At 36.9% G+C, this 72,089-nt stretch overlaps 1 long non-coding RNA gene across 1 annotated transcript; it reads left to right on the top strand.

Moving 5' to 3' along the window:
* The first annotated feature begins 44,268 nt into the window (after positions 1 to 44,268).
* On the top strand, positions 44,269 to 71,485 carry LOC121493436. Its single transcript, XR_005988473.1, has 3 exons — positions 44,269 to 47,558; positions 54,722 to 54,838; positions 69,926 to 71,485. It is a non-coding gene; the product is annotated as an uncharacterized LOC121493436 (long non-coding RNA).
* Positions 71,486 to 72,089: the final 604 nt, after the last annotated feature.

The following is a 72,089-nucleotide window of genomic DNA, read 5'->3' as shown; positions in this document are numbered from 1 at the left end:
ATCACATGATCCAGCACTCTTACTTCTAGATGTATATATAAAAGAATTAAAAAACAAGATCTTGAGATAATTTCATGCCCAAGTTCATTGCAGCATTGTTTACAATAGCCTAGAGGTAGAAGCAACTTAAATGGCTATCAACAGATGAATGGATAAAGAAAATGTGGTACATCCATATGCTGAAATATTATGCAGCCTTAAAAAAGAAGGAAATCCTGTCACACACTGCAATATGCATGGACCTTGAGGACATTTTGCTAAGTAAAATACACCAGTCACAAAAAGTCAAATGTTGTATGATCCTACTTTATGGTATCTAAAGTAGTCAAATTCATAAAAACAGAAAGAAAGTGGTTATCATTTTGCAATATATACATATATCAAATCATTATATTGTATGCCTTTAACTTATACAGTGTTATATGCTGATTATATATCAATAGAACTGGGGAGAAAAGAAAACTTACTCTTAAAAAAAAAAAGAATATGGTTGCCAGAGGCAAGAGGAGAAAAAGCTGAGTTGTTGTTCAATAGGTATAGATTTTTACTTTTGCAAGATGAAAAAGTTCTAGAAATCTGTTGCACAAAAATATGCATATAACTAATGCTACTCTGCTGTACACTTAAACATGGTTAGCATGGTAAATTCAATGTTGTGTGCTTTTTACCATAACTGAAAAAAATCCTGTGGGATGCAGCTAAAGCTTTGTTTTAAATAGAAATGTACATTAAAAAATAGAAATGTACAGCATAAAATGCATACATTAAAAAAGAATAAAGGCTGTAAAAACCTAGGCATCCATCTCAAGAAATTAGAAAAGGGACAGTAAAAACAAAACAAAAACAATAACAAACATAAAACCCCAAGTAAAAGAAAATAGTGGTAAGAGCATGAATTAATGAAATTATTTAGAAAACCATTAAGAAGTGTCACAAAGGCCAACATTTTGGAAAAAACTAATAAACTTGATAACCCCCTAGACAGACGGGTTAAAAAGATAGTATGGGGCACCTGGGTGGCTCAGTCAGTTAGGCAACTGCTTTCGGTTTGGGTCATGATCACAGGGTTCCTGGATTAAGCCCCACATCAGGCTTCCTGATCTGCAGAAGTCTGCTTCTCCCTCTCCCTTTGCCATTCCCCCCAGCTGGTGCTCTCTCTCAATCTCTTTCTCTCTCTCAAATAAGTGAATAAAATCTTTTAAAAAAAGATAACATAAAGGGACCCCTGGGTGGCTCAGTGGTTGAGCATCTGCCTTTGGTATGTGTATCCCTTTGAATTACTGTTTCTGTATTCTTTGGGTAAATACCCAGTAGTGCAATTGCTGGATCATAGGTTAGTTCTATTTTTATTTTTATTTTTTTTTTAATTAATTTTTATTGGTGTTCAATTTACCAACATACAGAAAAACACCCAGTGCTCATCCCGTCAAGTGTCCACCTCAGTGCCCGTCACCCATTCCCCTCCAACACCCGCCCTCCTCCCCTTCCACCACCCCTAGTTCGTTTCCCCGAGTTAGGAGTCTTTATGTTCTGTCTCCCTTCCTGATATTTCCCAACATTTCTTCTCCCTTCCTTTATATTCCCTTTCACTATTATTCAAATTCCCCAAATGAATGAGAACATACACTGTTTGTCCTTCTCCGACTGACTTATTTCACTCAGCATAATACCCTCCAGTTCCATCCACGTTGAAGCAAATGGTGAGTATTTGTCGTTTCTAATTGCTGAGTAATATTCCATTGTATACATAAACCACATCTTCTTTATCCATTCATCTTTCGATGGACACCGAGGCTCCTTCCACAGTTTGGCTATTGTGGCCATTGCTGATAGAAACATCGGGGTGCAGGTGTCCCGACGTTTCATTGCATCTGAATCTTTGGGGTAAATCCCCAACAGTGCAATTGCTGGGTCGTAGGGCAGGTCTATTTTTAACTCTTTGAGGAACCTCCACACAGTTTTCCAGAGTGGCTGCACCAGTTCACATTCCCACCAACAGTGTAAGAGGGTTCCCTTTTCTCCGCACCCTCTCCAACATTTGTTGTTTCCTGCCTTGTTAATTTTCCCCATTCTCACTGGTGTGAGGTGGTATCTCATTGTGGTTTTGATTTGTATTTCCCTGATGGCAAGTGATGCAGAGCATTTTCTCATGTGCTTGTTGGCCATGTCCATGTCTTCCTCTGTGAGATTTCTCTTCATGTCTTTTGCCCATTTCATGATTGGATTGTTTGTTTCTTTGGTGTTGAGTTTAATAAGTTCTTTATAGATTTTGGAAACTAGCCCTTTATCTGATATGTCATTTGCAAATATCTTCTCCCATTCTGTAGGTTGTCTTTTAGTTTTGTTGACTGTATCCTTTGCTGTGCAAAAGCTTCTTATCTTGATGAAGTCCCAATAGTTCATTTTTGCTTTTGTTTCTTTTGCCTTTGTGGATGTATCTTGCAAGAAATTACTGTGGCCAAGTTCAAAAAGGGTGTTGCCTGTGTTCTCCTCTAGGATTTTGATGGAATCTTGTCTCACATTTAGATCTCTCATCCATTTTGAGTTTATCTTTGTGTATGGTGAAAGAGAGTGGTCCAGTTTCATTCTTCTGCATGTGGATGTCCAATTTTCCCAGCACCATTTATTGAAGAGACTGTCTTTCTTCCAGTGGATAGTCTTTCCTCCTTTATCGAATATTAGATGACCGTACATTTCAGGGTCCACTTCTGGGTTCTCTATTCTGTTCCATTGATCTATGTGTCTGTTTTTGTGCCAGTACCACACTGTCTTGATGACCACAGCTTTGTAGTACAACCTGAAATCTGGCATTGTGATGCCCCCAGCTATGGTTTTCTTTTTTAAAATTCCCCTGGCTATTCGGGGTCTTTTCTGATTCCACACAAATCTTAAAATAATTTGTTCTAACTCTCTGAAGAAAGTCCATGGTATTTTGATAGGGATTGCATTAAACTTATAAATTGCCCTGGGTAACATTGACATTTTTACAATATTAATTCTGCCAATCCATGAGCATGGAATATTCTTCCATCTCTTTGTGTCTTCCTCAATTTCTTTCAGAAGTATTCTATAGTTTTTAGGGTATAGATCTTTTACCTCTTTGGTTAGGTTTATTCCTAGGTATCTTATGCTTTTGGGTGCAATTGTAAATGGGATTGACTCCTTAATTTCTCTTTCTTTAGTCTCATTGTTAGTGTATAGAAATGCCATTGATTTCTGGGCATTGATTTTGTATCCTGCCACGCTACCAAACTGCTGTATGAGTTCTAGCAATCTGGGGATGGAGGCTTTTGGGTTTTCTATGTAGAGTATCATGTCATCGGCGAAGAGGGAGAGTTTGACTTCTTCTTTGCCAATTTGAATGCCTTTAATGTCTTTTTGTTGTCTGATTGCTGAGGCGAGGACTTCCAGAACTATGTTGAACAGCAGTGGTGAGAGTGGACATCCCTGTCTTGTTCCTGATCTTAGGGGAAAGGCTCCCAATGCTTCCCCATTGAGAATGATATTTGCTGTGGGCTTTTCGTAGATGGCTTTTAAGATGTCGAGCAAAGTTCCCTCTATCCCAACACTCTGAAGGGTTTTGATCAGGAATGGATGCTGTATTTTGTCAAATGCTTTCTCTGCATCTAATGAGAGTATCATATGGTTCTTGGTTTTTCTCTTGCTGATATGATGAATCACATTGATGGTTTTACGAGTGTTGAACCAGCCTTGTGTCCCGGGGATAAATCCTACTTGGTCATGGTGAATAATTTTCTTAATGTGTTGTTGGATCCTATTGGCTAGTATCTTGTTGAGAATTTTTGCATCCATGTTCATCAGGGATATTGGTCTGTAATTCTTTTTGGTGGGGTCTTTGTCTGGTTTCGGAATTAAGGTGATGCTGGCCTCATAGAACGAATTTGGAAGTACTCCATCTCTTTCTATCTTTCCAAACAGCTTTAGTAGAATAGGTATGATTTCTTCTTTAAACGTTTGATAGAATTCCCCTGGGAAGCCATCTGGCCCTGGACTCTTGTGTCTTGGGAGGTTTTTGATGACTGCTTCAATTTCCTCCCTGGTTATTGGCCTGTTCAGGTTTTCTATTTCTTCCTGCTCCAGTTTTGGTAGTTTGTGGCTTTCCAGGAATGCATCCATTTCTTCTAGATTTCCTAATTTATTGGCGTAGAGCTGTTCATAATATGTTTTTAAAATCGTTTGTATTTCCTTGGTGTTGGTAGTGATCTCTCCTTTCTCATTCATGATTTTATTAATTTGAGTCTTCTCTCTCTTCTTTTTAATAAGGTTGGCTAATGGTTTATCTATCTTATTAATTCTTTCAAAGAACCAACTCCTGGTTCTGTTATCTGTTCCACAGTTCTTTTGGTCTCGATATCATTGAGTTCTGCTCGAATTTTAATTAACTGTCTTCTTCTGCTGGGGGTGGGGTCTATTTGTTGCTTTTTCTCTAGTTCCTTTATGTGTAAGGTGAGCTTTTGAATTTGAGATCTTTCCAGTTTTTGAATGGATGCTTGTATTGCGATGTGTTTCCCCCTCAGGACTGCTTTTGCTGCATCCCAAAGATTTTGAACGGTTGTATCTTCATTCTCATTAGTTTCCATGAATCTTTTTAATTCTTCCTTAATTTCCTGGTTGACCTTTTCATCTTTTAGCAGGATGGTCCTTAACCTCCACGTGTTTGTGGTCCTTCCATACTTCTTGTTGTGATTAAGTTCTAATTTCAAGGCATTATGGTCTGAGAATATACAGGGGACTATCCCGATCTTTTGGTATCGGTTCAGACCCGATTTGTGACCCAGTATGTGGTCTATTCTGGAGAAAGTTCCATGTGCACTTGAGAAGAATGTGTATTCAGTTGAGTTTGGATGTAAAGTTCTGTAGATATCTGTGAAATCCATCTGGTCCAGTGTATCATTTAAAGCTCTCGTTTCTTTGGAGATGTTGTGCTTAGAAGACCTATCCAGGGTAGAAAGAGCTAGATTGAAGTCACCAAGTATAAGTGTATTATTATCAAGGTATTTCTTGAGTTTGGTTATTAATTGGTTTAAATATTTGGCAGCTCCCACATTCGGGGCATATATATTGAGGATTGTTAAGTCCTCTTGTTGGATAGATCCTTTGAGTATGAGATAGTGTCCCTCTTCATCTCTCACTATAGTCTTTGGGGTAAATTTTAACTTATCTGATATAAGGATGGCAACCCCTGCTTTCTTTTGAGGACCATTTGAATGGTAAATGGTTCTCCAACCTTTTATTTTCAGGTTGTAGGTGTCCTTCTGTCTAAAATGAGTCTCTTGTAGACAGCAAATAGATGGGTCCTGCTTTTTTATCCAGTCTGAAACCCTGCGCCTTTTGATGGGGTCATTAAGCCCATTCACGTTCAGAGTTACTATTGATAGATATGAGTTTAGTGTCATCATATCTATTCAGTCCTTGTTTTTGTGGATTGTTCCACTGAACTTCTTCTTAAAGGGGAATTTTAAGAGTCCCCCTTAAAATTTCTTGCAGATCTGGTTTGGAGGTTACATATTCTTTCAGTTCCTGCCTGTCTTGGAAGCTCTTTATCTCTCCTTCCATTTTGAATGAAAGCCTTGCTGGGTAAAGTATTCTTGGTTGCATGTTCTTCTCATTTAGGACCTTGAATATATCCTGCCAGCCCTTTCTGGCCTGCCAGGTCTCTGTGGAGAGGTCTGCTGTTACCCTAATATTCCTCCCCATAAAAGTCAGGGACTTTTTTTCTCTTGCTGCTTTAAGGATCTTCTCCTTATCTTTGGAATTTGCAAGCTTCACTATTAAATGTCGAGGTGTTGAACGGTTTTTGTTGATTTTAGGGGGGGATCTCTCTATTTCCTGGATCTGAATGCCTGTTTCCCTTCCCAGGTTAGGAAAGTTTTCAGCTAGGATTTGTTCAAATACATATTCCGGCCCTCTGTCCCTTTCGGCGCCCTCAGGAACCCCAATTAAACGTAGGTTTTTCTTCCTCAGGCTGTCATTTATTTCCCTTAATCTATCCTCATGATCTTTTAATTGCTTGTCTCTTTTTTCCTCAGTTTCCCTCTTTGCCATCAACTTGTCTTCTATGTCACTCACTCGTTCTTCCACCTCGTTAAGCCTCGTCGTTAGGACTTCTAGCTTGGATTGCATCTCATTTAATTGATTTTTAATTTCTGCCTGATTGGATCTAAATTCTGCAGTCATGAAGTCTCTTGAGTCCTTTATGGTTTTTTCTAGAGCCACCAGTAGCTATAAAATAGTGCTTCTGAATTGGCTTTCTGACATTGAATTGTAATCCATATTTTGTAACTCTGTGGGAGAGTGGGCTGTTTCTGATTCTTTTTTTTGAGGTGAGGTTTTCCTTCTAGTCATTTTGCTCAGTGCAGAGTGGCCAAAAATAAGTTGTATTGGGAAAAGGAGAAAAAGAGAGAGAAGGAAAGAAAAGAGAAAAAGAAAAAAGAGAAAAGAAAAAAAAGGGGAAAAAGAGAAGAAAAAGAAAGAAAAAGAAAGAAAGAAAAAAGAAAAAAAGGGGGGGTGGGGGAAGCAGTCAGAAATCAAGAAGAAAGAGAGAGAAAAAAAAGCACAAAACAAAACAAAACAAAAACAAAAACAAAAACAAACAAAAAAAACACGGGGGAGTATCTTCCGATTCTGTGTACTTTAAGTCCCTTGACTTCCCTTGGAACTGGTCTGTGTTGCTGGTCTTCTGGGGGAGGGGCCTGCTGTGCTGATTCTCAGGTGTGAGCACTTGGGGGAGCTGCTCTACCCCTGCCTGGTGCAGGGCTCAGTGGGGGTTGTTCACCCCGTGAGGCCCCGGGAGGAAGCCACAGTGGCGGGGGCAGCTCTGGGACCCTGGAGTCAGCTCCCGCAGTAACTCGGGGGCTCTCCGTCTGCAGGGCCTGGGGGCTCCCGGGCGGGGCCGCTGATCTGCTCAGCTGGGGCAGGAGCGTCCTTGCTGTCCTGGGCCCTCCCGGCCTCTGCCTGTCCCGGGGGAGGCCGGATCCTGGGCTGTGTCCCGGCGCCCTGTGCTCCGGGGCCTGCGCTGTTGGATTCGCTCCCGCCCCGCAGCCCCCTCCGCGGAGCCGCCGCCCGAGCCCCTCCGAGCTGCTCCGGGTCCCGCCGAGCGCTGCAGCCCTTAGGGAGCTCGGCGCACTCTCCCGGGGCGCAGGTGCCTGTTAGTGTCCCCGGGAGCCCGAGGGCATCCCCGCCTTCCTGGGTCCTGCTCCACCTCCCTGCGAGCCCCTTTCCGCCCGGGAAGGTTGGTGCAGCTCCTGCTCCTCCGGGACGGGGCTCTCCTGTCCTGGGGACACTCGCCCCGGCCTCAGCCCGGCTCCTCGCGGGGCCCCTCCCCCTCGGAGGCCTTTTGTTCCTTTATTTCTTTTCCCCGTCTTCCTACCTTGATAGCAGCGCGAACTCTTCTCACTGTAGCGTTCCAGCTGATCTCTCTTTAAATCTCAGGCCGAATTCGTAGATTTTCAGGCTGATTGGATGGTTTTGTAGGTAATTTGTTGAGGACAGATGTTTTGGAGACCCTGCTCTGCCGCCATCTTGCCCCTCCTCCCGGTTAGTTCTATTTTTAACTTTCTGAAGGACCTCTATATCATTTTCCAGACTGGCTACACTAGTTTGCATTTTCACCAACAGTGCAAGAGAGTTCCTTTTTCTCCACATCCTCTCCAATACCTGTTGTTTCTTGTGTTGTTGATTTTAGCCATTCTGACAGGTATGACGTGATATCTCACTGAAATTTTGATTTGCATTTCCCTGATGGTAAGTGATGGTGAACATCACTTTATGTATCTGTTTGCCATCTATATGTCTTCTTTGGAAAAATTTCTGTTCATGTCTTTGGCCCATTTTTAAGTTGGATTATTTATTTTTTGGATATTGATTTGTATACCTTTATTATATATTTTGGATACTAACCCTTTATCAGATATGTCATTTTCAAATATCTTCTCCCATCCTTAAGGTTGGTTTTTATTTTGTTGATTATTTCCTTCACAGTGCAGCTTTTTATTTTAATGTAGTCCAATAGTTTATTTTTGCTTTTGTTTTCCTTGTCTCAGGAAACGTATCTGGAAAAAATCTGCTTTGGCTGATATAAAAAAAATACCGTTTGTGTCCTCTTCTAAGATTTTCATAGTTTCAAGTCTCACATTTAGGTCTTTCTTCCATTTTGAATTTATTTTTCTGTTTGGTGTAAGAAAGTAGTCCAGTTTCATTCTTTTCCATGTTGTTGTCCAGTTTTCCTAGCACTATTTGTTGAAGAGACTTTTTCCCATTGGATATTCTTTCCTGTTTTGTCAAAGATTAGTTGACCATAGAATTATGGGTTTAGTTTTGGGTTCTCTATTGTGCCATTGCACTATTTTTGTGCCAGTAGCATACTGTTTTGATTACTACAGCTTTGTAATATAATTTGAAGTCCAGAATTGTGATGCCTCCAGCTTTGCTTTTCTTTCTTAAGATTGTTTGGGCTATTCGGGATATTTTGTGGTCCCATACAAATTTTAGGATTGTTTGTTCTAGTTCTGTGAAAAATGCTACTGGTATTTTGATATTTTGATATGGACTGCATTAAATGTGTGGCTTGCTTTGGGTAGTATGCACATTTTAACAATATTTGTTTTTCCAGTCCATGAACATGAAATGTCTTTCCATTTCTTTAATTCTTTCATCAGTGTTTTATGGTTTTCAGAGTTCAGGTCTTTCACCTCTTTGGTTAGGTTTATTCCTAGGTATCTTATGGTTCTTGGTAAAATTGTAAATGGGATTGATTCCTTGATTTCTCTTTCTGCTGTTTCATTATTGGTGTATAGAAATGCAATAGATTTCTATACATTGATTTTGTATATCATGTGAGTTTACTGAATTCAGGTATCAGTTCTAATAGTTTTTTTGGTGGAGTCTTTTGGATTTTCTATATATAGTATCATGTCATCTGCAAATAGTGAAAGTTTCACTTTTTTCCTTACTAATTTGGATGCCTTTTGTGTGATTGCTATGGCTAGGACTTCCAGTACTATATTGAATAAAAGTGGTGAGAATGAACATCTTGTCTTGTTCCTGATGTTAGGGGGAAAGATCTCAGTTTTTCCTGATTAAGGGTGATGTTTGCTGAGGGTTATTCATATATGGCCTTTATTATATTGAGGTATGTTCCCTCTAACCCTCCTTTGTGAAGGTTTTTGCAGTGAACAGATGTCAAAATTTATTAAATGCTTTTTCTGTGTTGATTGGAATGATCATAGGATTTTTATCTTTCATTTTGTTATTTGATCAATTTGTGAATATTGAATTGTCCTTGCAGCTCGTTCACCACTTGATCATGGTGAATGATTTTTTTTAATGTATTGTTGAATGCAGTTTGCTAGTATTTTGTTGGATTTTTGCATCTCTGTTAATCAAGGATATTGGCTGTAGTTCTCTTTTTTAGTGGTGTCTTTACCTGGTTTTGGTATTAGGCTAATGCTGGCCTCATAGAATGAATTTAGACATTTTCCTTCTGTTTTATGGAATAATTTGAGAAGAATAGGTGTTAACTCTTCCTTATATGTTTTGTAGAATTCACCTGTGAAGCCATCTGGTCCTAGACTTCTGTTTGTTGGGAGTTTTTAGATTACTGATTTAATTTTGTAACTAGTAATTGGTCTGTTCAAATTTTCTATTTCTTCCTGATTCCGTTTTAGGAGATTGTAGTTTCTAGAAATTTATCCTTTCCCCCCAATTTATTACCATATAATTTTTCTTCATATTCTCTTATAATCCTTTGTATTTCTATGCTATTGATTGTACTTCTTTCATTTTTGATTTTATTTATTTAGGTCTTCTCTCTTTGCTTTGATGAGTCTGCCTAAAGGTTTTTTTTTTTTTTTTTTTTTTTTAATCAATTTTGTTTATCTTCTGAAAGAAACAGCACTCACTCTCATTGATCTTTTCTAAGTTTTTTGGTCTCCGTTTCATTTATTTTAAGCTAGCTCTTCTGCCCCTCCCCATGTACCCCCTGCACTCTCAGCCCTGCAACTTATTTGTTGAAAATAAGTACTGGTCTGGTATGTTGTTAACAACCTGGATTTTGCTAATTGAATCCTTATGGTGTCTTTTATCAGTCCTCCACATCTATATTTCCTGTAAATTGAGAGTTAAAGCATTGATCAGTTTCTGTTGTTTAAGGCATCCAGTGTGTGGTATTTTGTTATAGCAACCCTAGGAAACTAATACAGTGGGTATATGAGTGCTATTTAAGATATGGTAGGGGATTAGTGCTTTTAGCCTCAAGTTAAGTGTGTAAGACCAAAAGTGACTTAAAAGTTAGGACTGGATATAAATAGTTCCAGGGTTGTTTCAGTGTCTTGATGATGTCATCAAGGACCCAGCCTCTTTTCCTGCTTTTTTTTTTTTTTTTTTTAACTGTCTGCAGTGTGATAGCAATGATTCTCTTCATGGTTATAAAATGGCAGCAGCGGGATCCCTGGGTGGCGCAGTGGTTTGGCGCTTGCCTTTGGCCCAGGGCGCGATCCTGGAGACCCGGGATCGAATCCCACATCAGGCTCCTGGTGCATGGAGCCTGCTTCTCCCTCTGCCTATGTCTCTGCCTCTCTCTCTCTCTCTGTGTGTCTATCATAAATAAATAAAAATTTAAAAAAATTAAAAAAAAAATAAAATGGCAGCAGTTACTCCAAGTGTTCTATCTTTATGTGACAAAGTGTGAAAGTAGGAAAGGATGGCATGGCTTTCTACCTAGGGGTATCTAAGCAAAGTCTCCCTTGGGGTTTCATTGGTCAGAACCAGGTCACCTGGCCATTCTCAGCTGCAAGGAAGGCTGAGAGAGTGAGTACAGTTTGTTTTTGACAACACACATTTCTAGGAAATGAAATAGCGCACACACATTGGTAAGTAGGAGAATAATGTCAATACAATGGGGAAGTTGTGATGATATAACAAAGGAGTAGTATTAATAACCTTCAGCAAGAAAGGTAAAAGTCTTTAGTTGTATAGACAGGAGCTCTTTTAACTTTTTTAAAAATAAAAATTGAAAATAAGCACCTGCACTGAGAGATCTCTCCCTAGAGAGGCATCCCTTATCCTCCAGCTTAATATAGTTCTAAGCCTGTGGCAGCTTCCACTTCTACCCCATGTTATCAGCAGTCTCGCTGGCTCAGAACTCCACAGTGTTTTTCCATATTGTTTTTTTCTTTTTTAAAGTAACTTTTTATTGAAGTATAATATATAGAGAGAAAAATGCATGAACCGTAAGTGAACAGTCCATGCTGTTTTAATGCATTTTTATTGTATCTTGAGTAGCTCTAGCTAATGCTGAACACCCTGTTACTTCTAGGGTCTAATCTTACAAAAACCTAGGATTTCCAATAATGATGTTATAGCAGAAATAACTGAATCTGATATTTTTAGCCTCTGTCACAGAAAAGGGCTCTTCCAGCTGGAAGAAATGGAAGGCAATGATTTTTGGGTAGGAGACAGCAATATCTGTCCCATAGCACATATGAACATAATTAACTTTGCTGCTTCAGGTTTAATGTTTAACATGATGAGAACAATTTAGAAAAAAGTATAAATTACTACACTGAAATGCAGAGGCAATAAAAATTAATTGGTACTAGATTGTCTTTCAAGTGCAATTTGTATTGTGACTAATAGTTTTGTGTAAGAGGCTTGTGGAGGCTTTGTATTTCCTCCTTGACATCAGGTGGGTGTGTGAGAGAGGAATGAGTGGTTGGTCAACCAGGTTAGCAAAGCATTTTTGCCTGTAGGTGCAGATCTTTGAGCAGCCCCAGACTACAGAAGCTGCTTGGAAATGTGGACATGGGTAAACATTGGCCAATGGTAATGCATTCTAAGGCAATTTTTAGTTGGGACTGCTAATACCCAGACAGGCTACAAACTTACAGAAGTAGTTTTCCTTGCAAGAATCTACAACATATTGATGAACTGGTCAGCCTGGGAAACATGAATTACACAATTCCCTCCATTTGACCTGCCTCCTGGGAGGAGGAGAGAAAGATGGTAAATTATCTTTCAAATAGCAAAATACCTTTCATATCTTCCTAACTAGGAGTCACCTAGATTCTTCTTAAATATCACCAATGACAGATTCTATAGAATCTTTAGTATGTAGTTAAGAGAATGGATTCTGGAGTCAGACTGTCTGGATTCAAATCTCAGTTATTCCACTCAATCAAATATCTGAACTTGGGCAAATTATTTAATATCCTGTCCCTCTGTTCCTTCATTCATAAAATGGTTGTAATAGTAATACACAACACGAGGTTATTGAGAAGATATCTCTCTCTCTCTCTCTCTCTCACCACGCAAATGTTAGGTTTATATTGTTATTACTATTAATTGTGATTATTATTATCAGAATAACCAAAGATCACTCTAATCAGAACACATGGTCTGGCCAGACAGTTTTGGTCTTTTTTGTGTGGCTAGGAAATTAAGATGGATATCAACATATTTGTAGGAAACATCTGTTACTTTTCTCACCCTTGTCTTTTCATCCATTTACCCTTCTGGAAACTATCTTGCAACTTCTCTGTGGGGAGCCATATCTTCTCTACTCTCAGAGCAAGCCCTTCAAATGCTTTAACTGGAGTTAACTTCAGCTTCAGCTCCAGGGAAGGGCATGTAATTAGTGCTAGTCAATCAAAGCAGCACATTCCTGTGACCGGCTGGTTCAGGGTTGTGCATGCATGAAGCATTATCAGAGCCAGTGGGAGAAAAGTGTTTTTCCATGTCTGCTGGGAATAGCACAGTCATTTTCTTTGTAGGATATGAACTTGGGGAGATGTAATTCTGGAACTGCTGGTAGTCATTTGGAAGCATATAATACCAAGAATAAAAAACAAGTGGCATATATTTGTTATTCTTTCTGGCCACTCAGTATCTTTGAACAATTTTCCTATGTTGAAGAATTCCCTAATTCACAAGACCAGCTTCCTCTGTAACAGCTGGATTCTTACCTTCCTAGTCTTTCTTGTCCCAGGATACATGTGCTCTTTAGCTCTGCAATTGGACCCACTGTTGCCAGACTTTTATTCAGAAGCCAGTGAGGCAAGAAAAAGGACTCCATTCTGAGAAGGCACTGGCAGCTTTATCCCATCTGTAGAAGCACCAATAGCAGTGATTCTAGCAAGAGTTCCCAGTGCTTGGGATTAGAACTGTTGGGTCCAGTTGTATTGGCATTGGTGTCTGCAGTGGGCTGAGTTTTAATATGATTTGGTGTTGTGTTTCAGACTACAAGTCTCCAAATCTGGTTCTCAAGTCTTTCTGATAATGCTATGAGCTAGCTAAAATCCCTTAATTAAATTAATTTTTCTGCTTAAACTAACCACAGTTGGTTTTTTGTTTGCAATTGAGGACTTTCAGTGACAGAATTAAAAATGAAGAAGAGCAAATTTAGGAGATGGAGAGAGACCAAGTCTTTATGACATCATATGGATTCTTGGATCAAGCTACAATTGGAAGCCAAAACTCTCCTTGATTTTTCAGTTGTATGAACCAATGAATTCTTCTTTACCTTAAGCCAATTTGAGATGTTTTTGAAATCCCAGCTGTTACAATATTGTACTTTTGTTTTTATGTCCCTTATCTTTGTATGTAATTGTCATAAAATTTAAAATAAATAATACTTCTTAAAAACCAGACCCATATAATTCTCATAGAGGCTGTTCATTACTGCGATCTAAAATTCTATTTACAGGGCCAACCATCTGTTTGCTCTTTAATACCAGTTTTTTTTTTAAATTTTTATTTATTTATTTATTTATTTTTTTAATACCAGTTGAAGCCAGATCAGAATTTGACACTGTTAACTTCCATTTTCCTTTACCTATTCATTCTTCAGTTGTTTTAGCTTTTAATTTTCTTTGTAAAATTAACTTATGGGAAGTGAAATAAAATGCATGATTTTTCTATCTGATATCTAAGTTCTATTAGCTTAAAAACAAACTTGACACTTATTATTCATGTTTAAACATTAAAAACTCACACAGCTGCACACACTTTCAAAATAATCTGCCGACATTGCATTGTAAAATCAAAAAGTACACATCCACTCAAATTGATGGTCTCCTCCCAGTGAAAGTGTTTCTAGAGTACAGAGTATAATTTGTTGAAATGTTTGACATCAAAGTTCTTTTTTTGTCGTTATAATTTCTGGCACATGCATTTTACACAAATGTTGGTCAAGGGATGCTGCTCCCCTCTTCCCAAAGTTATTACTTCTCAAATGTTTGTAAAACACAAATATACACTTTTAAAAAGCTTTTAGGGAACAGGCTTATGTGGGTCAATGAGTTTATTCCCTGGCATGTGATTTGGATTTTCATCAAACCAGTCAATCAAGATGAAACCAAAATGAAAATGTCAACTTATTTGAGTGGATACAACTGTGTTATTTAGGAAAACTTAAGAGCATGTGGACATAACATACTGACACAAACATAATATTAGATTTCTTTTTATTCTTTAGGTTTAAAAATATAGTTGATTCTTATGATGATAATAAGTAAAATATATGAACATTGTTAAACTTCAGGCTAACAACTTCAGGAAAATTCAAAAGGAAAAAATTATCCATAATGTCACCATCAGTTATAACTAATATTTTGGAACAGTGCCTTTAAATCTTTTAACTGGGCATAGATTATTTTTAATATATTTTTTTATTTTTTCAGATAATTACCTCCACAAAATTTGGTATAATGCTTTTTTATTAACTTGATTACAAAATAATTTTAAAACACTGATTTTGCATCATTGATGATTTTGATACAATTACTGCGTTGCCTGACACTGTTACTTTGCTTTCCAATATGAGAATGTACAAAATTATAGAGTTCTAATCTTAATTTATAATCATTACAGACATAAAATAAGCCTTAGTTTTTATAGTCTTATTATGTATTTGGTATTGTCGGGTTTAAAATATAGAAATAATCTTATTTAATCCTCTAAATTTAATCCTGTAATTACCTTGAATGGTATATAAAAGGAGTATTATTAACTTAATTGAGGTGGAGCTGGGACCAAGGGAATAGGATTGAATGTGTACTATAGGAAGTCAGAAGACCTGACCAACCAAGTGAATCAATTCTGTGACTGATAATTATTTGTTGTGCTAATTTTGCTAGACTGATGCCTAGTTATTTAAATGCCAGTCTAGATATAGCTGTAAAGGTTTTTTTTTTTTTTTTTTTTAGATATGACCATTTACCATTAGTAAATGTTGAAGTCAACATCAGTTGACTGTAAATAAATCAAATTATCCTCTGCTTATATATGAGTGGACCTTATCCAATTTGTTGAAGACCTTTGGAGCAAAGGCTGAGGCTTCCTGAAAGAGAAATTCTGCCTCAAGACTGCAACGTGGAAATTTTGTCTGAGTTTTAAACATTTTGACTCAAACCTACTGGCCTATCCTATAGATTTTGGATTCACCATTCCCTACAATCATATGAGCCAGTTTCTTAAATCTGTCTCTCTCTCTACACACACACACACACACACACACACACAGACACACACACGTTGTTTGTTCTGCCTTGTTTTTTAGTATATCAGACAAAATATAAAGTTGGCAACTTTAAACCAGTTACTCAACTTGGGAAATTTTTACTAGTTAACATAATTTAAAAATCAGGAGGCCACCACCTTAGATAATGCCTTCCAAGTCTAAAATTCTAAAGCTTTAAGATATTAGAGATTCACTAAGTTAGAGAGTCAGAAATCAAAACAATAAAAAGAACAAAAACATTATAAATACAAGAAGAGAAATTATTGGTTGATTTTTAACCATTTCAGATTCTTAATGTCTGTACATGGTAGAGGCCAATAAATGTGAACTCATAAAATGCAGCTTACCTGTTCTGCTGGTGAACATTGCAGCCTCAATTCTGGTAGAAGTTAACATTTAATGTAACCTTAGTTGAGCTTTCCAATTTCTTTCATCATAGGATAAAAGAAGAGATTATCTGAATTAGCTTCACTAATATCAATGTTTTACTTTAATCCAATGGAGCAAGGTCACCAGAAAGCCAAGCCCTATAAAAAGGAAAGAGGAGACATGTCCTTTTCCTTTTGAGTAAGCTTGATGTCCTCATATATGGACAGCACAAAAAGCTAAGAAAAGCTGGTTTTTCCCTAAATAACTAATCTTAAAAATCAGCCTTTGAAGCTCACTAAGTAGTAAAAACCAATCAGTAGTCTTTTGACAGATGACTCCTCAGTGGGTATTAAGGTCAAATTGTAACTATAGTGACTTACTTGGAAACAGATGATAGGTGTGCTTAAAGAATTGTGCAACAAGGATTCAAATTGGGGCTATTGTAGCTGCATTTGGGTAGATCACTTACTTGTCCACCATAACTCTTATGGATTATCCCTGTTCAGGAAGAATTCAAATTAACTCATTTAGATATAATATTCTTTAAGTAAATCATTAGGGATCCCTGGGTGGCGCAGCGGTTTGGCGCCTGCCTTTGGCCCAGGGCGCGATCCTGGACACCCGGGATCGAATCCCACGTCGGGCTCCCGGTGCATGGGGCCTGCTTCTCCCTCTGCCTATGTCTCTGCCTTGTCTCTGCCTTTCTATCTCCCTCTCTGTATGACTATCATAAATAAATAATTAAAAAAAATTAAAATTAAGTAAATCATTAAAAGCTCCTCCCCTCATAATACATTAAGGAAAAGATTTATAAACTTTAAATAGAGTTTAAAATATTTTTCCAAACTTAAATATATCTGATTTTAACTACAGTGTTATATTTTGAGGATCTTCCAAGTATTTCCCTCTAATTGCATTTGTGATGAATTCTTTGGTTTTGTTGATTTGATTCAATTCTATATAAAAGGCACTGATTATCAATATGATATGTATTGAAAAAATATAGTGATTTTTATTTAAAAGTGCCAAGTTTCATTTTCTCATCCATCAGGAAAACCCCATCTTCCTACACAGCTTCTGTTTTTGCATGTGCAACATAAATAGGTTTTGATTTTCTACTTTCTTTCTTTCTTTTTTAAAAATATGGACAATTGAAGATGGGTTTTTAATTCTTTCTTGTCCCCATTTCTTTACTCTGTCCAGGGTTTCCACTTATATTGTTGTTCACAAACATTTAGACATATTTAGGTATGTCAGGTATTCACTACTGAGCAACAGAAATGGCTTTTCTTTCAACTGGGACTGTAGAGTCTGTGGCTTTGGCTAAATGACGTCTTTGTCTGAATCTTCCTTTTTAATGTTTAGGTTAATTACATATTCATTAGCTCTGGCTAAGTTGCAGGGCATCTTTGACCAAGAACACTTTAGTAGAAGTTAACAAAGTTAGTGAGGGGTAACTAAGAGAAATGATAAAAAAAAAAAAAAATAAGAGAAATGATATCACAGTGAGTCACATGTTTAGTGCTTCAACTGCTGTGACATTCATGATGTAAATTCCCAGAATGGCTCAATTTTATCAGCATTTGAAAAAATAAAGGGATGTTTTAAGATGCACAGAAAATCTATCTTCAATCTGCTTTGTTTATGGCAAGAGGCTTTTGGGAAACAGACAAGACAAGCAAGTGCTGAAGCAATCAGCTATAAATAGTAGAGCCGATGTTTGTTTGAAGACAGTACGTTCTGTAAAGAACTGTGGATATTTGGATTCTTGCAGGGTTAACATACAATTTGCAAGTGCAGATGAGAAAAAAAAGAAAAGAAAAGAAAACCCAAGAGAACATAGCACATCATACTGTTTTGTTTTTGTTCTAGTCACAAACAGAAAATTTGTATTTTGCCTCAACTGTCTGCTTTTACAGGACAGCTTCGCAAACTCCATTAATATCCATTCATTTGTGGAGCAGTGGAAAGTGTAAAGCCCTCTACCTCCAAGCTTATTGAGTATAACAAATTCCATTTATTTCTCCTATGAGCAGAAAAGGTGGTTTGGGTTAAGCATGATGAAATGATTAGAAAGCAGGCATAGGTGCACATGCATTTTTCCCCCCTCAAGGCTGAGTGAGCTCACTAAAGAAGAGAAGGAGGTGACTGAGTACCATTGATGTTTTAATCTCTAGTCCTAGGTCCTGCCCTGGGACTTCCATAGATGTCACAGCATCTGAGACATCTGCCTACTCAGCATTCTGATCAGCGGTCAGCTTTCATAGACAGGACATAGTGTCCATTTCCATACCAGATCAGCAGCCACAGCCCTTGCATCCCTGCCCGGTGGAAGGGCACAGGTGAATACCTCCGAGCCCACAGGCCTAGTGTGATGCAGTGCTTGTGTCTGCTTCTGTAACCTTATTGAAGCCCTCGCATGTGGTCCAGTCTTAGGGTGGTATTCTGTTCAGGAAGCAGAGTTCTCACCCAAACACATTTAAAAGGTATCTGATTTTAATTGCATATCTTGAAAAGCATTAAAGTGCACACAACATATGGACTGTTTGGTATATTTTTTGGATCCTCATTCTTTCACATCTCATACTCTTTGACACTCCAGATTTTCACTTACCCACTTCAGTTTTCTCTCTTGCTAGGTCTTTCCCTTCCTCTTGCCTCTCAGGTTCTGCAGTAGTCTCCATTTTCCAATTCTGCATTCCCCAAAACTAGAAAGGAGTTTGGTGGAGATAGACTGACTTCAGAGGAAGTGGATAGAAATTGGCCTGATAAATTAGGAGTCAGTTGAGAATCTGAATATTCCCTTATGAATATTTGTTATCACATTTGGTTTATAATGCTAATTACTTTCCACTACAAGTTCTAGTGCTTGTGCTGCTTTCCCTGTGTTGTTTGATATTGATATGTTCTATCCATTTCCCACACTACCCTAGCTGCCCATCCATTGCTAAAGTATTTTTGGGTTGTGATGGTTGTAAAGATTATGCCTTTTTTTAGTTTTCTCATGTCTCTGAGTTCTTTCTATTTCACTTCATTCTCTTCTTGCTAATTTAGAATACCTCCTCAGAGTCAGGCCATGTATCCTCTGCATTTCCTGACCCAGGAAAGGAACTAATAGATAAGAAGGAACAGAGCAGAAACTAGAGACAAAATAAGGGAAGATGTATTAGTTTGGGTGCAAGGTGAGCCAGATGTAGATGCAGAGAGCAGGAGGTAAGGGTAGAGGGTTTGCCTCTGGGAAAGAAGATCCTTTTAAAATTTCATTACAGGCTCCTGGAATAGTTCAAAGAGAAGGGCTCTAAAAATGACTTGAAGAATGGAAGCATCATTGGAATACTCACACAGCCTTTCAAGGGGATAACTTTGAAGGTGACAAAACCAACTAAAGTTTTACATTATGCTGTGCTTAGGAAAGAATCACTCCCACGACTTCATAGCCATGCCTCCTACATCCTGTGGTATTATCCTTAGCATCTCTGAAATATCTCTGAAATAAAGGTTGGCCATCATCATTAATCATGCAAATGTAGCCACCTTTCTTTTCTTTCTTTTTTTCTTTCTTAAACAGAGTGCACCTGAAAGACTAGACAAGGGAGGAAGGCACTAATATACTTCCAAAATGTACATTGTTTAGTAACTATCTGGGAAGCCCAAATGCTCTGTCATTTTGCTTTCTCATGTAGGCATTGAGAGCTATTTGTTGCCCTAATGAAAAAAATATGGAGATCCTCCAGCAAGAGTAAAGAGGTTAAAACAGGCAATAAAAGAGCTTTCAGAGAAGTTTCTCAGGAACCTGAATAAGCCCTCATCTCTTCAACTTTGCCTTTCACTGTGTTTCTGATACAGTAAATCTATTTCTTGTTCTCTACTTTCACATCTGGAGCAAATATCTTTCAGCTTCCCTTTAGCCACCCTACTCCTCCATTGTTTAAAGACCAGATCAAATCCAAACTCTCCCAAGACTCTTTTTGTCCCCAGATCACATGAATATTTTTGTTTTCCAGTTTCCTATTGAAAAATTTTTGTTTTTGCATCGTTTAGAAATCACTAGTCCTGTAATGTTTCCATAGATGTTAGTTTTGTCTCTGTACCATACAAGGCTTTCTGAAGACTAGAATTGTTATGCATCATTTTAATTTTCTACCCATCTAAGCGTATACAGTGCGTCTTATGAATCTTTGGTAGGTATTACTAAGTATAGTCAATGAATAAAACCCCAAAAAGTTAGTGGGGGGGGGCAAGGTGGTGGAGGAGTAGGGTCCTCAACTTACCTGGCCCCACAAACTTTCCTAGATGACTTTCAAAACATCCTGAACACCTACAAATACGACCTGAGATTTAAAGAGAGAACAGCCAGAACACTACAGAGAGAAGGGGTTTCGTTTCTAACAAGGTAGGAAGGCAAAAAATAAGTGAAAACAAATAAAGTGGGGAAGGGGCTCCATGAGGAGCCGGGCTAAGACCGGGTGGCAAGACCCTCCAGGACAGGAAAGCCCAGCCCCAGAGGAATGGGAACTTTAAAAATCTGCGCTGGAGTTTTCCCAGACAGAAAAGCACTTAGGGAAATTGGGCAGAATCGCAGGAGGGGCAGTGAAGCCTCCAGATTCCCAGAGTCACTATAGGAGGAGAGGTGACCAGGGGAAAGCACACCACAAACTACAGGCGGATCTTGGTGAAGGGCTGGAGTGCCGCAGCCCTCAGGACATTTGGGAGAAGCCAGTCAGTTAGGTGGACCAGCTCCAGAGTGGCCTGTACACTAGAGCCTGGCAACGGATGGAGGTGACTCTGCCCATTTCCCTTCAGGAAGGTCCCTGGGAGTGTAGGTCCAGTAGCACAGGGCCCTGGATTCCAGGGCACCCAGGTGGACAAGCTGGCGATCCTGCTTTCCCCCTAGGACAGGCAGAAGCAGGGAGGGCACAGAACAACAAGAACTCTCCTGCCACTGGGCACCCTCAAATTGTGTAGATCAGTGAATCCATGCTGGCCCCCAGGGGCATCTAGGCCAGTGCGGACTAAGAGACTGCGGTTAGTTACTTGTGGGGACCTCGACTCCAGGGCTGGAAATCTGGCCACTGCCATTTTTATTTTTTCTCTTCCTTTCACCTTGTACCTGCGAGAGGTGGGACTTCTAGGGAACAGAGGCTTCACAGGATAAACAGCTCCCATTGAGCCCAGCAGTTGGCAGGAGTGGGGTATCTCCACCCAGGCACAGACACCTGAGAATCAGCACAGCAGACCCCTCCTCCAGAAGACCAGCTGGAAATACAAGGGAAAAGCAAGTCTACTGAACAAGCAGCACTGGAAAGCTCCTGGACTGAGGGAAAATAGTACATTGAACTATAGGGTCCTTTTTTCTTTTCTTTTTCCATTATGATTCATTTTTATATCAGACTAAAAATTTCTAATATTTTTCTCTTTTCAACCTAAACTATAATATTTTACCAGCTCTTCATTTTTAAGTTTTTTCCTTAATGACTTTCATATTTCTTCAATTACATGTCTTAGATTTTTTTTTTTCACTTCTAAATTTCCTTCGATGTATTCAATTTAATTTTGGTAGATATACGAGACATGGTTTTTGTTTTTTGTTTTTTTTTCTGCCTCATTTTGTTTTACAATGGTGGAAGTTAGTACCTTCTAACACACGACCAACATACATCCCAGAACCAAGTGGAATACCGTGTTGGTTCATTCCGTGAGATTATATTCTCTCTTCATTCCCATTCTGTCCCCCTCTTTTATCTTGTTTGTGTTTTGGTGGTCAATGTTGGGGTTTCTACAAGTATTGCTGGTTTATATAAATTTGGGACTGAGCATCTTCTTACGTACAGAACTTAATACACTCAGAACCAATAGGATCACTCTCCAGGACCCCTCAGGTAGACTACATTCTCTCTCCACTACCACTTCCTCATCACTATCATCACCCTCCCATTTTTTTTCTCTTTTTCCTCTTTTCTTTACTTTTTTTTTCTTTTCCTTTTTTCTTCTTCTTTGTTTTTGGTTTTTGGCTTTTTATTTTTACTACTTTGTTTTAAAATTTGTTTTTCACTTTAGTGGTCCTTTTGTTTTGTTTTGTTCTGTTCTTTTTGTTTTACTTTCTGATCTCTGACCTCTTCAGAAACATCTAGGGTGTATTTTACTTAGGTTGTGGTTGATATTTTTGACCCAGTTAGCTCATACAGCCACTCTGCACTGGACAAAATGACTAGAAGGAAGAATTCACCACAAAAGAAAGAACCAGAAACAGTACTCTCTGCCACAGAGTTATGGAATTTGGATTTTAATACGATGTCAGTAATTCAATTCAGAAGTACAATTATAAAGCTACTGGTGGCTCTGGAAAAAAGCATAAAGGACTCGAGACTTTGTTACTGCAGAATTGAGATCTAATCAGGTCAAAATTAAAAACAGATTAAATGAGATGCAATACAAACTGGATGCTCTAATGGCTAGGGTTACTGAGGTGGAAGAGAGAGTGAGTGACATAGAATTCAAGTTGATGGTAAGGAAGGAAGCTGAGGAAAAAGAGAAAAATAATTAAGAGTCCACGAGGAAAGGCTTAGAGAAATAAATGATAGCTTGAGAAGGAAGAATATATGTCTAATTGGGATTACAGAAGAGGCTGAGAGAGAGAGAGAGAGAGAGAAAGAAAGAGAAGACTACAATGTATTTTGAACAAATTATAGCTGAGAACTTCCGAAATCTTGGGAAGGAAACAGGCATTCAGATCCAGGAGATAGAGAGGACCCCCCCCACCCCAATTCATTGAAAACCATCAACACTTCAACATTTAATAGTGAAGCTTGCGAATTTCAAAGATAAAGAGAAAATTATTAAAGCAGCAAGAGACAAGAGATTCTTAATTTATATGGGGAGAAATATCAGATTAACAGCAAACCTCTCTCCACAGAGGTCTGGCAGGCCAGAAAGGGCTGGCAGGATATATTCAGGGTACTAAATGAGAAGTGTAGCCAAGAATACGTTATCCAGCAAGGCTCTCATTTGGAATAGAAGGAGAGATAAAGAGCTTCCAGGATAGGCAGAAACTGAAAGAATATGTGACCACCAAACAAACTCTGTAAGAAATATTAAGGAGGACCCTGTAAAAAAAAAAAAGAGGGAGCCCAAAGACACAATCCACAAAACAAGGACTAAATAGGTAATATGATGACAGTAAATGAAGATCTTTCAATAGTTACTCAAAAGTGAATGGGTTAAATGATCCCATCAAGAGACACAGCATATTGGACTGGATAAAAATGCATCTATTTGCTGTCTACAAGAGACTCATTTAAGACCTAAGGACACCTACATTTTCCATTCAAATGATCCTCAAAAAAAAGCTGGGATAGCAATCCTCATATCAGGTAAATTAAAGTTTATCCCAAAGACTGTAGTAAGAGATGAAGAGGGACACTATATCATAACTTAAAGGGTCTATCCAACAAGAAGACCTAACAATCATGAATATTTATGCCCCTAATGTGGGAGCTGCCAAGTATATCAATCAATTAATAAGCAAAGTAAAGAGATACTTAGATAATAATACACTAATAGTAGGAGACTTCACCACGGCACTTTCTGCAAATGACAGATGTTCTAAGCAGAACATCACCAAAGAAACTAGGGCCTTAAAAGATACACTGGACCAAATATATGTGACAGATATATACAGAACATTCCATCTGAATGCAACAGAATACACATTCTTCTCAAGTGCACATGAAACTTTCTCCAGAATAGAACACATACTGGGTCACAGATCAGGTCTCACCCGGTACCAAAAGATTGGGATTGTCCTCTGCATATTTTTAGACCACAATGCTTTGAAACTAGAAATCACAGAAGAAATCAATCACAAAAAGAAATTTGGAAGAAACTCAAACATGTGGAGGTTAAAGAGCATCCTATTAAAAGATGAAAGGGTCAACCAGGAAATTAAAAAGATTCATGGAAACTAATGACAATGAAGATACAACCGTTCAAAATCTTTGGGATACAGCAAAAGCAGTCCTAAAAAGGAAATACATCACAATACAAGCCTCCCTCAAAAAATTGGGAAAAAAAATCAAATACACAAGCTAACCTCACAGTTAATGGAATTGGAGAAAGAACAGCAAGTGAAACCTACACCAAGCAGAAGAAGAGAAATAATAAAGATTTGAGCAGAACTCAATGAAATAGAGACCAGAAGAACTGTGGAACAGATTAACAAAACCAGGAGTCGGTTCTTTGAAAGAATTAATAAGGTAAATAAACCATTATCCAGCCTTATTAAAAATGAAAAAGACTCAAATAATAAAATCATGAATGAAAGAGGAGAGATCATAACCAATACCAAGGAAATACAAATGATTTTGAAAACGTATTATAAGTAGCTATATGCCAACAAATTAGGCAATCTAGAAGAAATGGACACATTTCTGGAAAACCACAAACTACCAAAACTGGAACAGGAAGAAATAGAAAACCTGAACAGCCAATAACCAGGAGGAAATTGAAGCAGTCATCAAAAACCTCCCAAGACACAAAAGTCCAGGGCCAGATGGCTTCCCAGGGGAATTTTATCAAATGTTTAAAGAAGAAACAATATCTATTCTACTAAAGCTGTTTTGAAGGATAAAAGAGATGGAAACTCATTTTATGAGTCCAGCATTACCTTGATTCCAAAACCAGACAAAGATCTCACCAAAAAAGGAGAATTATAGACCAATATCCCTGATGAACACGGATGCAAAAATTCTTACCAAGATACTAGCCAATAGGATCCAACGGTACATTAAGAGGATTATTCACCATGACCAAGTGGGATTTATCCCCAGGATGCAGGATACACTCGTAAAGCAATCAATGTGATAGTTCACATCAACAAGAGAAAAAACAAGAACGATATGATCCTCTCATTAGATGCAGAGAAAACATTTGACAAAATACAGCATCCATTCCTGATGAAAACTCGTCAAAGTGTAGGGATAGAGGGAACATTCCTCAATATCATAAAAGACATTTATGAAAGCCCACAGCGAATATCATTCTCAATGAGGAAAAACTGAGAGCTTTCCCCTATGATCAGGAACATGACAGGGGTGTCCACTCTCACCACTGTTATTCAACATAGTACTAGAAGTCCTAACCTCAGCAATCAGACAACAAAAAGAAAGAAAAGGAATTCAAATTAGCAAAGAAGAAGTCAAACTCCCCCTCTTTGCAGATGACATGATACTGTATATAGAAAACCCAAGAGACTCCACCCCAAGATGGCTAGAACTCATATAGCAATTCAGCAATGTGGCAGGATACAAAATCATTGCCCAGAAATCAGTGGCATTTCTATACACTGAGACTAAAGAAAGAGAAATTAAGGAGTCAATCCCATTTACAATTGCACCCAAAAGCATAAGATACCTAGGAATAGGTACACACCTGGGTGGCTCAGTGGTTGAGCATCTGCCTTTCACTCAGAGTATGATCTCAGTTCGGGTTCAAGTCCCACATCAGGCTCCCTGTGAGGAGTCTGCTTCTCCCTCTGCCTATGTCTCTGCCTCTCTTTCTGTCTCTCATGAATAAATAAATATAATCTTTTTTTAAAGATACCTAGGAATAAACCTAACCAAAGAGGTAAAGGATCTATACTCTAAAAACTACAGAACACTTCTGAAAGAAATTGAGGAAGACACAAAGATATGGAAAAACGTTCTATGCTCATGGATTGGAAGAACAAATATTGTGAAAATATCTATGCTACCCAGGACAATTTACACATACAATGCAATCCCAACCAAATACCATGGACTTTCTTTACAGAGTGGAACAAATAATTTTAATATTTGTATGGAATCAGAAAAGACCCCAAATAGCCAGGGGAATATTGAAATAGAAAATCAGAGCCGGGGGCATCACAATGCCAGATTTCAAGCTGTATTACAAAGCTGTGATCATCAAGACAGTGTGGTCCTGGCACAAAAACAGATATATAGATCAATGGAACAGAATAGAGAACCCAGAAATGGCCCCTCAACTCTATGGTCAACTAATATTCAACAAAGCGGGAAAGAATAGCCACTGGAAAAAGGAGTTTATTCAATAAATGGTGCTGAGAAAATTGGACATCCACAGGCAGAAGAATGAAACTAGACCACTCTCTTTCACCATACACAAAGATAAATCAAAACGGTTGAAAGATCTAAGTGTGAGACAAGAATCCATCAAAATCTTGAGGAGAACACAGGCAAAACCCTTTTTGAACTTGGCCACAGCAACTTCTTGCAAGATACATCTATGAAAGCAAGGGAAACAGAAGCAAAAATGAACTATTGGGACTTAATCAGGATAAAAAGCTTCTGTACAGCAAAAGAAACAGTCAACAAAACTAAAAGACAACCTACAGAATGGGAGAAGATATTTGCATATGACATATCAGATAAAGAGCTAGTATCCAAGATCTATAAAGAACTTATTAAACTCAACACCTAAGAAACAAACAATCCAATCATGAAATGGGCAAAAGACATGAACAGACACTTCTCCAAAGAAGACATACACATGGCCAACAAGCACATGAGAAAACGCTTCTCATCACTTGCCTTCAGGGAAATACAAAATCAAAACCACAATGAGATCGCACCTCACACCCGTGAGAATCGTGAAAATTAAAACGACAGGAAACAACAAATGTTGGAGAGGATGTGGAGAAAGGGGAACCCTCTTGCACTTTTGATAGGAATGTGAACTGTAACAGCCACTCTGGAAACTGTGTGGAGGTTCCTCAAGAAGTTAAAAATAGAGCTACCCTACGACCCAGCAATTGCACTACTGGGGATTTACCCCAAAGATAGAGATGCAGTGAAATGGCAGGACACCTGCAGCCCCAATGTTTATAGCAGCAATGTCCACAATATCCAAACTGTGGAAGGAGCCTCGGTGTCCATCGAAAGATGAATGGATAAAGAAGATGTGGTCTATGTATACAATGGAATATTACTCAGCCATCAGAAACGACGAATACCCACCCTTTTCTTCCATGTGGATGGAACTGGAGGTTATTATGGTGAATGAAGTAAGACAATCCGAGAAGGACAATCATTATATGATTTCACTCATACGGGGAATATAATAAATAGTGAATGGGATTATAGGGGAAAGGAGGGGAACTGAGTGGGAAAAATTAGAGAGGGAGACAAACCATGAGTGACTCCACTAACTCTGGGAAACAAAGGGTTGCAGAAGGGGAGGCAGGTGGGGGTAACTGGCTGACAGGCGCTGAGGAGAGCACTTGATGGGATGAGCACTTGGTGTTATACTCTATGTTGGCAAATCGAACTTTAATAAAGGCAAATTAAAAAAATAAATATAAAATAAAAACCCAAAAAGTTCAGTATAAAAGACTGTTCTCTGATAATAAAGAGTTAATAAAGGTCAAAATCTTCAGAGAACTGTTGAAAAGAGTTCTCTGGACTAGAGAAAGTGACATATTTTGTGGAAATCATACAAAATATACATAGGTCAGGACATGTTAATTACAGTTATTTTTTAGAAAGATATTTTTCACACAAGCTACATGTTGAGAAATTGTTATACAAAATTATTGGTTAACCTGCTGTGCAAGAAGAAAACAATTTGATACCTGCAGAGAATTTGTGTGGTCGACCTCTCATAATGTAAGTGAAATTTTCTCATTTAAGTGGCAACTTCTACCTATATTTAGATCCAAACATAACTACCCCCATTTCTTAGGCTATTAAAACATCGCATTTAATCATAAAAATGATCAAATGGAACATTAATCAGCTAAGGTAGTTAAATACAAATCTGGCAAAGATCTAGAATGCAACAATAACCACAGCAGGACAAGGAGACAACAAAACAAAAATTAAGTCAACTCCAGACTTAAATAAATATATAAAAACTACAGAGTTTACATATATAAAGTGTTGAAAATGTTTTTTGAGATCATTTGTTGAAAACATATCTGTGTAAGAGAGCAGGCAAAAAGGTTTGCTACCCTTTTTCTTTCTTTAAATGTTAAAGCTGAAGGGGAGCCTCTGAAACACTGTGTTCATTTTTGTTTTGGTAGGTGGAGTTCACTAACCAAAATGACAACAAACACTCGGAAATGGGGACTTACTCTATGGCATCTGTTCAAACCTCTTAAAACCAGAGATGTTTTCCTGTCTGATGTATAAGCCACCCAAGCACAAATTAAAAGCAGATGCTCCATAGTTCTCTGAGAATATTTATGGCTTGGAGTCTATACTTCCTGGTCACCTCTCTATAGCAGGATATCCTGAAGAGGTAGTGAATTTTGCAATAATGAATGCTCCCTTCCAGCAGATTTCAACTTCTCTGTTTTGAAATTAGATTACACATTTTCTTTTCTCAGTGGAAAAAATATCTTTGTAAAAGGAACTTGAAGCATTTTCCATACTACATATGTCCTAATTATGCACACAGACTTTTATGTGTTAACCAAAAATAAGAAGGACAATTTTACTTCTACGTACTGAACTCCCTCCTTTGGTAAATTTCATTTCAGTGTAGCCTGTTTTTCTGAACAATAGATTGAAATATGGAGAACAGCAATATTCATAAAAATAGAATGCAAAATATTAGGGTTTCCATTGAAAGATACAAATATGGCAATTGGATTTGTACATCTATGCTACCAACATTTATTATATGCAACATTCATAGAGCAGATATTATGGGGATTCAGCCAAGAAGCACAATTATTGCTCTTTGGCTTCACTGAACTTAACATAGTTGGGAAGAGAGTGTTTGAATGCATAAAAATGGAAGTTAACAATAGAAAATTATAAAACAGATGTTGCCTGTATGTATACGGAAAATGGTCATTCAAGAGAGAGATTTTAACTTAGCCTGAAATTGTCATTCTTTAATATGAAATACAGTAAGAGTAGTCTCACCCAGGAACAGAGTATGGCATAATGGAAAATGGAAATGGATTAATTTACTCAGAAAATGCCAATATCCTAAAAGAGATAAAGCCCTGGAGTAGAAGCAGTGAATACAAGAGGAATTAGAGCCCTCAGAGAGGTGATGTCCCCACATAAAATGTACCCAACCCCTTTGCTTCCTGAAGCAATCTTAGAGTTCCCATTCTACAAAATAATTATTGTCTTCTGTCTTCTTGAAACTTTATTGTAAGTGACACTTTATTCCTTGGATGAGTTTTTTCTGACTCTTCCTTCCCTCCTTGAAGTGTTTCCTGCCAAATCAAGGAGAGGGGGTAATGATGCCTTCTCTACCCAGAAGCAACTGACTGAAATGAAATGTCCTCAACTTGCTTCACTCACCACCACACAAAATGCTCTTACCACTTGTCTTCAATACAGTATAAATCAGAGGGTATTTAGTTTGTGTGGTGTCTCTGTTTAGGTGTCTTTCTCCCTTTTCAGTCAGTGTTAGTGTTTTTATCCAAGACAACCATGAGCTCTACACAACATTTAACACAGATCTACTAAGCAGATTAATGTTTCAAGTGATGATTCAAGTTAAGAATAAATATAGTGCCTTAGATATCTAAAAAGGAAGTTTTATTTTAATATTTTTTATTTATTTTTATTGTTTTGTTTTGATAAAATGTTTTTATTTTTATTATTACTTTTAATAATAAATTTATTTTTTATTGGTGTTCAATTTGCCAACATACAGAATAATATCTAGTGCTCATTCCGTCAAGTGCCCACCTCAGTGCCTGCCACCCAGTCACCCCCATCCTCGCCCTCCTCCCCTTCCACCACCCCTTGTTCGTTTCCCAGAGTTAGGAGTCTTCCATGTTCTGTCTCCCTTTCTGATATTTCCCACTTATTTTTTCTCCTTTCCCCTTTATTCCCTTTCACTATTATTTATATTCCCCAAATAAATGAGACCATATAATGTTTGTCCTTCTCCGATTGACTTATTTCACTCAGCATAATACCCTCCAGTTCCATCCACGTTGAAGCAAATGGTGGGTATTTGTCATTTCTAATGGCTGAATAATATTCCATTGTATACATAAACCACATGAATGGATAAAGAAGATGTGGTTTATGTATTTTAACATTTTTTAAAGCAAATGTTATAGCAGGGCTTATGGAGAAAATTTCCAACCCTTAAGTAGAAAACACAGGTGTCATGATTTTTTAAAAATGAGATTTCAAATCTTTTCTCTTTATCAACTCAACTCATAACTTATTTTAAAGGGTTTTTCTTTCTTTTTTTATGATTTTAAAATTTATTTATCCATGAGAGACACAGAGAGAGAGAGAGAGGCAGAGACATAGGCAGAGGGAGAAGCAGTTGGGCTGCCCAACTCGTAACTTTTGAGTGTTAAAAATGATTCTGCAGAAGGGGAAAATTGGTGAAGTAGAGACACAGAGGGAGTAATGGAGCCTAGAAGGATTCTAAGGGCAAAATTGTGACAATAGGAACATAAAGCTACCTAGAGGCTTCAGTAACCACCACCACCTCCATTCCTCAACACTGAGATGCCTGTTCTGTTCCTTCTCATCAGATAATTAGGTTTCCATGAAAGACAAGGCAAAGGTTACTCTTGTACCTCCTCCTCCTCCACATTCCATTTCTTATTGGCCACCGAAAGAATAGTCCCTGAGATCTCTGCTCCTTTTTTTGTTTTACTGAATCTAAAACTGAAGAATTTCTTATCTGAACTTATTGTTCCACTGCATTTACTCTGTTGAAAGTTACTAGTAACAAATCCCTGCTGACCAAAATATTAAAAAATTTTCTCTTTGCGTTGGAATTACACAGGTCTTGGATTCAAGTTTGTAGATTTATATCAAATTTTTGCTTCTTCTGAGCTATTTGGTCATAGGCAACTAATTTAACTTGTTTTTGCCTCAGTTTACTTATCTGTGAGATGGCAATAAACTAATACAAAAAGAATCATTATACTTATACTTAACACTAACCTGTAGCCTCTTTCTTAGTAACTTGTAACTTGTCTTCAGAAGATATAAATTACTTTGGGATACTTTGGATGTTGCTCACAGGGACCCCTATTCTCCTGAGATGATTAAGCTCTAAAGTTGATAATGGGTCTCAAGATACACAGATGGCATCAGTGTGAATTGCTAGGTACCACCTTTGCACAATGCCCTTTGCACAATGGGCAGCTCCACTAGTCAGAAAGAAACAAGTACTCTCAGAGATGCCTATTCTGAATCATGAATTCACCTTGAACACTGGTAACTCTTGTTCTACGGGCCCCCTGATACTGTTGGCATATTTCACTGGTTATACTCTGTTCAAACCACTGGTACTTCTGAGTCCACTATTCTGTCTCTACAGAATTTTTTCTCCACCTGGAAGGATCCTTCTCAAAAAATATTGCTAAGTTGATTTCCTTCAATATTTTCCTTGTCTATCAAGACTTCAAATCCCCAAGAATAATAGCATTCTGTTAACAAGGTTAGTAATATAGTAGTTGTTGATATGTAATAATCTCATTAAGTTAGCTGAGTTATACATATTACTTAAGAGGTGTCAGATGCAATGCTTTACATATGTTAATTCTTTGAAACCTTCAACAGCTCTCTGAAGAAGGTACTATTCTAATCACCATTTTACTGATAAGGAAGCTGTGGCACAGTTTGATTGGCAATGTGCCCAAGTCTTACAGCTAGAAAGTGACAGAGCTGGGATTTGAACCCAGACAATCTGGTTCCCTAGTTCTTACTCTTAGCTTCTATGATGTACAGCTTCTTTATTACTTAATTATAAATTAGAAAGTGACAGAATCACTATTCCTCAAAATCTTTAACCTTAAAATCCATACAAAATTGTCCCAGGTATATACTCCTACCTTCTTCCAAACTGGATGGAAAATTCTATTTAAGTTTTGTTACTTTTTATAACCTCTCCATAACATCATATCAGGAAGATGTCTTTAAAATAATGTGAGGCAAACAATTTTTGAAGATTCAAATATTTATTCTTAATTTATAATTGGTGAGAAAATACTTTCTGGATTGGGAGGGATTGGTAAATTCTTAAACAAAAGTTCAGGGTGTGTGTGGAAAATTAATGAGCTGTGTGTTTTGACTGGAGACTATGGGAGGGTAATAAATCTTGAAATTTGACAGGAAATAAGCCTGGAGAGGTAGGATGTGTCCAAATCATGGAGATCCTTGAAAGCTTGGTTTGGAATTGTAACAAACTCTATAGACAGCAGGGGATCCTCTGAGAGTTCTGTGGGGAGCCAGGGTTTGAGTTGACTTAGGGAGATTCTTGGAATGGTAACAACTGAAGTAGAGAAGCAGAAGTAGGAAGGTCAGGTAAAAGGATACTTCAATTATAGCTACCAAAAGACATGCAGGAATATTTATAGCACTGCATTCATAATAGCAACTTTATTCATAAAATCCATAGAGTGGAATAATAAATAGTAATTAAAAGAGCCTGCTACTGTAAACAATATGAATGAATCTCATAGACATGATGCTGAGTGAAAGAAGTCAGACAGAAAAGTATATATGCTAGATGGCATGACATGACATGTCCAATGACAAAAAGTTCAAGAACAGGGAAAACAAATGGTGAGAAAAGTCAGAATAGTTACCTCTGTGGAAGCAGATGGTGTTTATTGACTGAGAAGGGGCATGGAAAGGTGTTAGAAGTATTTTATCTTCTGATCTGGATGGGATTATGTGGTTTACATACATACATACCCCTGCATATATATGTGAAAATTCATTGCATTGCACACTATGATTTGTGCACTTTATAGTATATATACCTTGGTAAAAAGATTTTAAAAATTATCACAATCAACTCTCCTAATAATTATAGAAACCTCCCAATGAAGAGTTCTCTTTATTTTCCTCTAATTAAACAACAACAACAAAAAAACCCCCAAATCTACTTTAGATTTTCTTCCTGGTTGGTTTGGTGATCTCTCTGTGATTCACTGAATCAGTGGCGAGGGTGGAGGGGTTCAGGAAGAGGTGGAGAAAGGAGAAAAGGCTTTCGAGGTGATGGAGGAGAAGGGAGGAAATGAATCAACCTCTTCGGGCGTGATGCAGTGCAGGCTGCACCACTCAGAGAGACAACTTCTCTTCCTCTCACAATGATTTCAACATAGCTTCCCTGTTTTTATTTCCCTCCACTAATGCCACTGTCTTAGTGAATGAAACAAGGCAGGTCACTGTGATTAATCTATTTTCACATAAAATAATGAAGGACTTTTTTTTAAAACTAGAAGCTAGTTTGTATAATTTGTAATCTGTAGAGCATACAAAGGATTGTAGTAATTGGACCATATATACCTACAAATGTGTAAAATCAAAGTAAGCTGATTTTCTTGCCAAAAATTTGTAGTTCTGAGATGATCACGTGGTTTTGTAAATAAGCTCATACTAATCAGACTCAGATGTATTTATATTTTTTACAACCAGTGAATTTAAAAACTCTTTCAACAAATATTTGCTGAGCAGATTCTATGTATAAGACAAGGCAGTACTGTTGTGGGGAAACCAAAATAAATGGGGTGTAGTTCCTGTCCCCCAGGAGATTACAGTCTATCAGGAAGATTAGATTGGTACCAAATAGCTGGTTGGCAGGAAGGTACATGACAACTACCAAGAGAAAAGTTGAGTTCTTGGGAGTTCAGAGACAAATAGGTGGGATTTCAACAGAAAAAGATGAAAAAAACTCTTTGGGGAAAGAAGGGAACAATGGCACCATAGCTACTATTTTTATGCTACAGTGTGTACAAAATGCTATCACATACTTTCTTATTGAGTCCTTAGAAGAATTCTTATTGAGACTTAGAAGAGTCCTTATTGTTCATTTCATGTTCCTGAGGAGTAAATTGAAGCATGAGGAGCTAGCGGCCTTCCCAAATTAGAAAACCCAGGGCCTACCTACACCCAAGTCTCTCTGATTCCCTGGATCTTTTTTATAAAAGCAACCAATACGTCCTAAAGTTAAGAATGTGGACTCTTGAGCTTGACTGACTTTGAATCCCAATCTCCTTACTTCCTGGTTTGGGGTTTCTTGCAAGTTATTTCATTTTTGTGTATGTCTGGGTCTTCATTTGTGAACCAGGATTAAAAATAAAAATTTACTTCAGTAAATTTAAATGAGTTTACTCACAAGAAGCATTTAGAATAGTTCCTGTATGTATTAATAGTATGTTACTATTAATAGTTTGCTATTATTATTTTTTGAAAAAATGTATCTTAAAAATAATATATACTCTGTAGGAAATTGCAGAAAGACCTAATAAGAGTTTGGAACACTTGTTAGAGGTAAGACTGACATGAAAATCAATAATGTTTTTTAATCCAAGAATAATCTATTTGAAAATATATTAGAAAAAAAAAGATACAGTTCAAGGTGGCAACAAAAGTTATCAAATACTAAGGAATAAAGCTAATAAAAATGTGCAAAATGTTTATGGAGAAGATATGGAAAATATAGAAAAAGGGGATGGGGAAAGAAGACATTGTAGATAAAGAAAATACCATGAGTAAATACAGTGAATGGATGTTTGAGGAAATAGTTTGATACAAGGTGGGATACACATAACAGGGAGTGAGATTAAGGCAGAAATATTCATTTTGAGTATACAAGATCATAGATGGCTCTGAATGTTGGACTAAAGATTTTGCAATTAATTTAGTAGGTGGCAGGGAACCATTGTAGACTTATGAATAGGGATTGACCTCAGACAAGGAAGATTCTCCAAGAGAAGAGAATTTAAATAGGCTAGGATTTACCTGGGATCTGGGGGAAGATGAAAATTGGATTTTAGGACAGTTAAAAAGGAAAATGAGCCAGTCACCTGGGTGGCTCAGTGGTTAAGCATCTGCCTTTTGCTCAGGTTGTGATCCTAGGATCCTGGGATAGAGTCCCACATCAGACTCCACACAAGGAGCCTGCTTCTCTCTCTGCCTGTGTCCCTGCCTCCTCTGTGTGTCTCTCATGAATAAATAAATAAAATCTTTAAAAAAAGGAAAGTGAGCCTTTAAAAAATAATCCTAAATAATAAATCAATCTTCTTGATAATATATTTTTTTAAAATCTGTGAATTACTTAGTGATCATTAGAAATGTATTGAATCTGAGTAAATTGCTACTTGGTTTACTATCTGAATATCTATTCTGACAATAAGGAAATGGTAAACTTCAGGGTTTGCATTTATCTTGGTGTGCTATCTACTGACAATGCTGTAGATACATACTGACATGCTCTATATGAGAATATGAATAGTCCAACTCAAAAAAACTTTTTGCCAAAAGTTTTTTTTAGATTTTATTTATTTATTCATGAGACACACACACACACACACATACACACACACACACACAGAGGCCAAGACACAGGCAGAGGGAGAAGCAGGTTCTATGCAGGGAGCCTGACGCAGAACCTGATCCCAGGTCTCCAGGATCACGCCCTGGGCTGAAGGCAGATGTTTAACCACTGAGACGCCCAGTCATCCCTTGGTAAAAGTTGATAATGTTTTCAAAGGTAGCAATACTAGAGAATACGTGAATAATTTCTTACTTAATGGAATAGAATGTGAAATACAGGGATTATGAAAAGGCAGAAAGGGAAAGAAAATGAAAATGTATTGAACGACTACTCTATTTTCCATTTTATAGGACTTGCTAATTTAATCTTGACAACAATACCACAAGGTATGAATTATTATCCCTATTTCATTTGGCATCAAATTTCCTCTTCATTATTTATTAATAATCAATCCCAGATAAGTTAATCTTTATTTATTTGTTTGTTTGTTTGTTTGTTTTACTTAATCTTTTAAACCTTAGCTTCCTCATTAATTAAAATGGGGTAGTAGTAATGCCAAATTCCCAGGGTTTCTGTCTGGATTAAATACAATAATACACATTAAATGCTTAGCCCAGTACCTGGCTCATAAAAGCTAACACATACTGACTTACCTGCACCAGACACTGGGCTAAGAAATTTAAATTCATCATCCCTTTAATCTTCACAAAAATCTTCACACACTTTATTGTAACACCATTGTTATTGTTATTCTTCTAAATAATAATAAGTTTTATTATTATTTTTTGTAACTCTGAGACCTGTGAATCCAAGATCAAAAAATAACAAGTGACAAAAGCCATATTCAAATTTAGCTTTGTCTGAGAGCAAAACCCAGAAACTTTTAAGAATACCCCACATCAGAAAATGATAATATTACTAATAAATTACCTAAATTCTGTTTTTCTCTATAGAGCTTCTAATTTGGACTCTGATGAGACAATAAGACATTCGTTAAGTACTGGATCATATTTTCATCTTTAAAATGGACTTAAATGAAAATGTGATACAGACTGGAAGAATGTATATGTGAAAATAATCAATGTTGCAGTTAGAGGATAGACCGTACTAGAAATGGCTCTTGAGTATCTACAACTGTGCTCACCTATTCAATGTGGTTTTAGTACAGGGTAGTGGGTGTATATGGCCCAGCAGGAAGGATCTGTGTGGCATTAGTCAGGAAATAGGCAGGTGATAAAATATAATCACTTAGCTACAACTGTAAATCTATACAGTATCTAATCTTTATTTATGTATTTATGTATTTATGTATTTATTTATTTATTTATTTATTTATTTATTTATTCTAATCTACTTTTAATAAAAGTGGATAAATCCATGACTTTGGGGTGAACATTTTCACAACCTATTTGGAGTGGAGGGATGGGGAAGAAATCTCTGAGACCATGATGAAAGAGCAACCGATTCTTGCTCAATTACCACTAGGCTCATTTTAGGATTTAGGATTTCATTTTTCTGATTAGGTTTGCAAGTTTAAGGACAGAGTTGAAACTCTAGAGGAAGTTTTAAAGACTGTCTAGTGGAAAGACTGAGGTTGGGAAAACACCTGAACTTGGCATCTGACAAGGAATTGATAGGAAAATAGAAATGTTTAGTGGGGATTTCCATTATGCTTTTTTGATGTGTGGTATATAATATCAACTTCTGAATATTATGTATTAAATCTTTGGTAAAATTTGCATTTTGGGGGCTGTTGCTTAAAAGAATGTTTTTGTTTGTTTGTTTGCTTTTGCTTTTGTTTGATGGGAGGATAATGATCTGGGTCCTACTTGAAGGCGAGGAGAATATACTTGCCAACACTATGATTTTTTTCTAGCCTACAGAAATGATGGCCTTGATCTTTAATTTACCTATAGCACTCTCAGTTCATGTTTCCTTTCCTTAAATACTTTTTTATTTATGCAATATCTTGCTATCTTTGAGAAGGTGATACAAGTTCTCAGGGCTAGTTGGGGCAACTTGGGCAAAATGCTGGGTCAGACTATTAAGTGACTGACATAACAAAATGTGGCACTACAGTGAACTTAACAGACCCTGATTGGGTCTGGATACATAGCCACTTGAGTGGATTCTGTCTTTGTTTGGTAATAGACCAGCGGTTAGGGGTGCCTCTGAACCTCACATGTGTCATTAACTGAGAATCTCTGACTTGAGAACTAGGAACAAGTTTCTTTTTAGGAGATCCATTTATTTGTCAGAAAGTCAGACATCTGAAAGTCTATACTGACACACTCTCACACAGATCACACTAACATATGTGAATTCCCTCGATCAGCAAGAGTAGGTCTTTTCTCACATAACATCATTTATAGTTGGCTACAGGACTAGTTAAAGCAAAGGAGGTATCCCTACTCTCTATATTTCTTGCACTGTCCACTCAGGCATTGGGGTGGATGCTAAACATCCTGTTGTCCTCTGCTGAAAAAATATGTAGCCGGTGAATCTGTGACCTATTCTCTCAGCTGGATCAGGACCCAGTGGTCTTCATTGGCTGATGTGGCCTTACCTTGGCTCTTGCTGACATTATAAGTCCCTTGAATCTCTGCCATGTCATCTGTGTAGTCCACATCTTGGATAAGTCCTAGAGTCCTATGTCTCTTGGATGTATGTAGGAGATACAGGATATAGGTATCCTCATTAACTATGGCTGTCCTTTGGCAAGACTTCCAGTCCTCTGAATAACTATCTCCTCTGACCCTACTCTGGGCCCAGCAGAGGACAAAATCAAGGGGAGTTTCTTGATTTCTCTGATACACTTGAGAGCCAGGGAAGGACTGCAAGTGCTAATTGGTCAGTCTGTCTGCCCAATAACAGCACACTATCACATTTCTGTCACTTCTGAGAGAGCATCTTTGTGGACGTCATATTTCCCAGATGAGTCTTTATGTCTTCTTGGTTTGTTCCCTGAAAAGCCAGGCAATTGTTTCTTCTGCTTTAGGAGGTCTCCATCTCTTCATGAAACTTATCTGGGTCTTCTAGCTCTTTTCCTTCTGGACTGAAGTTCAGGGAAATCTGGACCATACATCTCTGACCTCCTATATCTTTGTTCCTCACACCAGGGTCTTCCTCCTTACTTACTTCCTCTGCCTGTCACTTGCAACTGCAATTTCCTTCTCATCTAATCTTTCCTATCCCAGCCTTATTCTTGGTTTTAAAAGTATGTGATGTAAGGGGAAGAAGGGAGGAAACCTAGTTTACTAATAAAAGAACACACATTAGATGTAACCACTTTACTAAATGAGCAGTATGTGTAAACCTCCTGGAGGTATTTACATTTGGAAGGAAGAGGTATTGACTGTGGGAAGGTTATTGGTGTAGGTGTTTGTGTGTGTGTACATGCATACAGGGGTGGGAGGACTGGGGACAGAAATCTGTTTTTGACCTTTCTGGGTGTTTCCTCAGGAGAAATAGCACCACTCCCTGCTAAGTAAACCCTTGACTCTGGGTAGACTGATGTACTCTGACTCCCCATTCCTTATCTTCTTTGCATGTTCCCTCATATGCTGTCCCATTCTTCATCTCCCTATCCAAATCCTGTCTACTAAAAAAGTAAAAAAGAGAAATAATGAAAAACAGATAAAACTGCCTTTTATGTGATTATTTAAGAACTTCCTGGGTTGTTAGCAATAACTCCTTTATTAACAATGGGATGCTTGCTTTTGCTTTTGTACAAATAAAGGTTTGTGTGGTATGTATAAATCTGTCTGGAAGCCCATTTGGCGCTTCCCTTATACTATTAATTAGCCTTTTCTGCATATATGTGCTTTAAACAAGGTTGAAAACATTATGGAAGCAGGAATCCTCTCTCTTTCTCTGTCTTCTCCTCCCCCAAAAAAGAACAAACATTAGAAAAAACTTAAAATACACAATACTATTCATGTTCAAAGCATATGAGGGAATTGATGGATGAGAAAAGACAGATTTCATTGTTCTCAGACTTTTCTACAGTCTAATAGGGAAAATGCCCCGCAGCTAACATTCAGAAGGAAGACTGAGGGTAAGTGATATAATAGAAATATAAAATACTTTGGAAGAACTGGAGAAAGATGTCCTTTGTGGCTGAAAGAGGGTGAGAGTGGGGAATTTCTCAGGGAAGGAATGAGAAGGCATAGAGAGCAGATGGGATGAGGGAGGAGGGCAAGGCAGAAGGAAAGACATAGTAAAAGCAAAGTTGAGCAGAATGAGAGTGTGGTGTTCTGTGGTGTGCAACAATGTGGGGTAGGAGACAAGTCTGGGAATCCGATTTGATCCCAGGCTCTCTGGGCTCTGTACTGCATTTTCACTGGAAGAGGAAAAGTTGGCAAATCATTCCCAACCAACTATACTTTCTCTGCTGATCTTTTATCTCTTTCAAATAAGCTCTGTTTACTTGTTTAGTTAATAATTCCTACCCTGAACTTGCATAGTTGGATAGTTAGAAACTTTCCCTTCCGACTCAGGAGGGAGTGAAAATCATAATTTAGTTGACTTTTACAGAGCTATTTGTGTGACTGTCTGGTCTGACTGGAATAATGGATCTTTTCTTTCTTTGTTTCTCACCAGCCAGTGTGGTTTGTGATTTAATAACCAGGCAGAGCACCGAAATTAAAACTGGTAATATTTTAAGCTTGAATGAGGAAAAGAGAGGTAAGAATTTTAAATTGTTAGATTTTTCTTTTTCCTTTTTCTTTTTTTTTTAAATTTTTTTATGTGGGTGGCTCTCTGTCTTCTTTGGAAAGAGTTTAGGCCAAGCAAGATCTCACCATCAGTTAAAAAAACTGAGCATGAGAAAGGAAATGCCCCTGCTCCTAGTTTATTTTTCCTATAATACAATTCAAGTCCTAGAGGAGAAGGTAGTTTTTGCCATTCTGTATCCTTTAAGATGTGACCAAAACAAAGTGATGACTTGTGCAAGAGATTAGTTTACTTAAAAACAAAAACAACCCAACAATGATTCTGAGTTCTTTTGGTAAGTGACCTAGGGTTTCTTATTTTTTTTCTGAAATTATATCAATGGAAGATAGATACATTCCTTTTTGTGTGTGTAGGTTGTGTTGGGGAGCTCAGATACAGCTAAGTGTGAAAGAAAAGATTTAGATAAGCTATCTAAGCAGGTGTGCATGATCAAAATAAGATTCACAGCCACTTTATTTCCCTTTTTCCCTAGTACTTTTGAAAAGAAGCTATTTTTTTCCCTGAAAGAGAAAAATTCATTTTTCATTGATAGAATCAAGATGAAAGGAACACTTGACTGTTCTTTATTTTTGGCAGGACTGTTCTTTACTTCCTAGTGTTTACCAGGAGATAGTCATAGCATACAAAATACACATTTTGGGAAAATAAGGGAGTGTGCTGAACAGTCAGTGTTAAAGAAGATGAAGGTTGTCCCACTATTGTTTTTGGTGATATATGACATATATTATGTTAATGGACTTGTCAGAGAATTGAATGAATGATTATAAGGATTCCCTCAGTTAATTCTTCCTTTCTTCCTTTTTAAAATCCTTTTTTTTTTTTTTTTTGGTTAGTTGCCCAGATTTTTTTTGCTCATTTTTAACTTAAATCAAAGTTTTGTCACTTAATGTACATTACTTGATTTTATCCAAATAACCTCATAAAGTTTGGTATGAATATCTTCATTATACTGATAATGAAAATTGAGGTTCAGATAGGCTAAGTAAAGGACAGAACTGGGATTTGAACCCAGGGATTTCTAATTCTGAACCACATGTTCTTACTAGTATCTTGTACCTTATTTTTTCAAGTTAACCATAGGTATATAGTAGAACCTTTAGCAACTATTTGTTCATGATAAAAATAATTTGGAATCTTTTAAGATAGAAAAAAATAAGTAAACTTATCCAAGATGCCTTTGGAAACATCCTGTTTAATACTCAAATGGCCTGTGCTCCTAGCGAGCATGACTTTAGAAATCCAATCATTTCATCAGATTCTTTTTTTCTTAGTATCTCTGTTCTTACCATTATTCTCCTCCTCGGTCATTTCCCAACCAAAGATGGTCACTTCTAACCATTTGAGAATTAACTTTCCAGTCTTCTCTTCTCTCCTTAAAGATGATTATTAGTATTAGTAATGCTAGGAGTAGTTGTACCTAATAAGGGCCACTAGTTGTTCACTCTCTCAAGAAGAATTTACTTTTTGGATGACCAAAAGGTGTTACACCCAGCAGAGCGAGTACTTTGAGTGTCTGGAGCCAGAACATCTAGCTTCAAATCTGCATTCTGCCACTTACAGGCTTTGTGACTTTAGGCAAATTGCTCAGCCTCTCTAAGACTCAGTTTCCCTGTCTGCAAGATGATGATAATTGCACCTACCTCATGGGTGTTGTGAGAATTAAATATCCATGTAAGGAGCTTGGCATAATTCCTGCCAGAGAGTAAGTCCTCAAGTGCTAGATCCTTCTCAGTCATTTTCTTCACTTTATCTTTGTTATGTCATTATTATTAACCTGACCTTTATTCCTGTAAATAGTGTCAATATCCTGAAAGGATTACCTTCTCCAGGATGCACAGAGGCATCTCAAAATGTGAGGACTAAGAAACACTTGCAGGTCAAGAAGTCAAGGAAAGGGTATCTAGTTAAAATTCTCAGAAAGGTATTTGGCTTCAACCAAAAATGACAAGTTTAGGCCAAGGAAAAATTCCTGAGGAAGGTAGTAGGGGAACTCTTCTAAATAGTCAAGGATGTGGCTTATTGCCTCACCTGAGGGGTGGGTTTCCCTGCCCTCCAGGCTCCAGTCATTTCTGAGTCATGGCTGTGTCACCCCTTCTTCCCTGCCCAATGCCACTTCCTGAGGCTGGTGAGGATTTTCCTCCAACTCCTTAGGATGTAATGACCTTGTTGTTTTATAGGGACACCAGAGGGAGTCTGATATTGTGAAACACAGCTCTAGCCTGCAAAATTATGGATTTGGCTTCTGACCCTGATCTTAGCCTCAATTTGTCAGTTGACTTTAGGCAAGTCATTAATTTTTTGCCATTTTAGTTGAATTAAGTGTAAAGTAGAAAGACTAATCAAGTCTACCCTTCTGATTCCATAATCCAACATATGCAGAAACCATTTAAAAATTTCAAATAAATTTACCTGTTTAAAATATTATTATTTGCCTGTACACTATTCTAATCTTTTGTTAAAGATTTCTGCATCTCTATTCATGAGGGATTATGACTCTCTTTTTTTGTACTGTCTTTGTCTGTAATGAATTAGGAAATGTTTTCTCCTCTTCTGGTTTCTGGAAGAGATTGTATAGAATTGGTGTTAATTTTTTTTTTAATGTTAGGTAGAAATCTTCAGTGGAAGCATAATTTCTGCTTCAATCATCAAACATGACTTAGAAATTGTGAGGGGAGCATAAGTCAATTATATTTACCCCATATTTTTACTTACTGTACCCATTCTTCTTTTTTTTTTTAAAGATTTATTTACTTGAGAGAGAAAAAGAGAGCATACACACAGACCAGAGAAAAAGCAGATGAAGATGGAGAATCAGACCTCATGACTGAGCCAAAGGCAGACACTTAACCAACTGAGCCACCCAGGCGCCCCTCATTCTTCCTTCTTGATATCTCAAGATTTCTTCTTTTATTGTTCTTTTTTCTGTTTAGAGAGCTTTAGTCATTATTTTAGAGTATGTCTTCTGGCAACAAATCCTCTTAGTTTTTCTCTTTTCTTTTTTGTAAGAGGATCTTGATTTCCTCTTTGCTCCTCAAGGATCTTTCTTTTTCTTTTCTTTTCTTTTTTTTTTTTTACTTTTTTTTTTCTCAAAGATTTATTTATTTATTTATTCACACAGAGAGAGAGCAAGAGGCAGAGACACAGGCAGAGGGAGAAGCAGGCTCCATGCAGGGAGCCCAACGTGGGACTCGACCCCAGGGCTCCAGGATCACATACCCTGGGCTGAAAGCGGCGCTAAACCACTGAGCCACCCGGGCTGCCTAACAGTTACTTTCTTTCAAGCCTTGAAAAATATAGTGCCCACTAATTCTGATGAGAAATCATCTACCATTAGAGTTGTTTTTCCCATACATGGAAATGATATTTTTTCTCTCTGAATGCCTTTAATATTTTCTCTTTGTCTTTTCTTTAGTTTCCAGAAGTTTTTTTTAAAGTTTTTATTTTAATTCCAGATGGCTAATATATAGTGTAATATTAGAATTTGGTGTACAATGTAGTGATTCAGGACTTCCATACAAAACGTGGTGCTGATCTCGAGTGCACTCTTTCTCCTCCATCACTTGTTTCACTCATCCCCCACCCACCTCCCCTCTGGGAGTGTGTTCTCTATAGTTCTCTATTTTTTTTTTTCCTTTTTTTCAAGTAAGTGATGAATCACTAAATTCTACACCTAAAACTAACATTATACTGTAAGATAATTAACTAGAATTAAAAACTTGAAAATAGTTTTCAGAAGTTTAATTATTATATGGCTTGGTGTGGATTCCTTTGAGTTTATCGTGTGTGGAACTCCTTTAGCTTCTTGAATCTAGGTTTATGTCTTTGGCCAAATTTGGGGGTTGGTCATTATTTGTTCAAGTACTTTTTAAGACTGATTCATTTCTCCTCCCCTTCTGAGACTCTGTGGACACAAATGTTAGAACTTTTGGCATAGCTCCACTGTTCCCTGAGACCATATGTATGCATGTATGTATTTATCTATTTTCTTTTTGTTGTTAAAAATGAATAATTTATATTAGTCTATCTTCCAGTACACTGATTCTTTTCTCTGCCTTCTTCACTCTATTTTTGAGCCCATTCACTGAGGCTTTTAATCTGGGTGATTGTATTTTTCAATTTTAAAATTTCATTTGGTTCTTTTCTTTCTTTTTCCTTTAAGATTTTATTTATTTATTTCATTGTGTACACAAGAGACACAGAGCGAGAGGCAGAAACATAGGCAGAGGGAGAGTAGGCTCCCTGCAAGAAGCCCAATGCAGGGCTTGACCCAGGATCCTGGGATCAGGACCTGAGCCAAAGGCAGATGCTCAACCACTGAGCCACCCAGGTGCCTCCATTTGGTTCTTTTTTTGACTTCTTTGCTGAGGCTTTATTTTTTTTCCCATTTATTTCAATAGTGTTGCAATTGCTCATTGAAGCATCTGTGTTATGGCTGCTTTAAAATCTTTGTCAGATAATTCTAATGTCTCCATTATCCTGGCGTTAGTATCTGTTGATTATATTTTTACATTCAGTTTGAGATCTTCCTGTTTCTTAGCATAATGAGTGATTTTTAATTGAAAACTCTATATTGAGGGACAGCACTGGTGGCGCAGCGGTTTAGCACCGCCTGCAGCCTGGGGTGTGATCCTGGAGACCCGGGATCGAGCCCCACATCATCAGGCTCCCTGCATGGAGCCTGCTTCTCCCTCTGCCTGTGTCTCTGCTTCACTCTCTCTCTCTCTCTCATGAATAAGTAAATAAAATCTTAAAAAAAAAAAAAGAAACTGTATATTGAGACTGAGTCTTTTTCAAATCTTCTGTTTTAATTGGCTTTTTAATGTTTTTGATGGCTACCTGGCTTTTTTTCTAGCAGAAGAAAACTTTGCCTGTTACTGCCAGGTAGAAATAGAAACTCAGGTTCCCCACATGGCTTTCATTGGATGCTATAACATATAATAATATATATAATAAAAAGAAGGCTCTGAAAAGTGTTGGGGGCTCCCCTTTACTGCTGGGAAGTTCTGATTCTTCATGCAGTTTTTAGAGAACATCATTGATGGCTTCATTGCCACTGGATAGAAGTGGACATCTTGACTCTCCACAAGGCTTCCTCTGGTGCGACTCTATCAGGGCAAAAGAAGAGTGTTTCATTACTGCTGGGTAGAGGTGAAAGTCTAGATTCCCCACAGAGTCCCACTGACACCACAGGAAGGAGTATGTAGGAGTTCTTTATAGGCCAATGGGGATGAAAGCTCTGGCTCCCTAATTGGCTTTTTCTGACATCACTCTCATGGAAGCATTCCTGTGCCTTGTTACAGTGTTTCAAGGGTAGAAGTTTAGCCTTCTTGCTCAGCCTTTGCTGGTGTGGGTAGGAGTGGGGTGTCACTTCGTCTGTAGGATTTGGTTGTAGTAGAGCAGTTATTGTCTGAAAGCTTTCTGTTCTGATAGACTGCTATTTTTCTCTAGCCTTTGGTTAGAGAGAAAGAGGTTTAGTTGGGGCTTATTAGTCTGTCCACTGGCATTTTGGGGTTGCCGGTTTCTTCAGCTCCAATTCTGGTATATTGAGACCAAAAAAATGCAGGAAACTTATCACCATGTTGTTTCTCAGACCCCAAGGTCCCTCGCAGGTATGCCTATTTCTTTCTTCCTTCCAGTATTCTTATGCTTAATATACAATGCTCCCAATTTTTATTTGTCTTTATTGGAAAGAGTAGGGGAAAGTATGACTATTCCATCTTCCCAGGAGGGAACGTCACACACAGGTAAGTTTAGGAAAAGCTGTATGAAGCAGTTGCCTTTACTGCTGATTTTCTTAGCACTTGTAATGTCTTAGCATATATTCCAAATTCCTCAGATAATATAGATTCTTGAGCAGGGGAAAAAATTGATAGATTGTTATGTAAGGGGAATAAGCAGGTGGTGGTATACAAAATTACATAGATAATTGAGTAAATTTAGAATTTTTAAAAATTTTGTACTGTTTGAAATAATTTTTTCACTTCATTCACCAATAGGCAGAAATATGTATTAAAATGCCTAAAAGAAAGTAGAGACTTTAAATTCTTTGTGGGAAGATTCTTTCATTAGACTAGCATGTACTACTCCTGGTTACCTTCCCTGGCCCTATCCCTATCTTTGGAATATGTTGATAATTTTCACAGATTTATAACATACTTTTTGGGCTCTAAGACTTCTTAGTGAACTCTACATACACTTAATGAAATAGAGAAGTTGAGGAAGTAATATGATGACCAAATGGAAATTAAGGGTACATTTGAAGGTCACTCAGTGTTAAGATTAAATTGAAAAATAAACCAAGAAACTGTGGAAGCAGGGTTACTACTAGTAACCTTATAGAGAAGTACTATTTTCAGCCTTCCAATAAACTAGTCAGTCTGGGCTTTGACTGCTAAAAGAATTCATTAATAAGACTGGTCAGAAGCAATCCAATGTATTATATATTTAAAGAGTGATTTCTTGTGATATGTTTAAATTGTTCGGCAAGGAAAATAATGTTTTCTTTCCTTTGGTATAGGTTGGAGGGGGGGTGGAAAGTACATTAAGTAAAAGAGGAAAAAGAGGACCCCCTAAGGAAGGATGTGGTGAGATGGTGTAACTGAAGCAATTCCATGTGAAAGAGATGACAAATTCTACATTGTCATTGTCTACAAGAGCATCCATTTGTCTGGGCCAAAGATTACACGTTTGTGTTGGAGTGCTATACATGCCCCTTTCTGAGTTCAAAAACATTTTTAAAGCTAAAGAAGACTGTTGGTTCTTTCCCTTAAATTATAGCTTTCATTTGGTTCATGAACCCACATGTAAGTATGTTTTCCATACCATCTGGCTCCTGTTCTTGCTCTCGTCTAAAATCACAGGCAAAAGGCTTGGAAGCAAGTCTCTGGGTATTGAGTGAGCTTGTGGCTATTATGTGGGAGCCTTCAAATTTCCTAAAGCTATTCTATTTTAAAGGGATATTAATAGTTACAAAGGAACATTCCAAAAACATCTTAATGCAAACCTTTTTGATTTTTGAATGTTTGTGGAGAATTTCAGATATAGAAAATAGAAGATAATACAATGAACGTCCATGTACATCTAAACCAGATTAAACAATTAACAACTTTTAGCCAATTTTACTTTTTCTATACCTCAGTCCACTTTTTCTCCTACCCAGGGTATTTTGAAGTACATACCAGCATCATATAATTTTGTTTTTAAATATTTCACTGTGTATTTCTAAAAAACAAAGACTTCAAAAAATAACCACAATACCGTTATAATACCTGAAGATAACAATACTTTATTAATTTCCTGAATTGTCTAGTTAATATTAGGAATACCTGGGTGACTTAGTTGGTTAAGCATCCAACTCTTGATTTCAGCTCCGGTCATGATCTCAGAGTGGTGACATCAAGTCCTGCATCAAGCTCTACACTAGGCATGGAACCTGCTTGGGATTCTTTCCCTCTTCCTTTCCCACCCCACTTCCCTGCTTGAGTGCTCCCTGTTTTTCTCTCTCTCTAAAATAAATAAATAAAAGATTTTAAAAAATTATCTGGTCAATATTAGATTTTTCCCAGGTGTCTTATATTTTATTTTATTTTATTTTTACAGTTTGTTTGAGTCAGGATCCAAATGCTGCCCATACACCTCTGTAAGTCTCTTTTTATGTATATGTTCTTTTTCTCTCTCTTCTCTCCCTCTATGTGGTTTGTTTTTAAAAATAGGTCATTTTTCTGATTTTTGCTGATTACATCTTTGTGGTATTGTCTAATATGTTCCTGTGTTTTCTGTGAATTAGTGATGAGACTAGACTTTAAATCTTGATCAGATGCAGATTTGACTTTTTGTTCAAGAGTATTTCATAGGTGGTTTTGTGTATTTTTATCAAGAGGTACATACTATCTGAGTGTCTTGTGAGGTTAACAGGGATTGATGAACATTGTCTAGATCTACTAATTCATTAGGGTTGCAGGATGGTAATATTCTATTTATTTCATTGACTTTTAATCTCCCTTTGACAATAAAAAGACTTATATTCTCTTCTTCCTTCTCCTAACAAGAACCAAGCCCTATTCATATTTTAATCATTAAGGAAACTCAGTTTTTTCACAAGTCTTCAAAAACAACTTCAAATTAATGTTCTTAGACTTTTACCAACAAGCTCCTTGACACTTCTACATGGGTTTAGAATTAACGTCATGTGTTCCTAGACTATAAGAACCAAATCTTTCTTCTTAATATCTTTCTTCTTAATTATGTGGTGCATTGGCTAGCAGGCCCTGGGGTACTGGCCTGGGTTGGGGGAGCGTCTGCCTGAGCCCTGTGAGTTCTGGCCCCCAACCCATGCTCGATTAGGTCACTCTGTGGTGACATCAGAAGAGCTGTCTTTCAGTCTGTGCAGCGAGAAATGGCTGTGGCGTAAATACCCTAAGATGGAGTGAATGTCATTCCTTTTCTAGAACATCTTGGGTTACCTGACAGCGTAGTAAACATTCTGAAAAATTCCCAGAGTAGTAATGCACTAACAGCATATTCCTTGTTTAAGATTGCAACACCTGCCCGATATACTGTGACTTTGGAAAGAACCTCCTGCACTGTGAATTATTTGTGTAGTTGGGGATACATGTCAACACTGTCTCCTGTTAAGGAGTATCTACAAGACTCCTGGAAGGAGTCCTTACAGAGAAAGAGAAGAAGAGACGAAGGAGCTCCTTACAGAGAAAATGGAAGAAACAAAGGATAGACTCACTGAAAAATTACAAGAAACCAAAGAAAGTTTCTTTTAAGAAAAAAGTGGAATAGGGTGCCTTATACAACAGGTATTAGACAATTTCTGCACTTTAACCCTTTGGAGACTGTGGACAAAATTACATGCTCCTGATTACTTTTTTGGTTAGTTGCCTAAATATACCAGTTCTCTGAGGGTTAAAGACCTAAGATAGCTTTTTAAAATATTACTAGAAAAATCAGTGTTTTTTGAAAAGAATCAATGAATTCAGTATGAAAATTTAACATCAATAGTAGCATTAAGCAGTGGTTAATGTCTCATAAGTTATAGAGCTTGTTTTCAGGGTCTTCAGAATCATACTTGTTTTGTGTTTTGATGCAACAATAATTTGTGCAGATGAAGCGGTTGACTCCTTGAATAACTGTTGTGGCCCTAGACAAGGTGTTAACACGAGTTTTCATTTTTATGTTATGCATTGAGCTTTTAACTATATTCATTTCTCAATGTGGAGACCAACTATTGTCATCAAAACTGCCAGTGAGGGAATCCTTGGGTGGCTCAGTGGTTTAGCGCCTGCCTTTGGCCCAGGGTGTGATCCTGGAGACCTGGGATCGAGTCCCATGTCGGGCTCCCTGCATAGAGCCTGCTTCTCCCTCTGCCTGTGTCTCTGCCTGTGTCTCTGCCTCTCTCTCTCTCTCTCTCTCTCTGTCTTTTATGAATAAATAAATAAAATCTTAAAAAAAAAAACTGCCAGTGAATGAGAGGATATTTAGTGTTTCTGAAAAAAAAAAAAGCATGTAGCAGTTAAAATACACACTTTATATAAAGGAAGTTTAATAAAAATTGAGTTATGTATATGAAAATATGTATTGGTTACATGCAAATGAAAAATTGACCCTTTAAAAATGATTTTCCTGAAAAAATTATGTGGCAAGTTAAAAAAATATGGTACATTAATATTTTTAAGTCATAAGAAAAGTTTATGACTTAGTCATTTCAACCAATTAAGTACCAAAAGAACTTATGAGTTATTGGTTGCAGTGTCTGTTAGTATTGTTTTTAAAGTATAATTTGGCAAGATCTCTCTAAATTAAAAATGCAGAAAACCGGGATCCCTGGGTGGCGCAGCGGTTTAGCGCCTGCCTTTGGCCCAGGGCGCGATCCTGGAGACCCGGGATCGAATCCCACGTCGGGCTCCCGGTGCATGGAGCCTGCTTCTCCCTCTGCCTATGTCTCTGCCTCTCTCTCTCTCTGTGACTATCAAAAATAAATTAAAAAAAAATTAAAAAAAAAATGCAGAAAACCCTATGAGCCAGTAATTTCACTTCTAGGTAATTTATCCCAGAGATAATTTCCATAATTTCCAAGAATATGTGAACAAATTGCTCATAAAGCACTACTTATAATAAAAAAACTGGGAGAAAACCCCTATATTTCCTTTAGGAGAAGATTGATCAATTAGTTTTATATTCATATGATGAACTACTATGGGATTTTTACAAAGTATTAAGTAAATCTCTATGTATTGATATAAAGAGTTCATAATCTGTGAACTCAGCTTTTGTGGCCAGGCAGAGAATGGGATCCTATTATAATGAGCTATATACAATTCTATAATTAAAAAACGATAATGTATTATTTTTTAATAGAAATAAAATCTAATAAAGTAGTCTACCACTTTAGATAAGATGGGGAAAAGGAATTGGATGCAAATTCAATATTTCTGTGAGGACATTTAATTTACATGCAGGATCTTATGGTTGGTAATTGTTAAATCTTGAGGGATAGTTTCACTTTTAACCCTGAACATAACAAATGATAGTGGGCAGCAGTTAGAAATTTCAGCTCTTTAGATCAATGATCCATGTCAGTTAAAAGGAGTCAGGACACTGGGTTAGAGCGTGATATATAAGTAATAATAGAGGGACCAGTGAATTCTAGTTGGAGGATAATCAGAGATGAGATTGAGAGATATGAGCCAAACTTTGGTACATTGGGATAGATGGGATAAATGAGATTAGCATTGGAGACAAAGATGAGTAAGATGTAAAGATATGTTTGGGAAAAAGTGTACAGAATACTTTGTTTGGAGTAAAGGGTTGATGTCGGAGAGAAATGCAGGTATGGTTAGAAAGATATATCTGGACCTTGAAGTCTGATTTGGGGGTGTAGGCTTTATTCTGTAGGCAACAAGAAGTCCCTGAAAATTTGCAGAGTTGTTCTGTTGAGGCGAGACTCACTGAACTTCATTCATACAGTCAGGGAAGAGTGATAGCTAGTCATATTTTATAAGGCTTTGGCATGAAATCAATCCTTGAGGCCAGGTTTGAGCAAGAGAAGACCATCCCCTTTCATTCTCTCAACTAGAGCTTTTAACATCTGCCTGATAAGGGAAAACAGTGGGAAGAAGGCTGTCACCTTTTGCCTTTTGCTTATTGTGCTAATTGGCCATTTTAATGAAACTCCATTCTGTCTCTCAGCACCTCTATTTGTTGTAAATTTTTCCACTGGAGCAAGGAGTGATATCAGCTGACCATTTTATTCATCAGAGTGAGTGTTAGCTTTCCACCTTCCTAATGAAATTCTCCAGTCGGCTGTGAAAATAGCAGGAAGCCAGCTATATTTAGCAAAGGAAAGCAACAAGTCTAAGCAGTGTGCAGAGAAGGGGAAAAATAGAAACACTGAGTCTTATGATTAGCCCGACCAAGAGCGCTGCTTACAATTTTCCGTATTTTGAAACTGGCAAAAGCAGAATGTTTTGTTTTTTTACACCAAAGTGAAGCCTACAAGTTCCTTCACTGTTGTGTCTACATAAAATATTTTATTAATTCAAGGACCAGGGTATTTTTAGATTTCAAAAAAATGACAGAATAACATACCTTTTGAAATAAACCAACCAGTAAATACAATCATGCTCATATTCAGCACTTTCTTTTTGATTAAAAACATTTCAAATCCAGAAACTGGCAAAAAAAAAAAAAAAGTATTTTCAATTTCCTATGAGACTTCGACTCTCCCATAATCCTGTATTAAATTTTGTCCATTTCTGTGAGTTCCAGCAACTTCACTTGAGTTAAAAGTTTTAGATTGTGTTCACAGGATTTATTGAGACTTGGAATATAAAATTTTTTCATGCTTAGAATTTCAGATCCTTAGCATTTCTGATTTAATTTTCCATCACCACTCTGGTATTCCCTGAGGCATGCATTCCTAGCTTAAACCTATAGACTTGTGGAGGAATTCACTATTATGAGACCAGTTCTACTCTAATTAAAAAATTCTTCTCTCTATTGAGCTAAAATCTGTCTTCTAATTTCCATTTATAATGGCTGCCCTCTATATAAAATAGACAATTCATATTAGCTCTACTAACTCATATTAGCTCTTTAAATTTTTGAAGTCACTGCCACTGTTCTTATGATCTTCTTTTTTACAAAGAGAGCAACACATTGCCTTCATTCTTCTTAATGCAATTGGTTTTCCAGCCCATGAAGATACAAATATTATCTGACTAGAGGATATATTTAATGGACTAAGATAATTTGTTGTCTTTTAACACATTTCTAACCTTTGGTTAATATTGAGTTTATCGTCAACTCATCTTTCTAGGTTTTAAATTTTAAAGAGCACAATTGTGATATATCTTTGTGTTCAATTAGAGGAAAATATATCTGCTATCTCTTTCGGGCATCTGCTGTGTGAATACAAGACCTCTTGCCCAGAACACCTGGTTGATTCTCTTGGTGTGGACTCACATTAGGCACACACAGAAATTGTTTGCTTAAACCTTCAAAGGGTTGATGTTTCTTCTTCATCTATAGTTGTACTCTAGTCTCTAAAGTAAATAACTAAATTAAAAAGAAAATTGAAAGGCTTTTTATTTACTCCAAGGCGAAAAATTGTTAGTTGTTAGTTGATTAATTGATTAGTTTATCTAGCTATTGATATTTTTAAGGATGTTTCAGAGTAATTTTAGATACATACATACTATATTTAACTGCAAATTATCCTCCCTAGCATTGGGTTTGTTATTTTTCCAAATCATTTCCTCTTTGGTGGGCTGCTGTGGTTGTCAACCTCAGGAAATCCCCTGAAAACTTGATCAAAGGAGGATAAATTGAAAAATCAATATAATAATGCTTAGTCACTAGTCCCATTGTCCTCATTACTGTGGTCAAGGCTCTAGATGTCACCAGGGGACAATTATTAATAGAAATAATCTTCCTGGATAATATAAAACACAAATCTTTCTTTGGGACATTTCTACTCAAAAAATTCTAGCACTAAGTGAGAGCAAAATTTGGCAGAAATGATTGGAATAAATCTTGAGCTTTTACTTAGAATAGATTTAAATTATATTTGCGTACCATTGGTAATGCTAGTGTTCATTTTAATATGTAAACCTCTTACTTCCTCTAACTTTTTTTCAGTGTTTACATAATTATAACTGGGTGTTCTGAGCTATCCAGCAGGAAAGACAGTGTTGTATTTTAACATGTGTCTAACCTCAAATCCGAAATACACAACTACTATATTTAAAAAGGGAGGGAATTATGTGGATCCTAAATGGATGCCAGAGTGGCATCCACCAACTATAAAATATATAATTCTTCTCCAATTTGTATACTACAGAAGTTATCAGAATTTTCAAACATTTCATTGTCATATTATGTCCTAGGTCTAGACAAGGGTTGAGTTCATAGCGAATGCAACATACTCAACACTTTAACAAACTCCTTCCAGCAGGGGTTTAGGTAGATGGTGCTAGTCCTTTTCCACAAGGATGATTGTGGAAGGCAATTGGTGTCAAGTCTTAAACTTCACTCTAGAAAGCTCTCCCCTTATAATTTCACCCAGAGCATCTTTCCCTCTCCTGTTCAATCAACCATATATTCCTCTGTGATGTCTCTCATTTTGTGTCAACATTTTATTTAACTCAATAATGAAGTTTACATGTGCACGAAGAAGAATGAAGGCAAGGAGTTGCTCTCTGTAAAAGAGAAGATCATAAGAACATTGGCAGTAACTTCAAAAATTTAATTTTAATCCTCTACAGTTTTTAGTTGAGATGTTCAATGAATAATTATTGATTTTTACTCTTTCTGTCATTGTTTAAGTCAGCTTTATTTTACTGTTTTATTATTATTATTTGTATAAAATGCTTTCATAAAAATGCATTTTTGGTATAATACAGTATCATATTCTTCCCTTAGGAAGTAATCTTGAAATTACTATATTACTAAATTACTAAATTACTATACCTTTGAGCATAGTAATATAAGGTTTTGTAATCTACAGAAACTGGTTTTCACTGTTTTCCTACATCAGTTTGGAATACCGCATCCTGATTTATGAGGGCAAAGCAAATGGAGAGTACTTGTTTTCATAAGACATTTTCACTCTAAGTGGCACTTCTCAAAAATACCATGATTCTATGATTTGGGGCTCTCATGTTTATTTTAAGTTACTGTTTGGGAAAAGTTCCATACTACAGTAATGAAAACTAAGTCTTCTTTTAAGGTAAATTTCAGCCATTGTTGGAGATATAGTGCAAAGTTGCAAGTAATTTACTATTTCTCCCTCTCCCTAATCTATTTTATATTATCATTTTCCTTTACATGTTATAAAAATCATTTGCAAAAAAGTAGCTGGATAAGAACTTTAATAGTACTTGAATCTCAGCTCTGGAGTAATGTGACATGTAGTAGGAGAAAAACTATAGTTATAACATGGCTGAGAAGATAAGATTTAAAACACATAAAATTACTGAATGAAATTAAAGGCATAAAATTATAGAACAAGGGCGCCTACGTGGCTTAGTCATGTGAGTGTCTGACTCTTAGTTTCAGCTCAAGTCATGATCTTAGGGTCCTGGGATTGAGTCCTCCTTGGGCTCCTCATTCAGTGAGGGTCTGCTTGTCTCCTTCTTCCTTTGCCCCTCCTCCTGCCCACATGCTCTTTCTCTCTCTCTCTCTCTCTCTAAAATACATAAATATATCTTTAAAACAATTATGGAACATAGTTAAGGACATAGTGAGTGAAACACAAGTATTATATTTTACATTCATATAACTTCTTTTTTCTAGTTTCTCAAAAGATTTCAGAGTGAATGATAAGAGCTAAGAATTAACATTTACTGTATGTCTTATGCTGAATAAAGGACCTTGGATGCATTATTTAATCTCCCACAACAGTCTTTCTAGGTAAGTACTACTGTTACTTCTATCTTAAAGAGAGGACACTGAAGCCTATAGAGGCTAAATCACTTGTTTAACATCAAAGTGGCCAAATTTGGACTCATTTCAAATTCTGACTTCAAACCTCTTAGGTATTCTCAACCTCTACCCGCTGTTCTTCAAACTTCAGATTACAGTCAACTCTAGGTCTTGGGAATGATTTAGTGGGTCACAACTATGATGTTAAGAAATAAAATAGAAATTAGCAGGGTACATCCCACATTACATTGTTTTGTGAAACTTCTGTGTGTGTGTGTGTGTGTGTGTGTGTATCTGTGTATGTATTTGTAAGTGGTTTGGGTTAGGATGTGAAATGTAATGTTTCCTATGTGTTGGAGGTAAAAATAAGTTTTAAAAGTGTAGCCACCATATTGCTGACTCTCATGGAAATCTTAATTAGGCATATGGAGAAGATAGAAATAGGGATTATGTTTTTTTAGCTGAGGAGAAGAGAGAGAGGTTGAGGACCAGAAATCAGGCAGGACTACTTCTTAAAATGAGAAATATATGGAATTGGCATTCAGTTTGGCTTCATTGAGTGACAGCAGTATGCAACATACCACATTAGACGGTATAGTGACTACAAAGACATTAACAATGCTCTCCCTTCCCTTACAAGCTTCCAGTCTAGAAGAATAGGTAATACTGTTGGAGAGAACAATGATGGGTAAGAGAGTTATCCTGAGTATTGTGAAGAGTCAGAGTAGGTGTCACCTGAATGATTTATTCTTTTATGATTTTAGGGATATTTAGAGAAAACTTTTATTTCAGACCATCTCCCTGCCTGCTTTCTATGGTGTCTGAACCACTAGTAAAACTTAATACCTATGGGGAAGATAGTTTCCTTTTTGAGGGAAATGCAAATGATTTCCAGAGGAGTAATATATCAACTCTGCAGGATTAGTCTATAACATGCAAAAATTATCCCAGAGATAGATACGAGGTGAGATTCCAAATGCCTAGGCATATATTGGGTGCAGGAATAAGAATGATTTTTGAATGAAATGTTGCAGGGTACTAGTTACCCAGGGAAAACAAAAGAAGACAGAAGCTAAGAAGGAAGGCCAGATTATACAGTTTTGCCTAAAACAGGCATCGCTAGAGTGGTACACTCAAGTGACTAAAAAATAGGCAAAAAGGGAGTAGATTGGGATTTTCACAAAAGAACTTGTAGTGGATTGGCACTACTTGCCCATCAGTTTCTGCTCCTCTTTTCTGTCCCACCTGTGTTGTAGACCATGCATTCTCAGCTGTGATGATATTGATATTGTTCCCAAAGGGGAGGATTAGTTCTTGGAGGGGTGAAAAAAGTCATGCTGTATATATGAAGCCTCCCTATGGGCATTTTATATATATATAAATTATATATATAATATATTATATATATAAAATATCTATAAGATATTAAATATTTAAATATCTATATATAGATATAAATATATCTATTAAAATATCTATATATGTTATATATATAAAATACCTATAAAAGAATATATTTTATATATACTTACATATATAAAGCACAGATATTATATTATTATATTATATATACATACAGATATAACATGTAAGCAAGTATCTGGTATATCTATAACTTTAAAATTTCATGGGAAGGAATTAAGAAAAAGTATATCTAAAAGTCTCCTTGGCGGAAGCAATAATAAAGAGAAGGTTGAGAAACACTGATGTAGACCAGGGTATTGGGAAGGCAAAAAACAGGAGAAAGTATGGATGAGGAGAGGTTGTGAATTAAAAGACACCTGAGTGGCTCAGTGGTTGAGTGTTTACCTTTGGCTCAGAGGATGATCCCAGGGTCCTGGCATTGGGTACTGCATCGGGCTTCCTGATGCTTCTCCCTCTGCCTAGGTCTCTACCTCTCTCTGTGTGTTTCTCATGAATAAATAAATAAAATCTTAAAAATAAATAAATAAAAGTTCAAATTTACTATGTATGGAAGAAAATGAGAAGAGACAGAATAAAAGGATCTAATAAGTCAGTGGACTTTAGGGAAAACGTTAAGGGGAGCATGGCAAGAGAGACGGGGTGGGGAGAGCTATGGAAGAAAAGAAACGTATGAAGAGAAATGGGAAAAAGGAATTTAAAAAATACTGATGTGGATTGTGAATTGAGTTCCCTTTGACACTGGTTTAAAGAAGCAGTGAGGATTTGAATGACACCTACCTAGTTTTGACTTTTGAATATCTTTGGTGTCATCAAGAAATTGAATTCTCTGAGATGAATAATCTGCTCTTTTTCAATCTTGTGTAAAATGCTACAGAAATGTGGCTCTAATAGGCTATCTAGCACTCTTTCAATAATATAATTCCTTAAGCCTGTATTATTTAGAAGCCACAACGATTGATCGTATTTCCTTGAAAGTAGCACCGGAAGAGATTAGGCCTTGTAAACCCTAAACTTTATTTGGGTTATGGAGTTCATTTGATTGTACCAGACCCTTTAAGGCTGCATAGTCTGTAGAAAGTGTGTTTCAGCTCCTTCCAGCTGCCTTAAAGGCATTAAATTGTGTTTTGTGCAGTTTTAAACACTATCTACACGAATGCCATCAGTCCAGGGAAGTCCAAAGATCTATTATCTACAAAGGAACCAGGCAGTCTGTGTTTTCCTAGCCTTAGGAAGGAGCTATGTCTTCTAATGGTAGAGAAATGATTCTTCAGAGATCTTGCTGCAAATCAATGTCATTCTTGGGAAATGAGTAGAAATCAACCGTGTTCCATTTACTATCTTGAAACAATAGAATCCTCCCTCAATGAACAGGCCATTTCCCACTGTCAGTGATGGACCCCAAATCATTCATTGTATTGTGAATAAAGTCTTGGTTGACAGGGAAGGTTTCTTGCACTGAATTAAATAAAAGAATGTGTGTTATCAGATTATGGTATAAATACCCAGTTGGACTTCTCAAAAATAATGCTAGGCCCCAAAGATCAGAAAGGCATTGGGGTTTGCATTAAATTAGGAGCACAGATGTTCTAGTTCATTTAATAAGGAATGCCTTGCCAATGATGAATATCTGAATCAATTATATCAGCTAAAGGAGCAAAATATGGCTAGAATTAAATGCAGTTGAATGCTTCCTTACTACCTTTAACAAAAATTGTAAGAAAGAACATTTAATATGAGATCTACTCTTTTAAACAAATTTTTAAGTGTGTAATATAGTGTTGATAACTATAGGCACAATGTTCTACAGCAGATGTCTAGAACTTACTTTTCATAACTGAAACTTTATACCCATCAAAGAGCAACTCTTCATGTCCCCCTGGCCTCTGGCAAACCCCCATTAATCTGTTTCTATGAGTTTTTTTTACTATGTTAGCTACCTCAGTCAGTAAACTCCTTATTACCCTCAAGGTGCCATCAGTATGGTAAATGAATGAGAGATATAAGAAGGAAAATTTAGCAATATAATGGTCAAGGGCAGGCAGGCATTTCCCAGATGTAGTTGGAAACATTCCAAGTAGTGTAGTTAAAGATAAATAATGTTTTGTTTTGTTTTTTTGTAAATTCCTTGTTCCCAGTTGTGAGCTGTCTGATGTGATCATGACCTTGTCAGCAAATTCTATTTTCATTGTGACTGGAAAATCTTTTACCTCATGCTCACTTTGGGGAAATTTTAGTTCTTACTGTTCTAATTTCTTCCTTCACTAACTTGTCTTCTCTTTTGTCTGAGAAGCTTCATGGAAAGTTCAGCTCATTGGCCTAAGAGTTTCTTCCTCAAGGTCATTCTAAAATGTTATATTTTATAAATGTTACTTTAGTAATTGTTGTTTTCCTCACACAAAAAAATATTGTTCCCTATTGTTTAGACCTAAGTTGTGAGGCAGTATAGCTGACATATACTCAACTCAATGTTCATATAATACGAGCAAATTCCAGAAGAATTCTGGAAGTGGAAAGAATACCTGATATCTTAAAAATCTATTTTATGATATAAAATCACTTTTTCCTAAAACTATTAAGTAGTTCATATCAATTAAAATAAAATTTGTTTTGTTTTGAAACTCTTTCAAGAATTTCAGAAAATATCTCCAAACGATTCAAGTAAATCTATGATGTATCATAAGTAGGGCTGGAAATTGATGGATTAGAAATATAGTAACCTCACTCTAATACTTTCACCATTGGAATATATCAGATTTGAGTAACACTGTAAATTATCTTGTACTGTAGTAGTCAGGAAAGTGCATCAAGGGTAAGATTTATATTTATTTATTTACTTAGTTATTTCTTCATTTTCTTATTTATTTATTTTTGGAGAGAAAGAGCAAGGGAAGAGGTTTGTAGGGGAGGAGCAGAGGGAGAGACAGAGAGAGAATCTTAAGCATACTGCATGTCCATTGCAGAACCTAATGTGGGGCTCAATCTCACAACCCTGAGATCATGACCTGAGCCAAAATCAAGAGTTGGATGCTTAACTAACTGAGCAACTCAGGCACCTCGAGATTTACTTTTAACATTGGCTGCATTTAGGGAGGAGGGGAGAAGAGAACATTTATATATAGTTTCTACACATTTTTCTCCAGCTATGAGAATAGAGCTAAACTCTATTCAATCTGTAATTAGTCCCATGCTTAGTGCTATAATAAGATACAGGAGATGCAAAAAGACTACGTGTTTTGTTTTGTTTTGTTTTGTTTTTCCCCAGGGAGAAAACTATCATTGAAAAGATAAGAGCACTAATAGGAAACTGCACTGTATCACGGAATTAAAGAAACTTTGGTTCAGAGCTGGTATACTTCTTTAAATCACTCGTGTATTTTAGCAGAGCTCTAGAACATGATGAAAATATAAATTAACCTTACGTTGTTTAATAGCCAGTATTTTGTGGTTGTCTATTGAATTAGACATGACAGCCACAGGAAGCATAGGAAGTGGGTAGGGGTGATGCTAGGTTTGTCCCACTGTGTTTCCATGAAATTTTGTATAAAGTGACCTTTAGGATGTTCGCTGAATCCCACCAACAGAGGAAATGTTATTGTTTAATTGGAACCTTGGGGTAAAATAAACTTCCATGTCTTGAACTTCCTGGCCTGCCGCAGTAAGCCAGCATGAAAGGTGCTTTCTCCAGGTAGTTCCCTGCCTCTCACCCCATCATAGAGGTCTTGCTTTTGTTGCCCTAACTGGGACCTCTTCTTGACACCCTGAATCTTCTTATTCTTTTACTATGAGGAAACAAAGACTAAAAATATAAAGACAAAGTCTGTAACTTGTATGTGCATCAGTGGAAATTGGTAGGATCTAAATAGCAGTGATCTCTGCAGGGCTGGCTCCATGGGCAGGTTGTCTCCATGGGTGAGTGGCCTGTGCTGCCACACAGACACCATATTCAGAAGGAACCCAACTTGGATAATTTTCTGCTGATGCCATCTTTAAATTAATGATTATCTTTGACCTTGTTTTCTGTAAGTGAAGGCTGGTAAGATAGGAAGGATGTGCTTGAGCAGCTTTATAACATAATACCTTGAACAACACCTATCCTCTGCTTTCTGAATAAGAGGCCCTGCATTTTCATTTGTGTTAGGCTTTGCAAATTATGTAACTGCCTTTATCTCTTTGGGGAACTCTATAGGTTTTTTTTTATTCTACTAATAACAACATGCCATTTGAGATTTTTATTCTACAAGTAGTTTTGTTTATCTATTAAACTTAAAACATTTTATTACAAACCCTCTTAAGACTACTCTATAGAGTCGGTTTATGAGAATCATTGACCTCATCTCTTTAGACTGCTATAACAAAAGTACCATTGACTGAGTGGCTAAGCAACAAATATTTATCACAGTTCTGGAGGATGGGAAGTCCAAAGTCAAGGCACCAGCAGATTTAGTGTCTGGTGACAACATGCTTTCTGGTTTACAGACAGCCCTCTTCCTATAACTTCACATGTGGGAAAGGGCATCTGGGCTCTCATTTATAAAGGCACAAATTCTTCATCATGAGGGCTCCATGTCCATGACCAAATTACATCCCAAAGGACTCACCTCCAAATACCATTCTATTGGGAGTTAAGTCTCAACATATGAATCTTGGGCCACACATTCAGTTTACAGGAAATCATGAAAAGGTGTTAACTATTATTAGTACAAGTATTAGTGATTCTAAAATCAAGACTTTTAAAAAATGAAGATGTTAGTCAAATGTAGTTGTCATGGATATAGAAGGAACTTCTAAAGATTTTCAGAAATGTAGCATATGGCTTCTAAAGAAGATTATTTCAAGGAGTTTTCACTTGGATGTGTAAATACTAATAATTAAAAAAATCAGTCTTATTAGTATAATTATTAGTCATATTGCAAAAAATTATCTGTAGAACTGAAGTTAGCTGATCTGATTTCACGTCTTAAAAAGAAGCAGATTTCTATACACCTTTTTTTGGTAAATGATCTAGTTCAGGAATGTGAAACCCCTAGCAACTAAGATTATCAACTCAGGATAACCTCAACTACAGAGAAAAAGATCCATATTTAGCTAACTCAAAATTGTATGTATGTATATATATATATATATATAACCTCTAATTACAAGGACACAATATGCTTAAGTAGCAGGATGAGCTCTTGAGAAGTCAATTATAAATGCCCTCCTATAATGTTGTGAACTTACCAAGAATAAAAGCCTATCTGTGCCATGCTACCTACACCAAACTCCCCCGCCCATCCCCTTGAAAAAAGAGAAGATAGGTGTTTCTAAGATTCAATATTTCTTGAACCTTATTATGCTTAAGGAATATCTGATAAGCCTTCAAAAATGCAAACTTCCTGCGTGAGCTGACAGAGACCCCGATTCTTTTGATCTTTAGTGAGACCCCAGAATCAATACTATTAAATCCTGGATATACTTTCTTCATTTGCCTAGATTTTTTCTGACCTCCCTGGCTGCTACTTCTTGGGATTTTTTGCTGATTCCTCCTCAGTTCTCCTACCTCTAAACTTTAGTGTGACCAAAGGTTCCAACTCATTCTTAGACTGCTTTTCCAATTTTACTTACTCTCTTAATGATTTCATCTACTCTTATGACTTTCAAACTGTCCATATGCTGATAACGTCCAAATTTATATCCCTAGGCTGATTCTTCCACAAATCTTAGAGATGAGTGTCCATCTGCTGCCATGACATGGCCTTTTCCTGGTCAAATAGGTATTGTCTTCATTTTGGCTGAACCAGAAAGGATTCAAGTATTAGCAGATTTTTTCTGTTGTTATATTTTTGTTAGTAGGTTTTATTTTGGAGGAGGGGAGATAGAGGTAAAGAAATGGGGAAGTGAGACAAAGAAGTGAAGAAATCCAATAAAGGATTTGTTATCAAACCAGCTACCCTCTGGGCAAATGGAATGCTGGGAGAATTCTGGAGACCAGAGTGAAACACAAGCCTCACTTATTCTAGCTGCCCGGTAAGGGAACTGAGGTATTCATACCCCAGATCCTGTTGGTTACTGCTTGCCACTGCTTCTGGAGGATATTAATTCCCTAGCACATCCAGCCACTTTTGGTGGTAAAGCAGACTCCTGTGGCAAAAGAGTGTCCTCAGGCAAAGACATACATTTCTGGAAATGGAAGTTGGGCAGGTGTGCAATGGAGTGGACACGAGGACAGATGAAGGACATAAACCACTTCTGCCACAGACACTTCAGACTTGTCTTCTAATAGTCACTACTTCCAAACCTGCTCTTCCAACAGAATATTTCATCTCAAAAGTACAGCTCCTTTTTTCCGTTGCTCTAACTGAAGGCCTTGGAATCATTGCTCAGTCTCCTCTGCCTTTCATCCTCCAGATCCCATCAACCAGCAAATTCTGTCCTCTCTACTTTCAGAATAGACCCTGGATACAAATATTTCACTGCTACTCCAAGCCACCATCACCTCTTGTCTAGATTGTCCCAATAGCTTCCCAGAAGCTGTCGCACTTCTAGCTTTTCACCAGTCTCTACTGGAGAGTCAAGTGGTCCTTTTAAAATGTAGATATGAATGATGGTGCTTTGCTGCTCAAACACTGAGGATGACTTTCCATTCCACTCAGTGAAAGCCAAAGTACTTCCTATGACCTATACAATGTCATAGATTGGCACTTTCCTGCCCCAACTTCATTATATCCCTGACCTCCTCTCTTACTCTGATTACTCTCTCTTCACCAGCCATATATGTCATACTTGACATTCCTTAAACATGTTAGGCAAGCACAATCCTGGTTTTGCATGTGCTGTTCCCTCTGCCAGCAGTGTTCTTTCACCTGAAATCATCTTGGCTTACTTCCTCACTTCCTTCATCTTTTTAGTCAAAAGTTACTTTTTTGTTGAGAATTTTCCTTGCCAGCCTATGTAAAACCATTAGCCCTTTCCACACATTCTTAACCTTCCTTCCCAATTTAGTATTTTGGCGCTATGTAGCATACCAAATATTTTAATTTATTTATTTATGGCCTGTATCTATCTACCCTAGATCTTAAGCTCCCAAAGGCAGGATTCTTTGCTTACCCTCAGTGCTTGCTATCTTTTTGGTTCTCAATAGATATTTGTTGAATAAATGAATGAAATTCATACTACTCTACTTTTTTTTAATTAAAAAAATTACTAATTGAAGTATAATAACAAAATTTTCTAGTAGTTTCAGATGTATAACATAATGATTCAACGTTTCTAAACATGACTCAGTGCTCAACACAGTGCTTAATCCTCTTTATCTATTTTACCTATCCTCTCAGCCACTTCCTGCCTGGTAACCACTAGTTTGCTCTCTGTATGTCAGTCTGTTGTTTCTTGTTTGTTTGTTTGTTTGTTTTACCTTTTATCTTTGTTCATTTGTTTTGTTTCTAAAATACCACATATGAGTGAATTATGTCTTTCTTTGTCTGACTTATCTCACATAGTATAATACCCTCTACATCCACCCGTGTTGTCACAAATGGCAAGATCTCATTCTATTTTATGGCTGAGTAATATTCCATTGTATGTGTATATCACATCCATATATTTATCAATATCTTTTCCATATATCTAACACTTGGGTTGCTTCCATATCTTGGCTTTTGTAAATAGTGCTGGAAAAAGCACAGGGGTGCATATATCTTTTCAAGTTAGTGTTTTCATATTCTTTGGGTAAATACTCAGTAATGGAGTTACTGGATCATATGGTGATTCTGTTTTTATTTTTTGAGAAAACTCCATTCTGATTTTCACAGTGGTGGTACCAATTTACATTCCTGTCAACAGAGCATGAGGGTTCTTTTTCTCCACCTCCTCATCAACACTTGTTATTTCTTGTCTTTTTGATTCTAACTGTTCTGATGAGTATAAAGTAATATCTCATTGTGGTTACTGATGTTGAGCATCCTTTTTATGTGTCTTTTGGCTATCTGTATGCCTTCCTTGGAAAAATGTCTACTCAAGTCCTCTGCCCATTTTTAATGGGATTATTTGGGTGGGTTCTTTTGGTGGCACATTATATGAGTTGTTTATATATTTTGGATATTAACCTGGATATGTTAATCAGATACATAACTTGCAAATATCTTCTCCCATTCAGTAGGTTATCTTTTTGTTTTGTTGATGGTTTCCTTTGCTATGCAAAAGCTTTTTATCTTGGTGTAGTCCCAATAGTTTATTTTTGCTTATGTTTCCCTCGCCTTAGAAAGCATATCCAGAAAAATGTTGCAAAGGCCAATGTCAAAGAAATTATTGCCTATAATCTCTTCTAGTAGTTTTATGGTTTCACTTCTTACATTTAGGTCTTTAATCCATTTTGAGTTTATTTTTGTGTATGGTATAAGGAAATGATCCAGATTCATTCTTTTATATGTAATTGTATAATTTTCTTAGGACCATTTGTTGAAGAGATTGTCTCTTCCTCATCGTATATTCTTGCCTCCTTTGTCATAAATTAATTGACCATATATGTGTGGGTTTATTTCTGGGCTCTTTATTCTGTCTCATTGATTTATGGTCTGTTTTTTTGTTGGTACCATATTGTCTTGATTATTATAGTTTTGTAGTATATCTTGAAATCTGAGATGGTGAACCTTCAATTTTGTTCTTTCTCAAGATTTCTTTCTGGTTCCATACAAATTTTAGGATTTCTTGTTCTAGTTCTGTGAAAGATGCTGCTGGTCTTTTAATAAAGATTATATTAAATCTGTAGATAGTTTTGGGTAGAATGGACATTTTAACAATATTGATTCTTCCAATCCATGAGCATGGAATATCTTTCCATTTGTTTGTGTCATCTTCAATTTCTTTCATCAGTGTTTTATATTTTCCAGAGCACCCATCTTTCACCTCCTTGGTTAAGCTTATTCCTAGGGATTTTATTCTTTTTTGGTGCAATTGTAAGTGGATTGTTCTCTTCATTTCTTTTTCTGCTAGTTCATTATTAGTGTATGGAAATGCAAAAAATTTCTGTATATCAATTTTGTATCCTTCAACATTACTGATTTCATTCATTAGTTCTAGTAGTTTTTTTGGTGGAGTCTTTAGGGTTTTCTATTTATAGTATTATGCCATCTACAAATAGTGAAAATTTTACTTGTTTCTTACCAAATTGGATTCCTTTTATTTCTTTGCTTGTCTGATTGCTGTGGCTAGGACTTCCAGTACGTTGAATAAAAGTGAGAGTGGACATTTTAATTTTTAAAAAAGATTTATTTATTTATTTATTTATTTATTTATTTATTTATTTATGAGAGAGTGAGAGTGAGAGAGAGAGAGAGAGAGAGAGAGCGCATTTGAGTAGGAAGAGGGGCAGTGGGAGAGGAAGAGAGAAATCCCAAACAGACTCCCCACTGAGCATGGAGCCTGAGGCAGGGCTTGATCCCAGGACACTGAGATCATGACTGTGCTAAAATCAAGAGTCAGATGCCCAATCAACTGAGCCACCCAAGTGCCCTATGGACATCCTTGCCTTGTTCCTGATCTTAGAAGAATTCTCAGTTTTCACCACTATGAATGATATTAGCTGTGGGCTTTTCACATATGGCTTTTATTATGTTGAAATATGTTCTCTCTAATCATACTTTATTTAGAGCTTTTAAATAATGAATAGATATTGTACTTTGTCAAATGCTTTTCTGCATTGAGTGAGATGATCATATGGTTTTCATCTTTTATTCAAATCTGGATCATAAAATCTTTCAAAATTAATTCGTATGCCATATCAGACTATGAGATGAGAATGCCATTTCTTCATGGCAAGAAAATTATTCACCAAGACAGTAGACAGAGATTGACATAACTTGGTATAATATGCATGATGGCACAAATTGGCACACTCTATTCAAGGGTGATGAAAAATGACTACAATATTTCCCCTTTTTTAACCATGATGTGAATGACCTACAACAATTCAGCTAGTCACAATTTTTAAGTTTTTCTAAGCCCTCAATACCTAGGAGTGGCTGGTAGTTACAGGACTCCTTCTCTAGAAACTTGCTACCATACTATTATATTACAGTGAAAGCAATCTCAGATAGAATTCTGTTGCATATTTAAGCATTGATTGCCAAACAGACAAAAACAACCAAGGCACAAGAAGACCTCACTGTCTGTCTTTTTAGGCTTTCCAAAAAGTCGCTCTTAGACAAATGGAATTACATTTTGATGACAGATTCAAATTCTGATGACAGAATGCTCCATTAATTAGGAAGTTTATACTGACCTTAGTCTAAAGAATTAGGCTGCTGGGTACATCAGACTCTTTCACTCTATTCACTTAGAAAAGAGGTGCTTATATGATCTTTCTAGCTTGCTGTGTGTTTTGTGGGTTTATCCTGTTGGGAGTTCACTCAACGTTTGGAATTTGTGGATTTTGTCGTTTACTAAATTTGAAAAGTTTTCAGCCATTATTTCTTTAAGTACTTTTCCAGCCCTGCCCTCTTTTTCATCTCCTTCTTCCACTTCCATGACACAAATGTTAGCTCTTTTATTATATTCCCACTGGTCCTTGAGACTCTGGTTGTTTTGTTTTGTTTTTGTTTTAGTCTATTTTCTCTTTGCATTGAGACTGGGTAATTTCTATTGTCCTATCTTCTAGTTTATTGATTCTTTTGTTTGTCTCTTCCATTCTATTGAGTTTTTTATTTCAGCTACTATATTTTTCAGTTCTAAAATTTCCATTTGTTTCTTTATATTCCATTTGTTTTCTGAGACTTTCCATCTTTTATTTGTTTGGAATATGTTTATAGATTACTCATTGAAGCATTTTATGATGGCTGCTTTAAGGTTATTTTTTAGGTAATGCTAACATCTTTGTCAATTCAATGTTGCATCTATTGATTTTCTTTTTTCATTCAATTCAAGATCTTCCTGTTTCTTTGTATGATGAGTGATTTTCAGTTGAGTCCTGGATATTTTGATAATAAATTATGAGACTCTGTATCTCATTTAATTCTGTTTTGTTGACTTTCTATGACTCCACTTTAACCAGGGTCAGGTGGAGTTGACGCCCATGTTTCCCAATGGGTTCTGTTAACATCTAGTGCTTGTGTGTCTGTGGCTCCACATTACTCTAGGCAATGGGATTTCTGGCCTCCCATGTGGTCTCCACTGGTACCATAGATAGGTGGCATCATTAGCACTAGTTAGTGGTGAAAGTCCTAACTCTCCACTAGATGTTCTCTGACATCACTTCAGTAGAGAGGTGCTGGATGGGAGTGGATCTATATATTCCCATTTTGGTCTCCAGGATACTGCAGGGGAAGTTCCTCACAGGCTGGCTGAAACAAAAGTCTCAGCTTCCTTCTTAGCTTTCTCTGACACCATCCCAGTGGTGGTATAACCCTCAATCTTATAGCCTTTCCAGTGTGCATTCTCTCCCTCTGCCAAATAAATAAAATCTTTAAGAAAGTTTTTTATTTCTTTCTTCCAAAAGTGTTTAATTTGATGAAGAAAAGGGTAGAAGACATGAAAGATGCCATGTGTGTATATATATATATATATATATATACACACATATATATATATACACATATATATATACACACATATATATGTGTGTGTGTATGTGTGTGTGTGTGTGTGTGTATACACATCTTTTCCCCCTTTTTGCTTTATTGTATTAGTAAGGACTTCCCATATGATTTTGAAAAAAAAAATGGTGAAAGAGGATCTTTTTTTGAAAGAGGATATTATTATCTTTTAAATCTACATTATCACCATTTTTTGCATAGTTTTGTCACTATTCTGATTTTGCCATTCTAATTTTTTTCCATCCTAATTTTAATAGTATTACTGGTCTTATGGGTTTAAAAAATGCTGAGGAGCACAGGGGAACCAACATTAGCATGCAACAGGGCACTGTCTTAGCTTCCACCTTGTTTGAAATTCTTACAAATAACTGAGATAAATGTTAAAAGACAATAGTATGTTTGTAAAGGGGCCAAGGGCAGGTGGCCCCAAGATGGGCCACATTGGCACAAAGATTATTTTAAATTAAAATGTAATCCAGACCCAGCAGGTTCAGGAAAAGCTCTTTACTTCCTCTTCAACTGCCTAAAAAGAATTGAGATAAAGGACCTGCTTCAGGAAGAGAGCTATCACCATAGATAACTACATTTTGTTATGAACTAGGCAGGGTGGACAGAGGGGAGCCTAGCTACACCTGTTTGATCAAAGTCTTCTATGTCTCACTGTTTCTGAGTGGCCCAGCAAACATTTGTTTACCAAACATTTACTCTTTTTTTATCTTTTCATGAATTGCATTCCTTCCCTTTGAAGTCCCAGATCCCTACCCCCATATCTCTTGTTACCTGACTATCTCTGGAATTTCCACATCTGTGTGGATTCCCCATACATACAAAATTCAATTTGACTTTCTGCTGTCAATATGATTGATTCCTAGTGCAGCTAGAAGGACCTTTGAAGGGGAAATTCTTGCTCCTTGACATTTGCATCTCAAAAAAATGGCAGCGACAGTTAATATACAGGATCATAAAATCAAGATTCAAAAAATGTTGATAAAACATTATCATAAATATTACACTATATATTTTGATTCAGAAAATAAACTATATAACATAATATAAAGGGCAGTGCTGATATAGTATTGGTTCTTATGGAGCAAGCATGAAGCAAACAACAAATGGAAAGAGCGTAGTGCTTATGTGATTAGAAATTTAAAAAACAAAGGAAAACAGTATTAATTCAGCTTGCATTTTGAGCCAAGCACTGGCATAGCATCTTGTAGATGCTACAGAATCTATATTAACAGGAGGAAGTGGCCAGAATAAGGGAGGTAATTGTCACATTGTATGCTGAGATGTGTGGATGATCTGTGGGCATTGTGCCTAACTAATTGGAGACACAAGCATGGTGATGAGTCACATGAAAGGTTATTGAAAAATGTTTAATTTGTTGAGGAAAAGGGTAGAAGACATGAAAGATGCCATGTGAAAAAGAATAAATCATTCTGCCAAGAACCAGAAGTGCAAGATAGTGAGTTCCTTGTTAGTGTAAGTATTTAAGTGATCGCAAAATGACCAGCTATCTGGGATAAAAGAGAGTGATTTTGCTTTAGGTGAGCACTGGACTAAATGACCTCTCAGGTCATTCCTTTCAGGAATCTATGCATATTTATAGGCTGAGTTAGAAAGAGAATGTGAATTGTTTGGGGCTTAAGCCTCACAAAACAGAGTACAGCTGGTCTTTGGCTCTAATGAGATCCAGACATTAGTAGGAATGAAAAGAGATATTTTTCATTAAGATAAATTCCAGCTATTATCTTCAGAAGCAGGAAATTCAAGGTTTTATAGGAGAGATGTGTGCAAATGAAAGCTGGATTACAAGTTTCCAGGGGAATTATTCAAACAAAAGAGGTTTTGTGTTTTGCGATTATGGAATTCAAAAGTAATGGGGTTTGAGCATTATCAAAGAGAGGCTTTTGCCTGTATATTAAAAAAAATAACTTCCTATAAGGAGATGTCTGCAAATTTAAACATGAATGAGAAGAAAAAAGACTCTCAAGTGTTCTGCTGAATTTTGTATTAGTGCTAAAAAAAAAAAAAAGTGAGTGAGGTTGCCATCTAGTGACTCTTTTCTGGTTTTCAACTGTAGACTTGATTCTCAAGCCTGGTTGTACATTAGTATTGCCTGGAAGTTTCCCTTAACTATGGATTCCTGGCATCCACCTGAGACTGGAACCAGAATCTTTGGAGATGGGGCTCCAGACGTTCTGTTTTATTTTAAAGATCTTCAAATGATTTCTCTGGACCTACTCTACTACCCGTGTTGGAATTAAGTGCCCCAGAGCATATTGCATATGGGATGAAGTGTGCAGAGGCAAATTTCTGTAAAGTGCAGTATTTACCTACTTGCTCTAAAAATTGGATTTTAGGCATATGCAACTTGGTTATCACATCTTTGTATCTCTGATACTAAAATAGGCTTGGCACTGCTAGAATTTACCTTCCTGCTCTGCCCAAAGATACACAATCAAAGATGTTTACTGTAACACTGGTTTTAATAATGATTAACTAAAAACTATGGACATGTTCATCAATAGTGTTTGGCTAAAAAAATGACGGTAAATACCAGTATTGAAATGACCATTTAAAAAGAATGAGGTACTTCCTTTTTTTTTTTTTTGAGGTACTTCCATATACGCTGACACCCTAGATGTATTATGTGAGAAAAGCTACTGTATTTTTAGCAAAGAAGTGATTCTGAGTCAATGGTCTAAAGTCAACCTTAGAAACACTGCATTAGCGAGTAGATAGAGTAATATTTGTGATATAAGGCGATAGATATAAGGCCTAAGGATTTTCATTTTTAACATATTCCTCAAGTGATTCAAACACAACCAAAGTTTGAAATCACCAACATGGATATCTTCCCAGTGACCCCCGAATCAGTTTCTAGGTCTCCTCTAAATCTGTGGTCAGTCCAGATCTTCCTCTGTACTCTGTATTAGTCTGGCATTGCAGGAATGCTTTCAATTGTGGATTATCTCTATCAACAAATGATGAAAGTATGATTTCAAGTCAATTTAGAAGACATTCTTCAAACACGGAACTATAGACAAGCTATTGTGAAACAGAAGTTGTTCCCGGTGTGTAGCTGTGGCTTCCCACATTCACCGCCACATGGAAAATAGTCTGGTGGCTTTAGAGCTATGGCAGGCCATCAGGTCACGTGCAAATCAGTCATTCTAACAGGATATGACTGCAACCTATGTCTCTGTAAAAGAGAACAGAAACTGTAATAAAGAAACAAAGAAGGAACCAAAGAAGCAAAAGTTGAAAGTGCAAAAGGAGCAAAAGGTCACAATGGGCTGATCTGAGATGTGTTTGCTACTTTATGTTTTCCAAAGGTTTGGATTCTATGAGACTATCCCATTAACAGAAATTTCAGTTACCAGAATTTGTAAACAATAATCCGTGAGTCTGTAGTGTTGTCCTTCGGAGTTGGCTTTCATGACCTGTTTAGTGTTGGAGTTCTCTCTTCACAGAGAACCAGATTATTAAAAGGAATGAATCCCTTCTAAGGAAGGTCCCTTGATTGGCAAACATGTTTTAGGTGGGAGATTGAGGATCGAGAATATGGGTGCAAAAGTCCCCCTCAGGCCTCCCCAGGCCTCCTTGTAGCTAATGGAAATGAGTCCACTCTGACGCTCCAACTTTTGGCCTTACAGGGATGATGTAGTTTTGAGTAGATGAGACTTTATTATTTCAGTTTACTCTCGCTTGCTTGTTCAACTCTCACTTACTAAAAGCATGTGAGAGTCAGCCTTATATCAATTTGCATGTGTTTCTTAGTCAAAATAATGTTTATAGTTTTCCTAATCATATAAGAAAAAATTCCATAAAAGAAAAAAACTCAGGGTGCCTGGGTGGCTCAGTTGGTTGGCGTCTGACTCTTGATTCTAGCTCAGGTTATGATCTCGGGGGCATGGGATCAAGCCCTGCTTCATGCTATGCATAAATGTGGAATTTGCTTGAGACTGTCTCACTCCCTCCTCCCTCTGCCCCTCCCCCTGCTTGTGCACTCTTTCTCTCTGTCAAATAAATAAATAAAAACTTTAAAAAATAAAAGAAAAATTCAATACATAAATCTACAAAGAATATAGAAAAAATGTAAAGGAAAAATCACAGATGCATTGACCCATTTTCCCACTAGTCCTTTTTGCAGCCATATATTTATATACATTTTAAGAAAACTGGTGTCAGACTTTGTATTCTCTTTGGTATCCTGTTTTGTTAACTTAATGTGTGCTTTTATC

This window comes from Vulpes lagopus, chromosome 6, assembly GCF_018345385.1.
Source record: "Vulpes lagopus strain Blue_001 chromosome 6, ASM1834538v1, whole genome shotgun sequence".
NCBI lineage: Eukaryota > Metazoa > Chordata > Mammalia > Carnivora > Canidae > Vulpes > Vulpes lagopus.
Note: the sequence above shows the minus strand (reverse complement) of the source record. Positions and strands in the feature narration are given on the sequence as shown.